This window comes from Ranitomeya imitator, chromosome 2 (assembly GCF_032444005.1).
Source record: "Ranitomeya imitator isolate aRanImi1 chromosome 2, aRanImi1.pri, whole genome shotgun sequence".
Classification (NCBI taxonomy): domain Eukaryota; kingdom Metazoa; phylum Chordata; class Amphibia; order Anura; family Dendrobatidae; genus Ranitomeya; species Ranitomeya imitator.
This window is the reverse complement of record NC_091283.1, coordinates 37227227-37286327: the sequence shown is the minus strand read 5'-3', so window position 1 is coordinate 37286327 and position 59101 is coordinate 37227227. Positions and strand designations below refer to the sequence as shown.

Below are 59101 nucleotides of genomic sequence, written 5' to 3'. Positions count from 1 at the left end.
CAAGGTTGGTATGAGCGCAGGACCTGTGATGACGTCACGGTCACATGACCGTGACGTCATGGCAGGTCCTTCTCGCATAGCATCCTTGGCACCGGAACCTGCCGCTTGCACTGCCGAGGGCAGCGCGCGACCTCGGAAGGTGAGAATAACCTTTTTTTTAATTATTATTATTTGTAACATTAGATCTTTTTACTATTGATGCTGCATACGCATCATCAATAGTAAAAAGTTGGTCACACAGTGTTAATAGCTGCGTTAATGGAGTGCGTTACACCGCGGCATAACGCCGTCCGGTAACGCTGCCATTAACCCTGTGTGAGGGCTGACTGGAGAGGAGTATGGAGCGGGCACTGACTGCAGGGAGGAAGGAGCAGCAGTTTTGCCTCTGTCTGTCATGGAAATTCAAGTCGCTGATTGGTGGTGGCAAAACGCCCACGACCATCGCCATGACCAATCAGCGACGGCCATAGTCTGGCAGCGAAATGGCCACTGCTTTACTGCCCTGCAGTCAGCGCTGAGCGCTCACACAGGGTTAATGCCAGTGTTAATGGATCGCGGTGTAACGCACTCCGTTAACGCTGCTATTAACCCTGTGTGACCAACTTTTTACTATTGATGCTGCATATGCTATGTTATATACTACATGGCTCTGATATATACTACGTCACTGACCAATATACTACATAGCTGTGCAATACACTACGTGACTGTGTTATATAGTACGTGGCTGTGCAATATGCTACATGCCTGTGCGATATACTACGTGGCTATGTTATATATTACGTGGCTCTGCTATATACTACGTGGCTGACCAATATACTACATACCTGTGCAATACACTACGTGGCTATGTTATATACTACGTGGCTGTGTTACATACTACGTAGCTCTGTTATATACTACGTAGCTATGTTAGATACTACGTCGGTTGTGTTATATACTACGTTACTGTGCAATATAGCATGTAGCCTGTGCTGTATACTGCCTACATATTCTATAATACCCGATACGTTCGAATTGGGCCACCATCTAGTCTACTATATAATTGTCTAAGGGTCACTTCCGTCTGTCTGTCTGTCACGGATATTCATTGGTCACGGCCTCTGTCTGTCATGGAAATCCAAGTCGCTGATTGGTCGTGGCAAAACGCCCACGACCATTGCCACGACCAATCAGCGACGGGCACAGTCCGGCGGCAAAATAGCCGCTCCTTCCTCCCCACAGTCAGTGCCCGCTCCATAGTCGCCTCCAGTCAGCCCTCATACAGGGTTAATGGCAGCGTTACCGGACCACGTTATGCCGCGGTGTAATGCAATCCGTTAACGCTGCTATTAACCCTGTGTGACCAACTTTTTACTATTGATGCTGCGTATACAGCATCAATAGTAAAAAGATCTAATGTTACAAATAATAATAATAAAAAAAAAGGTTATTCTCACCTTCAGAGGTCACGCGCTGTCCTCGGCAGTGCAAGCGGCAGGTTCTGGTGCCAAAGATGCTATGCAAGAAGGACCTGCCATGACGTCATGGTCATGTGACCGTGACTTCATCACAGGTCCTGCGCTCATACCAACCCTGGGACCGGAAGCTGCCGTGTGCACCGCACACAGGCGCCAGGATTCAAGGGGACTTCAGAAGGTGAGTATATGTTTATTTTTTATTTTAAGTCTTTTTTAACCACGCATATAGTGCCCACATTGCTATATACTACGTGGGCTGTGTTACATACTGCTCTGTTATACATTACGTAGCTGTGCAATACACTACGTGACTGTGTTATATTCTACTTGGGCTGTGTAATATACTACGTGCCTGTGCAATACACTACGTGGCTATGTTATATACTACGTGGCTGTGTTATATACTACGTAGCTCTGCTATATACTACGTACGCTGCGTTACATACTACGTAGCTCTGTTAGATACAACGTCGGTTGTGTTATATACTACGTCACTATGCAATATAGTACGTAGCCTATGCTATATACTACCTACATATTCTAGAATACTCGATACGTTAGAATCGGGCCACCATCTAGTATATATATATTGTAAGGATTTCACTCACTCAGCTGCGACGGCTGACACTCAGGAGACGTGTTCCTTTAAAGTTCACTGGGTTTATTGCTTCATAAACCATGTGGCAAATAACAGAAAGCAAAATGGCCCTTTGGTTCAGGCAAAGAAAAGCAAGTGTCCAGTTCATCCGGCTCAGTCCTGAAGCCGTAACACACTCAGGAGGGTTTCACCTCCACACATATCTGCTGTGTAAAGGATTAGCCAGTCTTATAAAGAGCTAACCCCACCCAGTAACCCATCACATGATTAGCCATGTGGTCTGACATTACCACAGGTCCTGAAACACATATACAAGATTATGTGCAAGAAAGGAATACTCCGGGCTACATTACAGCAACCAGGCACTTATGTGGCACATACCTCCCATCGACTACAAACCCTTTAGCCATGCTACATACCTCCCCCCTCTGCCTAAAGCTGTGGGGCTTGGCACTTTCCCCCACTAAACAAGGGATTCTCGATAGGGCATCCGCATTACCGTGCAGCTTTCCGGCCCTATGTTCCACATGGAAACTGAAGTCCTGCAGGGCTAAGAACCAACGGGTGACTCTAGCATTTCTTCCTTTCGTTTCTCTCATCCACCTAAGCGGGGCATGGTCAGATACCAGTTTAAATTTACGTCCCAGCAGATAGTACCGCAATGTGTCCACTGCCCATTTTATGGCCAAGCACTCCTTCTCAACGACTGAGTAGTTCTTTTCAGATGAGGACAGCTTCCTACTCAGATAGAGAACAGGATGCTCCTCCCCATGTAGTTCTTGGGAAAGGACTGCTCCCACCCCTACATCTGAGGCATCTGTCTGAAGAATAAACTCTTTCTTGAAGTTTGGGGCCATCAGAACGGGTTGCTTACACAAAGCGTTTTTCATTTCTTGGAAGGCTGACTCTGTTTCTTCGGACCACTTAACCATTACTGATTTTGTCCCTTTTAGCAGGTCAGTCAGAGGCGCAGCCATCGTGGCGAAGTTTGGGATGAACCTCCTGTAATATCCCACGATTCCCAGGAAGGCTTTAACTTGTTTCTTGGAAACTGGTTTTGGCCATGTTTGGATTGCCTCCACTTTATTGATTTGGGGTTTTATTTCTCCATGACCCACTATGTATCCAAGGTACTTAGCTTCTTCTTTACCCAAGGCGCACTTCTTCGGGTTTATAGTAAATCCGACCTCTCTTATAGCATCCAACACCGCTTGGACTTTCTCCAGATGACTCTCCCAGTCCGGGCTAAAGATGACGATATCATCTAGGTACGCAGCAGCGTAGGCCTTATGGGGTGCAAGGACTCTATCCATAGCCCTCTGGAAGGTCGCCGGAGCTCCCTGTAGGCCAAACGGCATCCGGGCATATTGGAAGCATCCATCAGGTGTCGAAAAGGCCGTCTTCTCCTTGGCTTCCTGTGCCATGGGGATCTGCCAATACCCCTTTGTCAAATCCAAGGTGGATATATATCTGGCGTGCCCAAGCCTTTCGATGAGCTCATCAATACGGGGCATGGGATAAGCGTCGAACTTGGAGACTTCATTCAACTTCCGATAGTCGTTGCAAAACCTCCACTCTCCATCAGGTTTTGGGACCAGGACAATTGGGCTCGACCAACCGCTCTTGGATTCCTCAATGACCCCAAGCCTCAACATACGCTCCACTTCCTTGGAGATAACTTCTCGACGAGCCTCAGGAATACGATAAGGTTTCACATTCACCCGCACATGTGGCTCTGTTAGGACCTCGTGCTCTATGACCTTCGTGTATCCTGGCAATTCTGAAAACAGGTCCCTGTTTTTCTGGAGTAACTCCCGGCACTGCTGTTTCTGGGTCTTTGATAGCGTCTCTGCTATAGTAACCGCTCCAACCTCACCTTCTGGGTTGCTTAACAATGATGGAGTTGCTGTCGGCTCTCTATCTTGCCATGGCTTGATGAGGTTGACATGGTAAACTTGGAATGGTTTCCGTCTTCCTGGTTGGTGAATTTTATAATTTACCTCACCAAGTTTCTCGACAACCTCATATGGCCCTTGCCATTTGGCCAAGAACTTGCTTTCCACCGTTGGAACTAACACAAGAACTCGGTCTCCCGGATTGAACTGCCTCACTCTTGCAGACCGGTTGTAGACCCTGGCTTGAGCTTCTTGTGCTTGGAGAAGGTGTTCTTTCACGATAGGCATCACCTTTGCAATCCTCTGCTGCATCAGGGCCACATGCTCAATGACGCTTCTGTGGGGTGTGACTTCGGCCTCCCAGGTTTCCTTGGCTATATCCAGGAGTCCTCGTGGATGTCGGCCATATAGAAGCTCAAACGGTGAGAACCCTGTGGAGGCCTGTGGAACTTCACGAATGGAAAACATCAGATAGGGTAAGAGACAATCCCAGTCTCTACCGTCTTTCTCTATAGCTTTTCTCAGCATGCTCTTTAGTGTCTTGTTAAACCTCTCAACAAGGCCATCTGACTGGGGATGGTACACCGAGGTCCTCAACTGGGAGATCTTCAGGGCTTTGCATAACTCCCTCATCACCTTGCTCATGAAAGGTGTACCCTGGTCAGTCAGGATCTCCTTTGGCAGACCTGTCCGGGAAAAGACATGGACCAACTCGCGGGCTATGCTTTTTGAGGAAGAATTTCTCAAGGGAATTGCCTCAGGATAGCGTGTGGCATAGTCCAGGATGACTAATATATACTGATGGCCCCGAGCTGATTTAACTAAGGGACCGACCAAGTCCATGGCAATTCTCTCGAACGGTACCTCAATAATGGGCAGTGGCACAAGGGGGTTCCGGAAATGAGGAGTAGGAGCAGTTAGCTGACATGTAGGGCAGGACCTGCAATAGTTCACTATTTCCCGGTGACACCCAGGCCAATAGAACCTCTGCACAACCCGTTCCTGCGTTTTTTCCACCCCCAGGTGTCCACCCAAGATGTGTGAATGGGCCATGTCCAACACTTTCCGTCTATACGGACCCGGCACTATCAACTGCTCTACCAACTCCTCCCGTATTTTCGTGACACGGTACAACAACTCCCCCCTCAACAGAAAATGGGGAAATCTTGTGTCTGCCCCCGGCTCCTGTACCACCCCGTCAATAACTGTGACATTATTAAAGGCTTCCCTCAGAGTGGGGTCCCTATGTTGGGCAGTCCCAAAATTTTCACCGGTAACTTCTAACTCCAGAATGTCAGATGTAGGGGATACTTCCTCCTCATCCCCAACCAGAACACAAAAAGGAAAACTGTCTGCCTCTGGGTGTGGCGATACCCTTCCAGGGTTCACTGGTTCCCTGCCAGGGAGCTCAGAACCATTTCCCCACAAATCCCAAAACAAACAGAAATCCCGGCCAATAATTATAGGGTGCAACAAGTCCTGAACCACGCCGACTATGTGGGACTCAGTGCCACATGCCGTTTCAATGTCCACCCTGGCCATAGGGTAGTCCTTTGCATCACCATGTATGCACCGCACTCCGACCTTCTTTCCTGGGAGCAGGTGGAGAGGAAAAGTGGCCCTCACCAGGGTCACTAAGCTCCCCGAGTCTAACAGTGCCGTTACTGCTCGACCGTTCACCTTTACGGGACACGCTTGAGGTCCCACGTTGGATGGAGAGTTCACACTACAGGCTGGATACGCATAGTATGAACAACGGCGTCCCATGCTGCAGTCCATCTGCTCAGTGGTTTGGGAACAACGGGCAGCTATATGTCCTGGCTTGTGGCACCTCCAACAAATAATATCACCCGTGGGGACCTTGGGCACCACCTCCCCCGCCCTTTGTGACCTTGGACGCACCACCCCTTTTTGGGACTCAGCTGCCTTCTGGGACCCCCAGTACGGCATGGGCTGCCTCCCGAAGGAGCCTTCCAACCCTTGGTATCTCTCAACCAGTCCGATCAGCTCGTCGGCATTCTGGGGATCACCCTGGGCAACCCAAGACTGTATAGGCCTCGGGAGGGAATGGACAAACCGATCCATCATCACCCGTTCTACCATCTGTGCAGGCGCAGAGGATTCTGGCTGCAGCCATTTCTGGACCAGGTGCAACAGATCAAACATTTGGGAACGAGGTGGTTTGTCCCGGTGATAGCCCCAGGAGTGAACTCGCTGTGCCCTGACAGTCAGTGTCACCCCCAAACGTGCGAGAATCTCGGCTTTCAATTTGTGATACTCTTTGGCATCCTGCAAGGTCAAATCATAGTACGCCTTCTGGGGTTCTCCCGTCAGGTATGGCGCAAGTACCTCTGCCCACTGCTCTGGCGGAAGTTTTTCCCTCTCAGCGACCCTCTCAAACACCGTCAGAAAGGCCTCAACATCATCCCCGGGAGTCATTTTCTGCAATGCGCGTCTTACCGTCTTCCGGACGTGGGTGTCATCAGCCAAACCTGGGGTTGGGGCGCTCGCCTTGCCCTGGATGGCGGTTGCCAGAAGCTGCATCTGCTGCTGATGCTCCTGCTGGCTCTGCTGCATCTGCTGCCGTAACTGCATCTGGACCAAGTGTTTCAGCAGGTCCTCCATTTTCTCCGGCAATGCTTGCTGGCTTGCAACAGCCTTGACCCAGGACATTCAAAAATAAACTCACGTCTCCGCTGGGAACGCTGCCCGCATTCTCCACCAATTGTAAGGATTTCACTCACTCAGCTGCGACGGCTGACACTCAGGAGACGTGTTCCTTTAAAGTTCACTGGGTTTATTGCTTCATAAACCATGTGGCAAATAACAGAAAGCAAAATGGCCCTTTGGTTCAGGCAAAGAAAAGCAAGTGTCCAGTTCATCCGGCTCAGTCCTGAAGCCGTAACACACTCAGGAGGGTTTCACCTCCACACATATCTGCTGTGTAAAGGATTAGCCAGTCTTATAAAGAGCTAACCCCACCCAGTAACCCATCACATGATTAGCCATGTGGTCTGACATTACCACAGGTCCTGAAACACATATACAAGATTATGTGCAAGAAAGGAATACTCCGGGCTACATTACAGCAACCAGGCACTTATGTGGCACATACCTCCCATCGACTACAAACCCTTTAGCCATGCTACAATATATACAGTGGGGCAAAAAAGTATTTAGTCAGTCAGCAATAGTGCAAGTTCCACCACTTAAAAAGATGAGAGGCGTCTGTAATTTACATCATAGGTAGACCTCAACTATGGGAGACAAACTGAGAAAAAAAATCCAGAAAATCACATTGTCTGTTTTTTTAACATTTTATTTGCATATTATGGTGGAAAATAAGTATTTGGTCAGAAACAAACAATCAAGATTTCTGGCTCTCACAGACCTGTAACTTCTTCTTTAAGAGTCTCCTCTTTCCTCCACTCATTACCTGTAGTAATGGCACCTGTTTAAACTTGTTATCAGTATAAAAAGACACCTGTGCACACCCTCAAACAGTCTGACTCCAAACTCCACTATGGTGAAGACCAAAGAGCTGTCAAAGGACACCAGAAACAAAATTGTAGCCCTGCACCAGGCTGGGAAGACTGAATCTGCAATAGCCAACCAGCTTGGAGTGAAGAAATCAACACTGGGAGCAATAATTAGAAAATGGAAGACATACAAGACCACTGATAATCTCCCTCGATCTGGGGCTCCACGCAAAATCCCACCCCGTGGGGTCAGAATGATCACAAGAACGGTGAGCAAAAATCCCAGAACCACGCGGGGGGACCTAGTGAATGAACTGCAGAGAGCTGGGACCAATGTAACAAGGCCTACCATAAGTAACACACTACGCCACCATGGACTCAGATCCTGCAGTGCCAGACGTGTCCCACTGCTTAAGCCAGTACATGTCCGGGCCCGTCTGAAGTTTGCTAGAGAGCATTTGGATGATCCAGAGGAGTTTTGGGAGAATGTCCTATGGTCTGATGAAACCAAACTGGAACTGTCTGGTAGAAACACAAATTGTCGTGTTTGGAGGAAAAAGAATAATGAGTTGCATCCATCAAACACCATACCTACTGTAAAGCATGGTGGTGGAAACATCATGCTTTGGGGCTGTTTCTCTGCAAAGGGGCCAGGACGACTGATCCGGGTACATGAAAGAATGAATGGGGCCATGTATCGTGAGATTTTGAGTGCAAACCTCCTTCCATCAGCAAGGGCATTGAAGATGAAACGTGGCTGGGTCTTTCAACATGACAATGATCCAAAGCACACCGCCAGGGCAACGAAGGAGTGGCTTCGTAAGAAGCATTTCAAGGTCCTGGAGTGGCCTAGCCAGTCTCCAGATCTCAACCCTATAGAAAACCTTTGGAGGGAGTTGAAAGTCCGTGTTGCCAAGCGAAAAGCCAAAAACATCACTGCTCTAGAGGAGATCTGCATGGAGGAATGGGCCAACATACCAACAACAGTGTGTGGCAACCTTGTGAAGACTTACAGAAAACGTTTGACCTCTGTCATTGCCAACAAAGGATATATTACAAAGTATTGAGATGAAATTTTGTTTCTGACCAAATACTTATTTTCCACCATAATATGCAAATAAAATGTTAAAAAAACAGACAATGTGATTTTCTGGATTTTTTTTTCTCAGTTTGTCTCCCATAGTTGAGGTCTACCTATGATGTAAATTACAGACGCCTCTCATCTTTTTAAGTGGTGGAACTTGCACTATTGCTGACTGACTAAATACTTTTTTGCCCCACTGTATATATAATTCTTGTCCTGATATGCGCACAATTTTTATTTTATTATTGCCATTTCTACTTAATAAAGGCATTTTATTACCTACTTACTGCTTGATATTATTTTAACTATTCATGTTTTTGGTTGTTTTGGCTGGTCTCTTACCCCCACTTCATCATATGCAGTCCCCCTTACCCCCCACTTCATCTTGTGCAGTCCCCTTCCCCCCAATTCATCATGTGCAATCACCCTTACCCCCACTTTAAAATGTGCATCCCCCTTACCCCCACTTCATCATGTGCAGTCCCTCCTTACCCCCCACTTCATCATGAGCAGCCCCACTCCCCCATTTCATCATATTCAGTCCCCCTTATGTCCCCACTTCATCATATGTAGCCCCACTTCCCCCACTTAATGATGTGCAGCCCCACTCCCCCCACTTCATCATGTGCAGTTCCCTTTACCCCCTACTTCATCATGTGCAGTCCCCCTTATCCCCCACATCATCATTTGCAGTCCGCCTTCCCACCACTTCATCATTTGCAGTCAACCGCACCCCCCACTGCATAATTTGCAGTCACCCTCAGCCCCCACATCATCATGTGCAGCCCTGCTCCCCTCACTTCATCATGTGCAGCCCCACTCCCCCCACTTTATCATATGCAGTCCCCCTTACCCCCCCACTTCATCATGTGCAGTCCACCTTACCCCTCACTTCAACATATGCAGCCCCACTTCCCCCACTTCATTGGGTGTAGTCCTCTTTTACCCCCCACTTCATCATGTACAGTCCCCTTTACCCCCCCCCCCACTTCATCATGTGCAGCCCCCCCACTTCATCATGTGCAGCCCCACTCCCCCACAGAGAACACGGAGGGAGCGGGAGCTGCGCAGCCATCAAGGCTAGACGGCCGTGCACAGCTCCGAGAAAGTTCCTGGGCCCCAGCACCGATGTGTGCACCACAGCGCACAGCACTTGAGACCCGATGGCGCACAGCACTTGGGGCCCGGTGAGCAGAAGTACAAGAGCGGGGTCCCGGACTCTGTACTGCTGCTTACCGTGCCCCATACAGCAGTTAGGGCAGTGATGCCTTCATTGTGGCCCTGAAGCCACATATATTGCTCCATACAGAATTATGAGCCTTATATATTGCTCCATACAGAATAATGATCAGCATATATTGCTCCATACAGTATAATAAGCCCCATATTTGCTCCATACAGTATTATGGGCACCACTTTGTCATATAATGCTCCATACAAAATAATGAGCCCCATATAAGGTTCCATACATAATGAGCACCATAAATTGCTCCATACATGAGCTCTACATAATGCTCCATACAGTATATGATGGGCCCCATATAATGCTTCAAACATTAAAAAAAAAATTAAATCCTCACCTCTCCTCGCTGGCCGCTGCTCTGCTCCAGATCATCTTCCGGCTCTCTGCACTGTGATTGTTCAGGCAGAAGACGCACTGTAGTGACGTCATCGCGCCCTCTGACCTGAAACGTCACAGTCAGGGAACGCCGCAGCGCAGGAACGGGGAGAGGTAAGTATTGCAAGTGCCTGGGCCCAGAGCAAGCAGGGGGAGCCATTCGCTGACACCAGGCTCCCATAGCGTTTCGGTGTCCCAAACGGCAAATGCCTACCCACCTGCTCAGGGCCCCAGCACTTGCCCGGGTGCACCGAGTGGTGACGTCGGCCCAGTTTATACAGCCTCCACTGAGATCTACAGTGTCTCTCCAAAACCACATGTAGTGAGCACCCTCTAGGGGTGGCAGACATATCATATGATTGGCATATCTTTATCAGATTGATGGGGGTACAACTTCCAGCACACCCATCAATCAAATCTTGCAATTTTTAAACTTGCCACTAAGCTTAGATTTAGTCTCACACATTTTATTCTGTACAGATCACTTTTTCAGCTGTCTCATTATCATGACAGACAGGATTAGAATTACTGAGTAGATAACACAGGATCCACCATTCACAATAGGTGATATCACAGCTCACCTCCTCCTTCTGTACAATGACTGATAACACCTCTATATACAGGCGATAACACAGGATCCACCATTCACAATAGGTGATGTCATAGCTCACCTCCTCCTCCTGTACAATGACTGATAACACCTCTATATACAGTAGATAACACAGGATCCACCATTCACAATAGGTGATGTCACAGCTCACTTCCTCCTCCTGTACAATGACTGATAACACCTCTATATACAGTAGATAACACAGGATCCACCATTCACAATAGGTGATGTCACAGCTCACCTCCTCCTCCTGTACAATGACTGATAACACCTCTATATACAGTAGATAACACAGGATCCACCATTCACAATAGGTGATGTCACAGCTCACTTCCTCCTCCTGTACAATGACAGATAACACCTCTATCTACAGTAGATAACACAGGATCCACCATTCACAATAGGTGATGTCACAGCTCACTTCCTCCTCCTGTACAATGACTGATAACACCTCTATATACAGTAGATAACACAGGATCCACCATTCACAATAGGTGATGTCACAGCTCACTTCCTCCTCCTGTACAATGACTGATAACACCTCTATATACAGTAGATAACACAGGATCCACCATTCACAATAGGTGATGTCACAGCTCACCTCCTCCTCCTGTACAATGACTGATAACACCTCTATATACAGTAGATAACACAGGATCCACCATTCACAATAGGTGATATCACAGCTCACCTCCTCCTCCTGTACAATGACTGATAACACCTCTATATACAGTAGATAACACAGGATCCACCACTCACAATAGGGGATGTCACAGCTCACATCCTCCTCCTGTACAATGACTGATAACACCTCTATATACAGTAGATAACACAGGATCCACCGTACACAATAAGTGATGTCACAGCTCACCTCCTCCTCCTGTACAATGACTGATAACATCTCTATATACAGTAGATAACACAGGATCCACCATTCACAATAGGTGATATCACAGCTCACTTCCTCCTCCTGTACAATGACTGATAACACCTCTATATACAGTAGATAACACAGGATCCACCATTCACAATAGGTGATGTCACAGCTCACTTCCTCCTCCTGTACAATGACTGATAACACCTCTATATACAGTAGATAACACAGGATCCACCATTCACAATAGGTGATGTCACAGCTCACTTCCTCCTCCTGTACAATGACTGATAACATCTCTATATACAGCAGATAACACAGGATCCACCATTCACAATAGATCATGTCACAGCTCACCTCCTACTCCTGTACAATGACTGATAACACCTCTAGATAAGATAGGATCCACCATACACAATAGGTGATATCACAGCTCACCTCCTCCCCCTGTATAATGACTGATAACACCACTATATACAGTAGATAACACAGGATCCACCATTCACAATAGGTGATGTCACAGCTCACCTCCTCCTGTACAATGACTGATAACACCTCTATATACTGTAGATAACACAGGATCCACCATTCACAATAGGTGATATCACAGCTCACCTCCTCCTCCTGTACAATGACTGAAACACCTCTATATACAGTAGATAACACAGGATTCAACATTCACAATAGGTGATGTCACAGCTCACCTCCTCCTGTACAATGACTGATAACACCTCTATATACTGTAGATAACACAGGATCCACCATTCACAATAGGTGATATCACAGCTCACCTCCTCCTCCTGTACAATGACTGAAACACCTCTATATACAGTAGATAACACAGGATTCACCATTCACATTAGGTAATGTCACAGCTAACCTCCTCCCCCTGTATAATGACTGATAACACCACTATATACAGTAGATAACACAGGATACGCCATTCACAATAGGTGATATCACAGCTCACCTCCTCCTGTACAATGACTGATAACACCTCTATATACTGTAGATAACACAGGATCCACCATTCACAATAGGTGATATCACAGCTCACCTCCTCCTCCTGTAGAATGACTGAAACACCTCTATATACAGTAGATAACACAGGATCCACCATTCACAATAGGTGATGTCACAGCTCACCTCCTCCCCCTCCTGTATAATGACTGATAACACCTCTATATACAGTAGACAACACAGCATCCACTATTTACAATAGGTGATGTCACAGCTCACCTCCTCCTCCTGTACAATGACTGATAACATCTATATATACAGTAGATAACACAGGATCCACCATTCACAATAGATGATGTTACAGCTCACCTCCTCCTCCTGTACAATGACTGATAACACCTCTATATACAGTAGATAACACAGGATCCACTATTCACAATAGGTGATATCACAGCTCACCTCCTCCTGTACAATGACTGATAACACCTCTATATACAGTAGATAACACAGGAACCACCATACACAATAGATGATGTCACAGCTCACCTCCTCCTCCTGTACAATGACTGAAACACCACTATATACAGTAGATAACACAGGATCCACCATTCACAATAGGTGATGTCACAGCTCACCTCCTCCTGTACAATGACTGATAACACCTCTATATACTGTAGATAACACAGGATCCACCATTCACAATAGGTGATATCACAGCTCACCTCCTCCTCCTGTACAATGACTGAAACACCTCTATATACAGTAGATAACACAGGATTCACCATTCACATTAGGTAATGTCACAGCTCACCTCCTCCCCCTGTATAATGACTGATAACACCACTATATACAGTAGATAACACAAGATACGCCATTCACAATAGGTGATGTCACAGCTCACCTCCTCCTGTACAATGACTGATAACACCTCTATATACTGTAGATAACACAGGATCCACCATTCACAATAGGTGATATCACAGCTCACCTCCTCCTCCTGTACAATGACTGAAACACCTCTATATACAGTAGATAACACAGGATCCACCATTCACAATAGGTGATGTCACAGCTCACCTCCTCCCCCTCCTGTATAATGACTGATAACACCTCTATATACAGTAGACAACACAGCATCCACTATTTACAATAGGTGATGTCACAGCTCACCTCCTCCTCCTGTACAATGACTGATAACATCTATATATACAGTAGATAACACAGGATCCACCATTCACAATAGATGATGTTACAGCTCACCTCCTCCTCCTGTACAATGACTGATAACACCTCTATATACAGTAGATAACACAGGATCCACTATTCACAATAGGTGATATCACAGCTCACCTCCTCCTGTACAATGACTGATAACACCTCTATATACAGTAGATAACACAGGAACCACCATACACAATAGATGATGTCACAGCTCACCTCCTCCTCCTGTAGAATGACTAATAACACCTCTAGATAACATAGGATCCACCATACACAATAGGTGATATCACAGCTCACCTCCTCCCCCTGTACAATGACTGATAACACCTCTATATACAGTAGATAACACAGGAACCACCATTCACAATAGATGATGTCACAGCTCACCTCCTCCTCCTGTAGAATGATTGATAACACCTCTAGATAACATAGGATCCACCATACACAATAGGTGATATCACAGCTCACCTCCTCCTGTACAATGACTTATAACACCTCTATATACAGTAGATAACACAGGAACCACCATACACAATAGATGATGTCACAGCTCACCTCCTCCTCCTGTAGAATGACTGATAACACCTCTAGATAACATAGGATCCACCATACACAATAGATGATATCACAGCTCACCTCCTCCTCCTGTACAATGACTGATAACACCTCTATATACAGTAGATAACACAGGATCCACCACTCACAATAGGGGATGTCACAGCTCACCTCCTCAGAGATGCCTAGTAAGAGACAGTGTATGACTGCAGAAAAGAAATGGAAGTACGAGTCCAGTATTCGACCTAGTGGCCAGTGTGGAAACTGCAAGATCTCGGCAATACATATTTGAAATTACGATGATACATTTAACATAATAAAACAGATTTAAGCAATCGTCCGTTTAAGGCAAATTGGACGGAGTAATCACTATGCAATGTATGGCGCTGTGCCTGGAAAGCAAACAGACAATCATGATGATCAGGACCCACTGGATCGGTCCCTGGAATCCTCCTGGTCTTTATTTCCATCACAGAGCACAAATCATCCCATACTGTAAACCAGTCATTATATTTGTAGTACAAACCATAGGTGGGCTTCACACAACCCTACGGTGGGGCCGCCTCATTGTAAGGCCCGGCAGCAGTTCTGTGCATGATACTCTGCGGACACGTCCTCTGCTTCACATCTCAAGTCTCTGCTGTTAGTGACAGTCTGCAAGGCCCATGTCGGGCGAGGAGCGATGCTCTGCAGGACGGTATATCACAAAGCACCATGTGGGCCAGGAATGAAGCTCCCGCTATAGAAGCTGAGGGCCAGATAGTGTTAGGTCCACCACGAATGGCCGCAGTGTTCGCAGTCCTCCAGCACGGCGTCCGTGGGCCCGTCCAGTGTCAGATGAAGGTGGCTCTGTGCATGTGCCGCTCCTCCAGCTCTCTGTACAGCGCCTCATTCTCTCTCTGCAGTTTCCATATCCTTTCATTCTGTACGGAAAGTTCCTGTAAGGACACATCCGCCTGTCAGGACAGTCACATCTTGTCACTATGTCTATAGAACCCCCACCGCCGCCAGGGCTGCCCCTTTAAAGGGGTCCTGTCACCAGGTCAAAGGTGTTCACTATTTGCTTATATTTTATTCCGGCGGGTCTCCTAACTATTCCATTACTTTTTTTTTTTTAAAAAACTATATATACCATACGGTTCCAGCGATATGAACCTTTTAATTTAGTGCTATTTTGTCTATTTTGTTTTGTTTTTTTTTACTAAGGGGGCGTGGTTCACAGGGTAATTATGCAGAGCAGCCTAAAGACACGCCCCAGAGGATCCTGTGAATCACACCCCCTTGGAAAGACCCGTATAAATTAGCACTAAATAAGAAGACCATATCTCTGGAACAGAATAGCGAAGAAAAAAAAAAAATAATAATAATCAGGAGAGCAGAGGAAAGTTAGAAGACAATAATCACTGATAGTGCTTCATACACAGGGAGTTAAAAAAAAACTGCCATTTTGGACAACATATAAAAAAAGGATTAAAAAAAAGAAAAAAACCCTAAAACTAAACATAAAAAGTCTGATCTGTAGACAGCATCTTATAGAGTAAATGAAGCTGAACAGTTTGATATAAGGATTAATGGGGAAATATTTAATAGAGCTTAATTATTTTTTTAATTCCTGCTTTTTCTATGCTTAGTAGTCCAGTGGGCGGTCCTAATAAGTCAATAAGACTGCCCACTGGACTTTACTAAAATTAAAAAAAAACCATATTATACAGAATATTTTCCCACAAAACTATATATCACTCTGCTCAGCATCTCCAGCTCTATAACAAGTTGCGCGTAGAGTGCAGAGCATTTCCAAGAGTATAGGTTGCCTTTAAGAAAAAATAATTAAAAAAAAAATCTCCCCTCCATCAAGCATATCCAGTAGGAGCTCTGGCTTTTATTGCCGTCGCTCACTTACCCTGGTCAGAAGTTGGTTCTGGAACTTCAAGGTGGTGATGGGGTCTGGATGCTTGGTTGAGTAAGGGGCTTGTCTCCGATTGACCTAAAAATTCATAGGTGATATATGGTCAAGATATGTTAGCACATAGAGCTGAGGTGTAAAGTATGGGGGAAAACAAATCAGCATCCACAGGATATGGCATAAATCTGTGATAGGTGTAGGTCCCACCTCCCAATTCTTGTCGTAGCTTCGATACTCTCTAAGGTAGGTGAGGGTTCCAGAGATGGAATAGGGACCTATCTTGCATTTATGGCTTATACTGTGGGAATATCTCTTTAAGCTTTATTTATGTAATAGTGGACAACCCCTTTAAAGAGGCCCTGTCATTTTCCATAATGATGTAATGTTTTTAGCTGGTGTAAATCCCGCTGTTCTCCTGATTCCGGCGATGTTTTTCTTTTCTTCCTGAGCCTCTCCGTTCCTGAGATATGGCCTCCTCTTCCTTGTGAATAAATCTAGTGTGGCACCCCTAGGGGTATTTGCCACAAAAATAGTTACTGACAGTAAGTACAAATACTAAAATAGCAAGACTGCACTACCACCTCCGGCCAGAAGGGGGAGCTCCAGAGACTCCCCTTGATCCATTCTGGTCTGAGAGAAGAAATGGCAGTTGGGCTAAGGAGCTGAAAGTGAGAGGTCATACAGTGGAATCTCTAACAGCCCTGTGACTGTTACCAGGCCTAAATCACCGGCCTGAGGAGAAGAGGGATAGAGAAAAAGGACATTGTGAGAACCGGGTAGCATTAATCACTACCCAGAACAGGCGCAAAGACGGATACCGGATCCGTGGCTGTATTCATTATATATAATACAGCAACCGGAAAAACGTGAGGTGATATCAGCTTCACTAGGGCCGGACGCAGCAACAGACACAGAGTTCAGCGGTACTCCCAGAGGGGGTAAACCGATAAAAGGACTCGGGTTGCCCGTCGAACCAGGACCCGGAGGGGACAGATTGGGCCGGCAGCCAGTTCACATACAGCAGCAGGGCCACACAGATATTGCGTACAATAAGAGGCGAAGACCCCGGCAGGGTCAAAGTAACTCAGAGTTCCCATACAGACTCCGGTGACAGGACTGGTTGTAAATCCTTTTATGTTAAAGTAAACTGGTTAAACGTTTCAGTGCCTCAGTCTTTCATTTGGACAATAGCCATCTATCCAGGATCGGGATCGTCACCGCTGGGAGAACCTGCTGCTGATCAAGTAAGTGCCTGTCCCCTCATGATACTCCTTACACTGTGCATTGCCTGAGGCCACAGCACCGGGTCAAGCCACCCGTGACATCCCCCTCAAGAGACAGACTCCATTGGTCCGGTGCTGGGTATCCCGGTCTCCTGGGCGTCACAATTGGCGTCACGAACAGGATCTAGCCAGCCCGTATACCGGGTATTGTGTGCCGTGATTGGAGCCCAAAACTGTGAAAACTGGGATGAAAAATCTTGAAAATTGACTTTATTAAAGAAAAATCCATTCCCCATTGAAAACTATTGAAAGTGACTTTTCCCCATTGGTTATAATGGAGTAAAGATGGCCGCCATCCCCTGAGGTAATCACTTCATAACCGTTAGGCACGAGACTGTTAATTGAGCTACGCCATCACCTGAGCCCCAGTCTAACTGAAAAACTTCAGAATCCGCCATTACAGAGCGCGGTGGGTGGGAGCAGCAGGGGGCGTGTCATTGTGGGCGGCACCAAGCTGAGCGCTCTGACATCAGAGCAAGGGGAAAATCGATCCTGCTGCACAGCGGAACGAATCTACACTATCCCGACGGAAGCGGAGGACCGGAAGGGTCCGGATTAACTAAGGGGGCACAGTATGTCGCAGCACGGAGACGCCGCAGCACCCGGCAACGCTAATGCAGCTGAAAGACAGAGTGTCAATAGAGAGTCCGGCAGCGCAGCGGTGCAAGGAGTGGCGCCCATCATGCCGGTGCTGATGCCATATACCCCGGGTGGCCCATGGCTTCCAATGTATGAAGGTGAGCCTAATACCCTTGACGATTTCAGAGAAAAGATGCTGGCCCATTTTGACATGTTCCCTGTGGGTGAAGTTCAGCGTGTTAGTCTCCTGATGATGCAGTTAAGTGGCCATGCTAAGCGAGAAGTCACAGCATCATGGGCAGCTGATCTAAAAGGCACTGTTGAACGCATATTTGCTGGATTAAAAGCTACATTTGAAACCACGGCCAGCAGCAAAGCTAAAATACGATTCTTTAATTGCAAACAAAAAGCTAATGAGGGCGTGAGAGACTTTGCCTTAAACCTGCAGGAAGCCCTTAAATCACTTACACTGGCTGAACCCATTTTTAACACCGGAGCGGATAAACTGCTAAGAGATCAATTTATTGAGGGACTCTACACCCCTTCTCACCGGGGGCATGTGAGCATGCTTGTTTTTAAGAACCCTGAATTGACATTTGCCCAATTAAAGGAGAGCGCTATACGTCTCCAGCTGGCAGAGGCACCTCGGGATCAGGATCCTGCGCAACCCATGGCAGAGGCACCTCAACAACAGGGAGTGCCAGTGACATCAGCTATGTCTGGGGCCATTGCTAAGCCCCTGGGGCCCAGTACTAATGAGGCTCTTCAACAAAAGCTTGACTCTTTAGCTGATGTTGTTGCTTCAATGGCTAAAACCATGCAGGAGATGAGAGGACACAAGATGGAGTTGGCAAACTGTAGAGAGGATGTTCCATGGATGAGACCCCGGAGATACCCGACATGGAGAGGACGACCCCGCGACCGCTACCAACCGGATGGACAGCCCATTTGCCGCCGTTGCCAGCAGCCGGGCCACTTTGCACGAGATTGTGATTTAAACGGGAATCCCCTGGGAATGCGGGCCGCTTCGCAGGAATGAACTTTCAAGGCCCAACACCCTGGCACGACAGGTACATCGGAGGACGACCCATTATCCCTATCGTGCTGGACGGAATTCCCCTCAACGCTTTGCTGGACACAGGTTCCCAGATTTCATCTATACCGTATATCCTTTATAAGAGGTACTGGGCTGATGCAGATATTGATAAAGGGCCCTCTGATGTTGAACTAGATATATGGGCCAGTAATGGTAAGTTGGTACCGAAACTAGGATTCAGGGAGATGACCATAAAGATTGGTAAAGTAGAACTGAAGAAACAGGGTATAATTGTTGTTGATGTTGACCGGCGGAAATGTGAACCAACTGTATTGATAGGAATGAATGTGTTAGAGAACTGCTTTTCCGAAGTCATTTCTGTCTTACAGCAAATTGCTGAATCTGCCCAATCCTGCCGGCAGAGAGTTCTCCGGAGGGAAATAAAAGTATTGATGTTAAGGCAAGAGGTAGAAGTTGCAGGTGGAGAAATCGGCAGTGTGAGGGTAAGTGATCCAACGTCTATTGTAATCCCACCAAAAACAGAAATGCTGGTATGGTGTAGAGCAGCCATTGGTACTAAGGGACGAGATTATCAAGCCTTAATAGAACCAGTGTACACCGACAGCAGGCCCACTATACTCACAGCACGAGGGATAGTCGAGGTACACCGGGGACGAGTGCCGGTACGACTTTTGAACTGTGGAGAGGAAGAGGTCACTTTGCCAAGGTATGCTACAATGGCAAAGCTATATACTGTTGACAACAATGCCATCACAACCATTGAGCCCTTAGAACCAACCTGTCAGGTGGAAGGCAATGGCTCAGATGGAGAAATGGAGGATTGGTGCCAACAGCTACACGTGGGCATAAATTCAACACCTACCCATCAAAAACAAGGGGTGTATAGGCTAGTGACGGAATATGAACAAGTCTTCAGTAAACACCCATTGGACTTCGGACGGATAGAAGGGGTAGAACACACAATCCCCACAGGTGACCATCCCCCAATAAAAGAAAGATATAGACCCATACCGCCCGCTCACTATCAATGTGCAAAAGATATGCTGAGGGAAATGAAACAGGCCGGGGTAATAAGAGACAGCTGTAGCCCCTGGGCGGCCCCTCTAGTGATTGTCAAAAAAAAGGACGGAACCATGAGAATGTGCGTAGACTACCGGAAGATTAATAACATCACCCATAAAGACGCCTACCCCTTGCCTAGGATAGAAGAGTCCTTAACTGCTTTGAAATCTGCTAATTATTTTTCCACCTTAGACTTAACAAGCGGGTATTGGCAAGTCCCTGTGGCTGAGAGAGATAAGGAAAAGACGGCATTCACCACACCAATGGGTCTATGTGAATTTAATCGCATGCCGTTCGGACTCTGCAACGCATCCGGTACCTTCCAGCGGCTGATGGAATGCTGCCTCGGACACAAGAACTTCGAGACCGTCCTCCTGTACCTAGATGATGTGATCGTCTACTCAAAGACTTACGAACAACACTTAATAGACCTGGCAGAAGTGTTCGAAGCCTTATCCAGGTATGGCATGAAAGTCAAGCCATCCAAATGTCACCTTCTCAAGCCAAAGGTACAGTACCTGGGACACATCGTGAGTTCAGAGGGAGTAGCACCAGATCCCGAGAAAATAAGCGCCATAAGGGATTGGCCAAGACCTACCAGCGCAAAAGAAGTGAGACAATTCCTGGGATTGGTGGGTTACTATCGCAGATTTATAAAAGGATTTACCAAGTTGGCAGCACCCTTGCAAGACACCTTGGTAGGGCAGACGAAGAAACCTTCAAACCGAAACCCTCCTTTTCAGTGGAATGACGAAAGGGAAGACTCCTTTGAACAACTAAAGAAGGCACTAACCGGAGAAGAGGTTCTGGCATACCCAGATTACCATCAACCTTTCATCCTCTACACCGATGCCAGTAATGTGGGACTAGGAGCGGTGCTGTCACAAAAGCAAGAAGGTCGGGAGAAAGTCATCGCCTTTGCAAGTAGAAAGCTCCGGCCTACTGAAAGAAATTCAGAAAATTACAGCTCCTTCAAATTGGAACTACTGGCAGTAGTTTGGGCTGTGACGGAGCGTTTCAAACACTATCTGGCCGCTGCAGAATTTATTGTCTATACTGACAACAATCCGTTGACCCACCTGGACACAGCCAAATTAGGTGCGTTAGAACAGCGATGGATAGCCCGGTTATCTAATTACAACTTCATAATCAAGTATCGAGCAGGTCGCAAGAATGGAAATGCCGATGCCCTATCCCGGATGCCACACTTGAGAGATGTAGAAGAGGAAACGGGGGAGCTTGAAGAAATTGAACTACCAGCCTTCCATCGTCCCAAGGCAAAACATCATCAGTCAAGTACCTATCAGAAACAACAAGAGGTGAATTTTAATCCGTTAGCACACCATAGATGGGCTGACACCCAAGACAGCAATCCGGCTGTGAAGTTGGTGAAGGAACTGTTGACTGAGCAAAGTGCATATCCCGATGAGGATGCCCCAGAAGAGACGCATCAACTCTGGAAAGAGAGAGGCAAAATGTTCCTGTATCAAGGGAAGCTCTGTAGAAGATACACCAATCCGAAAACACATGAATTGGTTTGGCAGATTATTGTGCCTAAACAAGATGTGAAGATGGTCCTCGAAGCTTACCATAATGGTGCTGGTCACTTCGGTTGGAAAAAGTTAGAAGTACTTCTAAGAGAAAGATTATATTGGGTCGGGATGAGAAAATCAATCGAACAGTGGTGCAGAAATTGTGGCCCGTGCAACCTCAGAAGAAACGATCAAAAGAACCAAAGAGCACCACTGCAGCCCATAATCAGCAAACAACCACTTGAACTTGTAGCCATGGACCACGTGAAGTTGACACCAAGCCGGTCCGGCTATGTCTATGCCTTGACCATCGTGGACCATTATTCACGTTTCTTGGTAGTAGTACCCGTAAAAGATCTGACAGCAAAAACAGCAGCCAAAGCGTTCCAAACGTACTTTTGTAGACCCCATGGATATCCGGAACAGGTTCTCACCGACCAAGGTACAGCCTTTGAATCAGAGATCTTCAGAGAATTCTGTAATATGTATGGTTGCAAAAAGATCCGGACGACGGCCTATCATCCACAAACAAACGGCTTATGCGAGAAGATGAACCATATTGTAATAGACCTACTAAAGACTTTACCTGAGACAGAAAGGAATCAATGGCCAGAGAAATTGCCTGACTTGGTGGATCTGTATAATCATGTCCCGGTGAGCTCCACCAACTGCACCCCAGCTTACCTTATGCGTGCAAGACCCGGCCAATTACCAATCGATCTAGAAATGGGAATTCTGAAACCAGACTCAGAAATTCAAGACTCCAATTGGGATATCATACGGCAAAAGCAGTATCGCCAAGTGCAAGAGAGTGTGGAAAGAAGCCTTCAGCAAACTAGAGAAAGACAAGAGCGAACTTTCAACCAGAATGCTCTAGCGACCCCATTAAGACCGGGTGACCAAGTGCTCAAGAGAAATCGTCGAACCAATAAACTGGACAATCAGTGGGAAGCCGTACCCTACACAGTTTTACCAACAAGAGTGGATAATCCTAAAATGTGTCTCATTAGCAAAAACGGAGGCTTAACATCTGTACTAGTGTCAAGAGACAATCTTAAATTATGTCCGGAAGCATTGAAAGAGCCAGACGTTGTCCAGCCAGAACCAGAAGTTATTCAACCCATACAGGTTCAACCAGTAAAGGAAAAAGAAGAGGAAGTGTATCACACCTGTATAGGAGACTTTCCCAAAACCCTACTAACATACCATGGTGCAGTAGTGGTTCCCATGGTGGCCTTTTACCCAACACCGAACCCAATACCAGAAGTCCCAAGACAGGAAGAGGCTGACCCCGTACTACAGGAGGTTCCAGGCCAGGAAGAACAGATTCCTGGTCAGAGTAATCCCATTCACGGTGGACTTGCCAACTCCATAGTCGTGGAATTATCTTTAGCAGAGCGGGCAGATACTACATCTGCAGTAGACAGTAGTACACCACATGAAGAGACACCGCTATTACGTAGATCACAGCGTAGTACCCAGGGTCAATTACCGGCCAGGTATGCAGATTACCAACTATAAAGCTCATAATGTGAATTGTATATATGTTATGCCGTATATAGTTAAACAGAAAATGTAGTATAGTCATTGTTATCAGTCTGCAACGTTTAAGCCCAATGCCTACAGAGACTTGTCTGTATGAACTTATTGCATATTCTTGAACTTTTTATCAGCCCGGAGGCACTAAATCAAAGCTCCGGAAAGACTGCTTTTTGAACTTTGCTTTTTGCTCTTTTTGAACTTTCTTTAGACTTTATATTGATAACTCCGTTGGAAAAATGGAACTAAATTCCTGGACACAAAGTGCAGTGCCTTTCCTAATACCTTCAAGGATAGAACTGTATTAATGGACGCTATTTGAAGTGACTTTTTACAGAACTCTATTTTTGTTTCCTTGAGTGGTTTTTTGTAACTTTTCATTTTTAAGACTCTGTACATATTAATTGTTATTTCAAAATGTTATTGTCCCACAGTCCCGGAGTACTGTTCTTAACTAAGGGGGAATGTGGCACCCCTAGGGGTATTTGCCACAAAAATAGTTACTGACAGTAAGTACAAATACTAAAATAGCAAGACTGCACTACCACCTCCGGCCAGAAGGGGGAGCTCCAGAGACTCCCCTTGATCCATTCTGGTCTGAGAGAAGAAATGGCAGTTGGGCTAAGGAGCTGAAAGTGAGAGGTCATACAGTGGAATCTCTAACAGCCCTGTGACTGTTACCAGGCCTAAATCACCGGCCTGAGGAGAAGAGGGATAGAGAAAAAGGACATTGTGAGAACCGGGTAGCATTAATCACTACCCAGAACAGGCGCAAAGACGGATACCGGATCCGTGGCTGTATTCATTATATATAATACAGCAACCGGAAAAACGTGAGGTGATATCAGCTTCACTAGGGCCGGACGCAGCAACAGACACAGAGTTCAGCGGTACTCCCAGAGGGGGTAAACCGATAAAAGGACTCGGGTTGCCCGTCGAACCAGGACCCGGAGGGGACAGATTGGGCCGGCAGCCAGTTCACATACAGCAGCAGGGCCACACAGAAATTGCGCACAATAAGAGGCGAAGACCCCGGCAGGGTCAAAGTAACTCAGAGTTCCCATACAGACTCCGGTGACAGGACTGGTTGTAAATCCTTTTATGTTAAAGTAAACTGGTTAAACGTTTCAGTGCCTCAGTCTTTCATTTGGACAATAGCCATCTATCCAGGATCGGGATCGTCACCGCTGGGAGAACCTGCTGCTGATCAAGTAAGTGCCTGTCCCCTCATGATACTCCTTACACTGTGCATTGCCTGAGGCCACAGCACCGGGTCAAGCCACCCGTGACATCCCCCTCAAGAGACAGACTCCATTGGTCCGGTGCTGGGTATCCCGGTCTCCTGGGCGTCACACTAGTCTAGTTATCCAAATGGGCGTGATCTTCAAGAAGACTCCCGTAGGGAAGCGTTGGGAACCACACCCTTTTGGATAAAAGGAGTATATCTATATGTAAGGAATAGGTGGCCATATCTCAGGAATGGAGAGGCCCAGGAACACAAGAAAAACATTGCCGGAATCAGGAGAACAGCGGCATTCTCACCAGATAAGAAAATACATATTTATGGCAGGTCCACAAGTAAGTATTAGCGTCTGCCACCTTTTCAGGAGGTGAGATGAGGTCACTCAAGAATCTGTTGACTTCTTGGATCTGCACCAAAACCGTGGAGCCGAGGAGAGGAGGCGGCGGGATCTGGTCCTGAGGAGAAGCATAGTGTCAAGTTTATACTGTACTAATCTACTGGGCATTGAGTATAGGGGGGCAAGGGGACAGTGGTGCGGGGTAATATAACTGGTGGGAGTCCATCATCTCATAAAAAGACATAAATGGCGATATCCATACCAAGGTGCCCGGCCAATCCCTCTGCTGCTCGGAGACCTGTAGACGCTCCCGGTACCAGTCCCGGGCACGGTCCACCAGTTGGACACCGTCTAGAAGAGCGTCTCGCTCTTGCTCCAGTTCTTTCATACGACGCAGCTGTAGGAAAAAAAAGAGTTTTCACAACGTGTCGTGACATTACAGAACAGGGAGTGAATGGGCGGACGAGGAATGTTCTACAGAAAGGAGAGAAAACAGAACAGACCGGCAGGAGGAATTACAGGATCATTAATCTGTAGTTCTAGCAATGAAATTCTTAATAAGACAGAAACAGACAAACATAATACTACAGATAATAGATATGCAACAATAGAGATGTAAGATAGATAATAGATAGATCGATAGATAGATAATAGATAGATCGATAGATAGTAAATAGTTAGATAGATAATAGATAGATAATAGACAGATAGATAGATAATAGATACAGTATATAATAGATAGATAGTAGACAGATAGATAATAGATAAATAGATAGATAATAAATAGATAGATAATAGATACATAATAGATAGATAATAAATAGATAGATAATAGATAGATACTAGATAGATATATAGATATTAAATAGATAGATAATAGATAGATAAATAATAGGTAGATGATAGAAAGATAGAGATAAACAGATAGATAATAAATACATGACAGAAACATAGTGTGAAGCTATGAAGGGGATCTGTCGCGGCTCCCGGGTAACACTGCTGCAGGGAGAGCTGCACACAGCAGCAAGGGAGCTGAGCAAAACGCCAGGTTACTAACCAGGTAACAAACAGAGTGGGAGGTGGTCGGGGGCAGAGCCAAACGTCGGGATACAGAGGAGACGATACACACAGGAGAATAGTCAAACAAGCTAAGATCAGAACCAGGGGATCAAGAAGTATGAAAGGGGAGAGACGGGATTGTCAGAAGAGAAGCCAGAGGTCAGAAATCCAAAAGAACAAACGAGCAGAATAACGCACGGAGAGCAAGGAACACAAATGCAAACCGATCAAACACTCCAGAGGTCAGGCATATAGACAAGACATAAGTATAGCTGACAGGGAATCCTAGTCTGGAGTGAGTATAAATACCCCTCCCAGATCGAAAAGGAGGCCAGAAGAATTAACCATGAGAGAACAGGACAGTAACATATGTCCTAACCATGACAGGATCATATGCGAGGGTCGATGTGTGTTTCCCAGGATGTGGACGGAGTCCTATTAAACCCGCTGGAGGGCCTTGTGTTCACAGCAGGACGCCTGGGAGTCACAAGGCAAAATAAAAGAAAGAGTGGATTTGGTCCAAGTAGTGACTCAGTCAGTTTAATGGGTTTTCCTAACAAGGGCTTTTATTTTTTAGAGGGATCTGCAGGTTTTGTAGAGGGGTGAATCCCTCTCTCCACTCCGGGTTTTGGAAGTGTCTCTATGACCACAATACCATTTAAATCTGTCAGTTTTTGGTTTGAGGGTGTCAGTTTGGAGTTTGCAAATTGCAGAGGAGGTGACTCTGTGCAACCTAGGTCTGTGTGGAGATAACACAGAGCCAGGGAACTCAAGGCGACTGATGCACCCAAAAGACACGGCGGTGCCATCATCCACGGCAACAGGTTCTGTGTTCTGGACTGTGTTTACTGAAACCCGACTGCAATCCGGACGACATCATTCCTTTGTGTGAGTTTTTTCGACATTAAAGACATTTGCTTTGAATTTTCCTGTGGTCCCTTTCTATCTGTCACACTGCACCTACCCCGCTGTACTAGAATAGATAAATGATTGATAGATAGATAGATAGATAGATAGATAGATAGATAGATAGATAGATAGATCATAGATAGATATGAGCAAGCACTAAAATGCTTGGGTGCTCGTTGCTCAAACCGGGCAATTCCTAATACTCTCATGCTCGTTTTACGAGTATAATAGGAGTCAATGGGAAAGCCAACCTTTTTTCCACCAGACCCTACAAAGAGGTCTAGGGAGCAGTGAAAATGTTGAAATGAATAGGAAAAGTGCTGAATTGAAGGAGAACATCATGGGGAAGACCCCTGGAAGCATCTCTGCCTCCCAGATCACTGCTGAGAACAATGGTGTCACACTTTTACTCCACTTTAAGGAGTGATAATAAAACATTCCAAATCAACAAGAAATTGCATTTTACAGGAAAAATGTTAAGAAACAATTATTCCTGTATACTGACTTATATATAAGGCAAAATTTAAAAAGAATTTAGAAAAAAATATAATTTAACTAAACCATAATTTAATTTCTTATTAAAAATAAGAAATGTCAGTTTAATTTATGAAGGAAGCAAGAACTGCCAAAAATTAGGGACTCTGATACACTCTCTGTTAGACATAATAAAGGAGGATCTCATAGACATTCTGTTCACATTGTCATGTACTGGTACTCTTAGATTCTTAATTCTATGCACTAAGCGCAAATCATGCCAAAAATTGCAAGCAGGGTCATCCATACAACATTGAAGACATCAACTGTATTGCCTCATTCAAATATTGTGAATAAAGTGTAATTGTGGTACTCCTACACTCATTAAGGCTTTACACAAAGTGCAAAGCCAGGAAAAAATGATAAGTAGGGTCATTCATAGACCCTAGAAGGCAACAATTGGCAGGCCTCATTCAAATATAAAACATTGAAAACACTTTATATGATGTGCTGCTATTATCTGGTGGTGTGTAAAAGTCAGGTCTAAGCCAGGCTTTGTTCATTGTTATCAGAGTGAGTCTGTCAGCACTTTCCGTTGACAGGCAAAAGGGCCTGTCAGTTATGACACCCCCACACCACCCCGTGGCACTAAAAATCTGCTCAGAAGAGATGCTAGTGGCAGGGCAGCACATCACCTCCATGTCATAGAGCAGTGGTCCCCAACCTTTATGACCTTGAGAGCCACATTCAGCTTAGAGAGAGCGTCGCGAGCCACATTCAGCACTGACAGAGGGTCGCGAGCCACATCCAGCTCCCACCCCCTTCAAAAGTAGTGTCAACCAAAGCCCCAATTACAGATATAATGATAACCAAAGCTTTTCCACAGAAATCAGTCCAGAGCAGTACACTGAGATCCAGGGGTTCCCACAATATCCCCATTCAGTATTCTCCCAATGACACTGTCACATCCAGCTTTGAGAACCTCCTCTAACAGGTAGTACAAACCTCCAGTATATCATACCTAAAACATCTCTAAACCCCTAAGACCAGTAAATGTGCATCCATATCTGCAATTCTGTGCAGGCCTACTCACAAAATTCACCATTTTGAGATGCGGTCTTCATACCGGTTTGCTAGACCTGGACCTAATGCATCAAGCCTGCAGACAGTCGTGAGCCACAATTCATGGGTCCGCGAGCCACATGTGGCTCCCGAGCTACAGGTTGGGGAGCCCTGTCATAGAGGAACAGCTCTTGCTAGGTACTGAGCTGTCAAACCCAATAGCTGAATGTCGCAAAGGAATTAGGGAGTGCGCTGGTTTGGTTGGACAGGTATTGCTTGACCCTTTTTTAGAACTTTTCCCTTCTTGCCAAAAATATCTTGAGGGCATGTACGCTGGGAGGGTGTCATGAAATTGTGCGACTTTATATTTTGTACCTAAATTCTTGCCTATACTTACCTGTGTGCTATAGCGGTACTTCCCTTTTGGATCCCCAACGAAATCCTGCATAAGTAGTGATAATCTGTTTTCATTTTAATGTGTTGTTATTTATTGTTAATAAAATGTGTTTATTTAAGTCTAATATACTCTATGATTCCCCTGTTTGCCCTACTCAACCTATCTGGGTTTTTGATTTATATTGCTGAGTTATTTTGACTCTATTCTAATCCCATTGTGCAGGGAATTTCAGTGTCTAATATATGTGACAAAAGTCAATTTTTGAACACCCAAATTTCTACACCTTTACCAGACCAATTTTGGATTTTATTTCAAACCAAATAAAATTCACACAAACCAAGTCGTACAGTATATGTGACAATAGTCAATTTTTGGACAAAAAAAATTATTTAATTAGCGGTTTGTAAAAATGTTATCCCACTGTAATTTTACACAAAGCACGTTAAGGCTACTTTCACACTAGCGTCGGAATCTCCCCGTCGCAATGCGGTAATAGGTCGTTTAGAGAACCTTTTCTTGATATGCTAATTTATTGAGACAGGTTTTTTGGGTTATCAGGAGTTGTATGCCAAAATCATCAGTATTAAAACAATAAAAGACCTGACAAATTTCAGTTGGTGGATAATGAATCTATAATATATGAAAGTTTAATTGTAATCATTACATTATGGTAAATAATTAAATTTAACACTATATGCTAATTTTTTGAGAAGGACCTGTATGTCCTATGGGGAACAGTTAAAGGATCTGGGAATATTTAGCTTGCAAAAAAAAGGCTAAGAGGAGACTGTCTATAAATATCTGAAGGGCTGTCTCAGTGTAGAGGGCTCATAATTATTCTCATTTGCACATGGAAACACGATAAGCAATGGAATTAAACTGAAAGGGAGAAGATACAGATTAGATATTAGAAAAAGCTTTTTGACAGTGAGGGTGATCAATGAGTGGAACAGGCGGCCACGAGAGGTTGTGAGTTCTCCTTCAATGGAAGTTTTCAAACAGAGGCTGGACAGACATCTGTCTGAGATGGTTTAGTGAAACCTGCATTGAGCAGGGGGTCGGACACGATGACCTTTGAGGTCCCTTCCAACTCTATCATTCTATGATTCTATGATGTATTTTTTAACCCCTTCCCGACCTGTGACGCCATGTAGGTGTCATGAAAGCCGGTGGCAATCCGACCTGTGACGCCTATGTGTTCCTCCCCCACCCCCCCCCACCCCCGCGACTACGATCGCTCTGATTGGCTGTTGAAAGTGAAACAGCCAATCAGAGCAATTGGTAATATTTCACCTATGAAAACGGGTGAAATATTACAATCCAGCCATGGCCGATGCTGCAATATCACCCCCATAGGTAGGGACAATAATAAAATAAAGAAAATATATTTACTTTTATTTTTCCACTAGGGTTAGGGTTAAAAATAGGGTTAGAGTTAGAACTAGGGTTAGGGTTAGAACTAGGGTTAGGGTTAGAATTAGGCTATGTGCACACGGTGCGGATTTGGCTGCGGATCTGCAGCGGATTGGCCGCTGCGGATTCGTAGCAGTGTTCCATCAGGTTTACAGTACCATGTAAACCTATGAAAAACCAAATCCGCTGTGCTCATGGTGCAGAAAATGCCGCGCGGAAACGCCCTGCTGTGTGCCCAAACAGTGGTTTACCCCCACATGTGAGGTATCAGTGTACTCAGGAGAAATTGCCCAATAAATTTTAGGATCCATTTTATCCTGCTGCCCATGTGGAAATGAACAAATTGAGGCTAAAACACATTTTTTTGTGAAAAAAAAAGTACTTTTTCATTTTTACGGATCAATTTGTGAAGCACCTGGGGGTTCAAAGTGCTCACTATGCATCTAGATAAGTCCCTTGAGGGGTCTAGTTTCTAAAATGGGGTCACTTGTGGGGGAGCTCCAATCTTTAGGTACACAGGGGCTCTCCAAACGTGACATGGTGTCCGCTAACGATTGGAGCAAATCTTTCATTCAAAAGTCAAATGGCGCGCCTTCCCTTCCGAGCCCTGCCGTGTGCACAAACAGTGGTTTGTGACTACATATGAGGTATTGGTGTACTCAGGAGAAATTGCCCAACACATTTTAGAATCCATTTTATCCTGTTGCCCATGTGAAAATGAAAAAATTGAGGCTAAAAGAATTTTTTTGTGAAAAAAAGTACTTTTTCATTTTTACGGATCAATTTGTGAAGCACCTGGCGGTTCAAAGTGCTCACTATGCATCTAGATAAGCTCCTTGGGGGGGTCTAGTTTCCAAAATGGGGTCACTTGTGGGGGATCTCCAATGTTTAGGCACACAGGGGCTCTCCAGACGCCAATATTTCATTGAAAATGTCAAATGGCGCTCCTTCCCTTCCGAGCACTGTCGTGCACCCAAACAGTGGTTCCCCCCCACATATGGTGTATCGGCGTACTCAGGACAAATTGTACAAAAACTTTTGGGGTCCAATTTCTCTTTTTACCCTTGGGAAAATAAAAAAATTGTTGCTAAAATATCATTTTTGTGACTAAAAAGTTAAATGTTCATTTTTTTCTTCCATGTTGCTTCTGCTGCTGTGAAGCACCTGAAGGGTTAATAAGCTTTTTGAATGTGGTTTTGAGCACCTTGAGGGGTGCAGTTTTTAGAATGGTGTCTCTTTTGGGTATTTTCAGCCATATAGACCCCTCAAACTGACTTCAAATGTGAGGTGGTGCCTAAAACAAATGGTTTTGTAAATTTCGTTGTAAAAATGAGAAATCGCTGGTCAAATTTTAACCCTTATAACTTTGTTTCCAAAATTGTGCTGATGTAAAGTAGACATGTGGGTAATGTTATTTATTAACTACTTTTTGTCACATAACTATCTCGTTTAACAGAATAAAAATTCAAAATTTGAAAATTGCGAAATGTTCAAAATTTTCGCCAAATTTCCATTTTTTTCACAAATAAACGCAAAAATTATCGACCTAGATTTACCACTAACATGAAGCCCAATATGTCACGAAAAAACATTCTCAGAACCGCTAGGATCTGTTAAAGCGTTCCTGAGCTATTAGCTCATAAAGGGACACTGGTCATTAAGGTCAAAATAGGCTGGGTCATGAAGGGGTTAACAAGTTTTTTGAGTGTTATATACCACCGAAATGTACCCCAGAAAACATAATAGTGTATGGATGACTAATTGAATCCAGATACATTTTTGAACTTTTTTTGGATGTCTAGATATCACAGAAATTTACCCCAGACCACAGAATAGTGTACGGGTGAGAAATTTAACCCAGCCAAATTTTTTAACGCTTTTCTTGCGTTTCATATACCACTGTAATGTACCAATAACCATATTAAACTGTATGTATGACTAATTGAATCCATAAATAAATTTGGTACATAGATATTTTGAAAGTGTAGTTTATGTACTTCTGAACTCATAAAGGCTTTTCACAAAGTACAAAGCTAGGAAAAAATTATAAGGACCGTCATCCAAAGACCCCTGAAAGGCAACAACAGGCAGGCCTCATTCAAATATTTTAAAAGTGTAGTTGCTGTACTCCCACACTCATAAATGCTTTGCGCAAAGTACATAGCCCGGAAAAAATTATAAGGAGGGTAAGACAGTAATCCTCCCTAAGGTGTCTCTGGCCAATAGCCTAGAGACCTCTAATTCTTAAGGCGTCCTCACCCATTGGAGGATGCCTGAACAAACATACTTCCTCAGTCAGTACCTTGCTGCTGAGGTGCCTGGTTCTGTTTCTGTGTCCGCCACCCAGTGGGGCGTAGTACCCTGGTCTGTGTTTGCCACCCAGTGGGGCATCATACCCTGGTATGAATCTGTGTTCCGTTACTTCTGTGTCTGAACTCTGGTCTATAAACATAAGGATGAATGACCTCGGAGAGATCAAAACATCCAACACCGCGGAGACACCATCATGTGTTTCTCAATGCAGTGATCCAGAACACTGTCCCCATCCCTTATGGGAAATATGCAAATGCATGTAGAAAAGCCGTGGAGACACCATCACGTGTTTCTCAACGCAAGCAATAAATAGCCAGGTCTTACTCCACACTGATGAGGGGCAAATACCCCGAAACAGCTGTCTGTGGATGGATACCATGTTTTGGCATAGGTGGTTTTCCTTTTAGATGCTGCCCTTCCCGTGGTTGTTCCTTCCAGGTGAAAGACGTGAGAAACACGTGATGGTGTCTCCGCGGCTTTTCTACATGAACTCTGGTCTATGTCCATTTCTGTCTGAACTCTGGTTTATGTCTGTTCCTGTTCCTGCTTTGGTTGTTGCCATTCACACTCTGTTGTGTGTATCTCTGCGCTATCTCTCTGCTCTGCTTGCCACTATCTGTGGTTCTGCACTTCTCTGCTCTGGTTGCCACTACCCGTGGCTCTGTGCTTCTCTGCTTTGCTCACCACTACCTGTGGCTCTGTGCCTCTTTGCTTTGCTCACCACAACCTGTGGCTCTGTGCCTTCTGGCTCTTGGCTCCACCTCCAGCATCTCTGCTCTTGGCTCCGCCTCCAGCATCTCCGCTCTTGGCTCGCCTCCAGTGTCTCCGCTCTTGGCTCCGCCTCCAGCATCTCCGCTCTTGGCTCCGCCTCTAGTGTCACCGTCCTTAGCTCCTCCCTCTCCTTCTTTGCCTTCTCCTCCTTTACTCCGGCTTCCTCTTCTCTGCTCTTAGTTCAGTCTTCTCCTTCTCTGCTCTTTCCTGCGTTTCTGTTCTTGGCTCCGCCTCCTGCTCTTAACTCCACCTCCTGTGGTTCTGCTTCGCATCCGCTTTTGACGCCTTGCTCTATCTCTGTTTGCAACTTGCCGTACAGGTCTTTACCTGTCTCTTTATATTTACCAGTCCGAACAGGTCCCTACCTGTTTCCATATACCCTCCAGTCTGAACAGGATCTTACCTGTCTCCATAAACCCGCCTGTCTGCCAGAGTGCCAGCCATGCCCGTCTGCCTGCCAGTATCTCATTCAAGCTAGTCTGCCCGTCAGAGCCTCTGCCGTACCCGTCCATCAGCCAGTGTCACTGCCGTGCCTGCCTGTGTCATGTCCCCCCGTGGGATCAGCATCCACAATTAGACTCCACCATGGAGTGGTACCTTGTAGCTACCTGCCGCACAAGTCTGACCTCACCATCAGAGGCTTCAGCGAACACCTAGGAAGCTGCTTAGTTACGCCCCTTCCAGGGAAGTCTGGTCTGTGGTCCAGTGGGGCCACACCCCCGCACGCCTGCGCCAACCAGTCTGGGCGCGAGCATTACATCCTGCATCGGGAGGCTAGGGGGTCTGCCTCCACCTGCTTCCTGGAGCATGATTTCCAGGTGCCTGAGCTGTAAGTGACTCAGCTTACAGTAGTACCGGAGCCTCCAGAATATAGAAATGGGCAACAGCCCCCTGTGTCACCTGCAACATCATCTGCTCCCAAATAGAAGGTGGGGAGCCCCAAGGAAAGTACGATCTCTCTGAGGTGGTAGTAGCCCTGTCTTGAGTCGCCTATAGGAGCCCCCGTTAATTCTTCAAGAATGGTTCATCCTGATCCCTTCCCTCTGGGATCACACCTACTACAAACCAGAGATGTTAACCCTCCATTTTGAGGAACATGACCTTGGCTCCAGCAGTCAGCTCTTACAGCTTTCGAGGCAAGTGTTCAGTTTCTACTGCCCGATGGTTGAACGAGATGTGATGATGAGTCCCAAACTCTTTAATGGACCCCCTTTTCTGCTGACAGTCGTAAGTACCGACCACACTCCAGGATGCCAACTCTTGGTACCTTTGCAGCTAGAGGGTCTAATAATGTTTCTCCAGACCTGGTGCTGGTTCGCCTCCTTGTTTCGTCTGACCAGCCTAGGCCTCGCAGTTCACTCACCAGTTCCTGGATCCTGGCTCTCCCATCCGCAGTCCGCAAGAATCTCAGCGGTAGAGGATGTGACCGGGGTTCAGGCCTTTATGGTTCCGGGAAATCGCCAGGATCAGGACCATAGGATCGGACATCTCTGCTGTTGCACCAGCTTCTGCATAGTGTCACTGTAGGTGGGGGCACATTTCTCTGTGGGATCATTCACCGTGTGTCACTGTAGGTGGGGGCACTTTCTCTATGGGATCCTCCACCATGTGTCACTGTAGGTGGGGGACACTTTCCTCTATAGGTTCCTCCACTATGTGTCACTGTAGGTGGGGGCACTTTTCTCTATGGGATCCTCCACCATGTGTCACTATAGGTGGGGGACACTTTCCTCTATAGGTTCCTCCACTATGTGTCACTGTGGGTGGGGGTACTTTTCTCTATAAGGTCTTCTGCCATGAGTCACTGTTTTTATTTTGTTATTTCAGGAGTTAAGTTAGAGGAGCCAATAATGTTCACCAAAACTGTAGACAGATAGATAGATAGATAGATAGATAGATAGATAGATAGATAGATAGATAGGCATGTTGCAACCTAACATTCACTTGATGTGAATATAGAATCCAGGAACAGAATATTTGTTGAATTACTATATTCCAGATGGATGAACCTGCCTAACATGTCTAGCAATTTATCATTTCAACTAAAAATAAAAGCAAGAAAAAAAAACATTTGCAGAATCCTTTGTCTACCTGTATCAGGTGACCAGAGCACATATCGCTTTGAGGATATGTAAGAAATTCATCAGTACCGAATTTGGGCTTATAGATGTGAAGCCTGAGGCTTTCTCTATAGATGTGTTTATAAGGTTACACCTATAGGCAGCAGTTCTGCATTGCTTTGTATAGATTTTCCCTCTGGCAATAGCTGGAAAATTACCATTTTTTTAAAAAAAGTGTAGCAGTATTATATCCATGAAAGCAGTGACATATTTATTACACAACCTCTGAATGTCTTGAATTCTTAAAATATGTCTATACATGATACAAGGACGTACGCAGGAATGCTGATTAGCAATAGAAAAGTCAGTAAAAGATAATTCTGCCACATTTATCTAATATATAAAGCTGAATGTGTGTGTGTATGTGTGTATGTCCGGGATTGGCATCTGCACCGTCGCAGCTACAGCCACAAAACTTTGCACAGTCACACGTCTGGACCCCAAGAGCGTCATAGGCTATGTTGTGAGGCGAAATTTTAACCCCGCGCGTTCCAATTCACCAAACAATTTTGCCCCTTTCTACATAATGGGGAAAAGTGAACGGAAAAGTGTTGGAGGCAAACTGACAGCTGCCAGATGTGAACAAGGGGGACTTAAAGAGTGAGAGCGATGGCGCCAAAGAGTATATACCGTACAGATGCTAAGGTGGGACCCCGACATGGGATACTCACCACACACGGGCATATGAACACACACACAAAATGCGCCACACACTACCACGTGCTTGAACACATATACCACCCTCAGCACACATTTCACCACACATACACCAACCTCGCCACATAAAAGTCGAAACACAAAAGTCGCCACGCAAAACTCGCCATGCCTAAAATTCGCCACGTGCAAAATTCGCCACATGCAACACTTGGCTCACGCAAAACTCGCCACATGTGCAAAAACTCACCTCATGGAAAACTCGCCACACGCAAAACTTGCACACGCGGAAAAATTGCCACATGCACAAAAGTTGCAACACATGCAAAAATTGCCTCACACAAAACTTGCACATACTCAAATCGCACTACACATAAAACTCGCCACTCGCAAAACTCGCCATGCGCAAAACTTGCTGCACACAACTTGCTACACTAACCTGTCACATGCAACTCGACACACAAAAAGTTGCTACACGCATGTCGCCACACAAAACTCATGTCACAAAAGTCGCTGCATGCATGTCGCCACACGCAACTCAACACACACACTTGACACATGAAACTCACCCTAAAACACACACAAGTCTGGAATTATCCTTCAAAAATAAAAATCTGATTAATAAGCAGACAAACTACAAGAGCAACAAATGTACCATATAGGAAATACAGCAGCTGTCAGTCACATGACCTGTCTATTATGTGTATGTGTGAGCTGATATATACTGCCAGGGGGAGGGCTTCCTGTTGGCTGGGGATTTATCAGGCTGCCAATTTAGCTTACAAATACTGAGGTAAAAATACTGACCAAATAACGTGTGAACGCGGTCTAATACAGGAGGAGATGACACATAGATATATACTATATACAGGAGAGATGACACACAGATATATACTATATACAGGAGAGATGACACACAGGTATATACTATATACAGTAGGAGATGACATGCAGGTATATATTATATACAGGAGGAGATGACACACAGGTATATACTATATGCAGGGGGGATGACACACAGATATATACTATATACAGCGGAGATGACACACATATATATACTATATACAGGAGAGATGACACACAGGTATATACTATATACAGGAGGAGATGACATACAGGTATATACTATATACAGGAGGAGATGACACACAGGTATATACTATATACAGGAGGAGATGACATACAGGTACATACTATATACAGGAGGAGATGACATACAGGTATATACTATATACAGGAGGAAATGACACACAGGTATGTATTATATACAGGAGGAGTTGACATACAGGTATATACTATATGTAGGAGGAGATGACATACTGGTATATACTATATACAGGAGGAGATGACATACAGGTATATACTATATGCAGGAGGAGAAGACACACAGGTATATACTATATACAGGAGGAGATGACATACAGGTATATACTATATATAGGAGGAGATGACATACAGGTATATACTATATATAGGAGGAGATGACACACAGGTATATACTATATACAGGAGGAGATGACATACAGGTATATACTATATATAGGAGGAGATGACATACAGGTAAATACTATATATAGGAGATGACACACAGGTATATACTATATACAGGAGGAGATGACACACAGGTATATACGTAGCATCTCCATTTTTCGTGATCTGGGGATGAGTGAGGGCTTATTGTTTGCTGACATTTTTATTGATACCATTTTGGTGTAGAAATTATCTTTTGATCGCCCATTATTGCATTTTATTGCAATGTAGCAGTGACCAAAAAACATAATTCCTGCATTTTGATTTTTTACGCCATTTAGCAATCGGGTTAATTATTTTTTTATATTGATAGATCTGGTGATTCTGAAAGCGGCGATACCAAATGTGTGTAAATTTGATTTCTTTTTTATTATTGTTTTATTTTCATTGGGGCAAAAGGGGGATGATTTGAACTTTTATTTTTTTTATTGTTTCAATATTTTAAAAACTTTTTTTTACTTTTTGCATGGTTCAATAGTCTCCATTGGAGACTAGAAGCTGCAGAAGTTTGATCGCCTCTGCTACACACAGGCGATGATCAGATCGCCTGTGTGTAGCAGAAATGCTCACTTGTTATGAGCGCCGACCACGAGGTGGCGCTCATAGCAATCTGGCAATGACAACCATAGATGTCTGTTTCAGACTTCTGGTTGTCATGCTGACCCATCGGTAACCCGCGATCATGTAACGGGGTCACGGATGGGTGGGATTTACAATGCGCTTCCGGTAAGCGTGAGTGACAGCGGCATTTAACATGTTAACAGCCACAGGTGGATCGCAATTCCACCCGTGGCTGTTGCAGGCACATGTCAGCTGTATAGATCAGCTGTCATGTGCCCGGAAAGGTGCAGGCTCAGCGCCGGAGCCCGCACCAAACAGAGGGAGTCCAATGTGGGCGTACTATTACACTCAACGTTGGAAAGGGGTTAAATTGCAGGCTGTCCCGCCCAGGGCTCTCAGGAAGGAGTGATCAAAGCCTAGCTTAAAATTAAACCCATAGCTCCCTACAAATCGGCACTGTGGAGTGAATCATACTTTGTGGTGGAACAGTGTGGGCATCATACTGTATGGGGAGGGATCACTGTGAGGACCATGAAAGGGGTACCATACTGCGTGGTAACACGAGTAATATGTCTGTGTGGTGCATATAAAGGACTGAGCGAGGTTAGGGAAGTGGCTGAGGGACAATTTAAAATTGCCCATGTGCTCCTCAGTATACGCATCACTAAAGTTGAAGGGGACCTGCGCGGTCCTCATTGTGGTGTAGACCCTGAAACAGCCAATAACCACTAGAACTGAAGGAGTTTCAAGTATATCACAGTCATGTGATCTAATCTTTTTTTCCTGCGGGATTGTGTGTGTAGCAGAGTTGTACAAGTGCTTCTCACTAAATTAGAATATCATCAAAAAGTTAATTTATTTCAGTTCTTCAATACAAAAAGTGAAACTCATATATAGAGTCATTACAAACAGTGATCTATTCAAGTGTTTATTTCTGTTAATGTTGATGATTATGGCTTACATCCAATGAAAACCCAAAAGTAATTATCTCAGTAAATTCGAATAATTAACAAAAAAACACCTGCAAAGGCTTCCTAAGCATTTAAAAAGGTCCCTTAATCTGTTTCACTAGGTCCCACAATCATGGGGAAGACTGCTGACCTGACAGATGTCCAGAAGGCAGTCATTGACACACTCCACAAGGAGGGTAAGCCACAAAAGGTCATTGCTAAAGAAGCTGATTGTTCACAGAGTGCTGTATCAAAGCATATTAATGGAAAGTTGAGTGGAAGGAACAAGTGTGGTAGAAAAATGTTCACAAGCAACAGGGATAACCGCAGCCTTGGAAGGATTGCTAAGGAAAGGCCATTCAGAGATTTGTGGGAGATTCACAAGGAGTGGACTACTGCTGGAGTCATTGCTTCAAGAGCCACCACACACAGACGTGTCCAGGACATGGGCTACAAGTGTCGCATTCCTTGTGTCAGCCACTCATGATCAATAGACAACGCCAGAAGCGTCTTACCTGAGCCAAGGAGAAAAAGAACTGGACTGTTGTCAGTGGTCCAACGTGTTGTGTTCAGATTAAAGTAAATTTTGCATTTCATTTGGAAATCAAGGTCCCAGAGTCTGGAGGAAGAGTGGAGGCCACAATCCAAGCTGCTGGAGGTCTAGTGTGAAGTCTCCACAATCAGTGATGGTTTGGGGGGCCGTGTCATCTGCTGGTGTAGGTCCACTGTGTTTTATTAAGACCAAAGTCAGCGCAGCCGTCTAGCAGGACATTTTAGAGCCCTCCATGCTTCCCTCTGCCAACAAGCTTTTCGGAGATTTCATTCTCCAGCAGGACTTGGTCCCTGTCCACACTGCCAAAAGTACCAATATCTGGTTTAAAAATAACAGTATCACTGGGCTTGATTGGCAGCAGAATCCCCTGACCTAAACTCCATAGAGAATCTATAGGGTTTTGTCAAGAGGAAGATGAGAGACACCAGACCCAACAATGCAGACGAGCTGAAGGCTGCTATCAAAGCAACCTGGGCTTCCATAACCCCTCAGCAGTGCCACAGGCTGATCACCTCCATGCCACTCCGCATTGATGCAGTAATTGATGCAAAAGGAGTCCCGACCAAGTACTGAGTGCATTTACTGAACATACATTTCAGTAGGCCAACATTTCGGATTTTAAAATCATTTTTCAAACTGACATTGTAAAGTATTCTAATTTCCTGAGATAATGACTTTTGGGTTTTAATTGGCTGTAAGCCATAATCATCAACATTAACAGAAATAAACACTTGAAATAGTTCACTCTGTTTGTAATGACTGTAAATAATATATGAGTTTCACTTTTTGTATTGTAGAAATGAAAATATTTAACTTTTTGATCATATTCTAATTTAGTGAGAAAAACTTGTATGTACAGCGGGTGGAATAAGTATTGAACATGGCACTAACGTTCTAAGTAAATCTATTTCTAAAGGTGCTATTGACATGAAATTCTTACAAGTCAGTAACAACGCATCCTATCCACACAGGCAAAGAAATCAGACCATACATGTTCATAAATTAAGTTATGTGAGAAATATACCGTGATAAACACGCTTACTGAAAATATAATCCATATTTTGTACAAAAGGCTTTGTTGGTGAAGACAGCTTCAAAATGCATCTTGTATGGAGAAACTAGTAGCAGGCATTGCTCTGGTGTGATTTTGGCCATTCTTCCACACACACTCTCTTCACATCCTGAAGGTCCCGTGGGCTCCTTCTATGAACTGAGATTTAGTTCCTTCCATACATTTTCTATTGGATTCAGGTCCGGTGTTCGGCTCAGCTATTCTAGCAGCTTTATTTTCTTTTTCTGAAACCAATTGAGAGTTTCCTTAGCTGTTTGTTTGGCATCATTGTCTTGCTGATATGTCCACCCTTGTTTCATCTTCATCATCCTGGTAGATGGCAGCAGATTTTCTCAAGAATATCTCAGCACAGTTATTTAGCCATGTCTAAATTTTGTTGAGCATATTGTAAACGCGCTTGAACATGCATTACTTGTAGCTCTCCACAGATGGTTACTGACTATTGGACAACTCTTCCAATAACCTGGTCATGGCTGGTCATGGTGAAATTATGTTCCTTCCATTTCTGCAATATGGCCCCCAACAGTGCTCACCTTCAGTAGTTTAGAAATTCTTCTGTAACCAATTACATCAGTATGTTTTGCAACAATAAGGTTGTGTCAGCCTTGAGACAGCTCCCTGGTTTTACCCATCATGAGATGTTTTTGTGTGGCAACTTGATAATGAGACCCAATTTCATAGGCCATCAGATAAACCAGCTGATATAATTTTTCACTAAGTGACAGGATTGTTTTCTAATCACTGACAGATTTCAGCTGGTGTCATGACTTTCCAGAGGTTTTTTGCACCTCTCTTTCTTCACATGTTCAATACTTTTTCCCCATTTCATTTTTCATTTTTACACAAAACCGAACTAAAAGGGGTACTCAGAAGAAATTAAAAAAAATGTGTACTGTCCCTGCCCTCATAAACTTTAAAGATGCATGACCTGTTTCCTGCTAGTAGCCCTTCAGCAAAGGAGACATTATCAGGGGGCAGGCTGCTATTAGAAGCCTGTCCTAGCCATGCCCCCTAATCTCCTAGTATAGTGAAGGAGACATTATCAGTGGGCTGGCTGATACTAGCAGGAAGCAGGCCAAACCCACTCATCTTTGACTGCAAAACGGGAGACATTATCTGGGGCTAGCATAACAGGAGCTGCTCTTCACTGCTCACTCCTCCCAGCTGGGACATTACAGCAGTGTGCAGCTCCATGCTGTTACTATTAGCCAGTCTCCTGATAATAACTGATTCTCTGCATAGAACAGGGGTCATGACCATGCCCACTCTTCTCATGCTGGCTGTTCCTCACAGTGGGTACCTAAACACTGGTGTATGACTTATAGTCCCAAATGGGAGGGGAGAGCAGTGAGGAGCAGCTCCTGTCACACTGAATTACAAGTGTTTTAAAGATGATAAAACTGCACTGAGCATCTCATCTTTATAGTTTGAGGGCAGGGGCAATAGAACATCTTTTTTATCTCACCAGAGAACTCCTTTAATTTACGGACATCCATAGATGATTTCTTTGCCTGTGTGGATTGGATGGGTTGTTAGATAGATAGATAGAAGAGTCATATATAAGGTGTATTTTGGCCGCAGTGTCAGTCGAAATCTGTCAGGCTGGACACATAAGTATAACAGCAGTGAGGAGCAGCTCCTGTCACACTGAATTACAAGTGTTTTAAAGATAATAAAACTGCACTGAGCATCTCATCTTTATAGTTTGATGGCAGGGGCAATAGAACATTTTTTTTTAATCTCACCAGAGTACTTCTTTAATTTACGGACATCCATAGATGGGTAGATAGATAGATAGATAGATAGATAGATAGATAGATAGATAGATAGATAGATAGATAGACAGATAGATAGAAGAGTCATATATAAGGTGTATTTTGGCCGCAGTATCAGTCAGAGTCTGTCAGGCCGGACACATAAGTATCACAGCAGTGAGGAATGTCGGACCCCGGTGAGAGGTCGGTGTTTCTGTGTTACCAGACCCTTCTTGCAGGTAAACTGTAATTGGTAATAAATTGCTTCCGTCCCCTGATTTGGCCTAATACATTAATAGGATCCTCCATGATAAGTGTTGGTTGAGGCCTCTGGGATGATGGGAGTTATTGTGCAGGATGGGTGTGATTACTAACAATACAAAATACAATCATAGGAAAAAGTTCACTGCAGATAGACCTCCATCTATAGATAGGGAAAATGTAATGACAGTAAATTCCTGATATATACCCAGGAGACGCGTTACTTTCTTCACCAGCAACGTGCTGGGAGTTATAGTTCTATGTTTCAGAACCTGTTTTTTTCATTCTTAGTTGCTACGACATCTTACAGTAGATAGGGCGGCGCTGCTTTCATTGGATCAAATCTATGTTTTGGCTCAATACAAAATGAATAATGGAATTTCCATGCAGTTTCTGCAGAATATATAAGAGTAATAATAGTGTGTAAATAAATATATAGATGGATAGTATATACAAGTAACACATGACTCAGGCATGATGATGATGAGGATGATGATGGTGTGGCCTGGCTCCTACACTCCATAAAGTACAGTCACCGCTAATTACCAGTCGTGATGATATAGATGTAAGGTGCTGTCAGCGGTAAAAGAAGAATCTGACATTTTATAGGGGAAGGGAGGCGACTGCTGGGGTGACACCGTAAATCAGAGGACACATACAGCAGGCGGCACTGAATCTGCCACAAACCGGGTTATTACAACCCCCATCGGATTAACTGATTTACAGCATGTGTCAGAGAGGAAAGGACAGACAGGAAGATAAAGCGACAGGACGGGATACAAGAGGAGAGATAGAGAGATACAGAGATAATAGATAGATAATAAATAGATAATAAATAGATAGAGAGATAGATAGATAGATAGATAGATAGATAGATAGATAGATAGATAGATAGATAGATAGAAAAATAGATAGATAGATAATAGATATATAATAGATAGATAATAGATAGATAATAGATAGATAACAGATAGATAGATAATAGATATATGATAGATAGATAGATAGATAGATAGATAGATAGATAGATAGATAGATAGATAATAGATAGACAGAAGATTGCTAGATATAGATAATAGATAGATACTAGATATATAATAGATACATGATAGATAGATAGATGATAGATAGATAGATAGATAGATAGATAGAGATAGATAATAGATAGATAGAGATAGATAATAGATAGATAGATAGATAGATAGATAGATAGATAGATAGATAGATAGATAGATAGATAGAGATAGATAGATAATAGATAGATAATAGATAGATAGAGATAGATAATAGATAGATAGATAGATAGAGATAGATAATAGATAGATAATAGATAGATGATAGATAGATAAATATATAGCTACATAAAAGATAGATAGATAGATAGATAGATAGATAGATAGATAGATAGATAAATGATATATAATACATACATAATAGATAGATAATAGATAGGCAGATATATAAATACGATAGATAGATAGATAGATAGATAGATAGATAGATAGATAGATAAAAGATATACAGTATAATAGATAATAGATAGATAATGGATAGATAATAGATAGATAGACAATAGATAGATAATAGATAGGTAGATATATAAATACGACAGCTAGATAATAGATATACAGTATAATAGATAATAGATAGATAGATAGATAGATAGATAGATAGATAGATAGATAGATAGATAGATAATGGATAGATAATAGATAGGTAGATATATAAATACGATAGCTAGATAATAGATATACAGTATAATAGATAATAGATAGACAGATAATGGATAGATAATAGACACATGGATATATAATACAGTCCCTGTGCAGTTTACCCCCGGACCCCACACCAGACACTCGCAGGGACTCACCCACAGGTAGAAGGTCAGGGCCTCTCGGCTGTCGTGCAGTGGGAGGATGAGGATGGTATACGCCACGTGTGCAGCCATACAGGTGGTGTGTTAGGAGATGACATGTAATAAATGTCTGTACACTGCGGTGGGCTCCATACACACAGAGCTGTGGTCACGTACACGTATGCCCCTGTGTGCAGCTGTACACCGGTGGGTGTGAGTATACACTCCCTCGGAGCTGCAGGCGTGCCGCTGTATCTACCTGTTTAACCTCCCAGCCTCCGCCTCTCTCCAGACTTTGTGTGGTTGCCTCTTGTCTCCCTTCTTTTTGTTCTTCCTTCTCCTCTTTCCGCTCTGTGCTCCCTCATCCCCTGGTATTACCTGTGTGCCTGCACCTGCTCCTGGCGGAAGCTTTGGTGTCGTCCCCCCAGGTGACCCCTTTGCCCACTCCCCACAGTGGAGCAGCACAGACTTGTCCGCCTGGAGCTTCCCCACAGCCGTCCCGTGTGAATAGAGAAGTTATGTGAGTGGAGCTGACACTCCCCAGTCAGCGCTCATTCCCACGCCTCCCTCATCTGTCAGCTCCGGCACCCACCCTCTGTGCGGGACACAGGCCTCAGAGATGAGGGGGACCATGATGAAAACAAGGAGAAAATGGAAAGGATCGAGCGTCACAATACAAAGAACAGTCCAGAACATTCCGCCGCACATGGAAAACTGTGTACAAGCAATGGCACCTGTGTAGAAAGACATAGCTGAGCGGGTGCAGAGGAGGGCGAGCAGGGAAAACCACAGACTAAAGAACTGCGCACTTACAGGAATGGACAAATACACCTACCTGGGCCTGGAAATTCATTTATCAGGGAACTTCAAACAAGCCATAGAAATCCTTAACGTCAAAGCTCACAGAACTTTCTATGGAATCTAAAGGAAACTCTACCATCAGAAGCCACCAGTAAGGGTCTGGCTAAAACTCTTCGATGCCATGATTGCTCAAAACCTCTTGTATGGGAGTGAAGTCTGGGGCCCTGAAACATACCTAGACTTGTCGAGATGGGATTCCAGTCCAACAGAAATATTCCACCTGAAATTCTGTAAGCACCTTCTCCAGGTCCATCGGTGCACCACCATCAGTGCCTATCAGGATGAGCTGGGCATTTTACCTCTACACCTAGTAGTTCTGAAGAGAGCGCAGTTCTTCCAGGCTCACCTATATAGTACCAATCCAAGTTCTCATCATCATAAAGTCATGCTACATATAGGTGGTCCACATGAACCAGGGCTCCTGGAACCACTCACCCGAACCCAACCAGACCAAAACACCAAAATAGCAGCCTGACAAGATGGTAGACGAGGGTAAGGAGAGGTACATCAGAGACTGGAGGAACAATATCATCACCTCCCAGAAACTGGTCATGTACCGGAGTCTACATACAGAGAGTCTACAGACTGGCCCCATATCTGGAGAAACACCTGGATCCCAGAGACCGCAGGATCCTAATGTAGTATAAACTCAGTGCCCACAATTTGACCAATCAAGCTAACTCTTATTGGTCTCTCCTCCTTGTGCTTGGCTGATAACCCCTCCCCCGAGGAACAGCATTGCTGGAAAATAAGAACATACAAAGGTTGTAACAGAGTAAGCAAACATTCGAGTACCAAAATGGTGGTTTCAGATGTTTGCGCGGGGCCTCTTTTGTTGTACGTACATCACTTACTAGATAGTCAAAACACACTGTTAACATGGGCATTAATGATGGACACTGCTGGTTACCGTGTTGTAATCGATCCCGCTCGTCAGCGTGTGGCGCCGTATGCGTTGCTCCTGGCGTGTGAGGCGCACCGTGGAGTTGACGTCATTGTTGATGCTCTGGGAACGGGTGACAGTCTTTGACCCTGCCAGACAGAGAGAACGGCATTACTTGTGGGTTTTCACCCCCCGCCTCCATGGCACCAGACCGAGAGCTGTTCTTTTAAGAAGGACGTTTATTATAAGAGGCTTGATATTCCTCTTTCAGTAATTAATGTTTTGATCTCTCCATCTGTTCCCATCTTATGAACCTGCATCTGTTCTGATGAAATTAAGAGTTCACTCCAGGGCCGGGCACAGACAGATTTTCATCTCTAGGACGCGGTGGTACAGGGACTGGTAATTTTATCACCATATTTCGTCATATATGTCTGACTATATACAAAATCTGCACGTTCTGCATATACGGAGCGTCTAGGACGAGAGCAAAGGATTACACTGTAGAAAACTCTTATCTGTGAGAAGTATTATATATATATATATATATATATATAGGAGTTTTCTGCTTCTGAATGCAAAATTGAATGCTTCCATTCAGTGACATCAAGGTCAAAAAAGTAGATGTGTTTTTAAAAATTATTTATTAAGGAAAATTTGTAAAATCTCTTTAAAAATTTAGATGGATGATAGATAATAGATAGATAATAGATGGATCGATAGATAATAGATAGCAAGATAGGTAGGTAGATAATGGAAAGATAGATAGATAATAGATAGATAGATAGATAGATAGATAGATAGATAGACACAGACAGACAGATAGATAGATAGATAGATAGATAATAGATAGATAACAGACAAATAGATAGATGATAGATAATAGATAGATAGATAACAGACAGATAGATAGATGATAGATAACAGATAGATACTAGATAGATAGATAGATAAGATACATAAAATAGATGGATAGATAATAGATAGATAGATGATAGATAGCTAGATAATAGATAGATAGATAGATAGATAGATAGATAGGTAATAGAGAGATAATAGATAGAGAGATAATAGACAGATAATAGATAGATAATAGAGATATAGATAATAGAGAGATAATAGAGAAATAATAGATAGATAAGTAGACAGATAGAGATAAGACCCCAATTCTTACTGCTGTGTAAATTGTAAAGAAAACTAAAAATGTAATTATTTTGAACTCTCTTATATCCGTATTTTATTCACCACAGAACATAGAACAGATCAGACGTTAAACATCTGGCAGCAATAGATCTCAAAAAAGCTAGGATGGATAAGAAAAGGCTGGAAAAGTAAGCGATGCTAAAGAAGAACAGCTGGAGGGAGATTTTAAAACTAAGTCACATGACTGTATAAAAACACAGGTGAGAGAGGCAGAGTCTCTCAGAAGCAAAGATGGTGAGAGGTCACCAATCTGTGAACCACTGCATCTAAAAATTGTGGAACGATTTCAGAAAATGTAAAATTGCAAAGACTTTGAATATTCCACCATCTGAAGGATATAATACCATCAAACGAGTCAGAGATTCTGGAGAAATCCATGTGTACAAGGAAAGAGACCAATGGTCAGTATTGAATGCTCGTGATCTATCGGGCCTCAGGTGGCACAGTCAGGGCCGCCATCAGGGCATTACGGCCGTGACTGGCGTATGGGGCCCGGTGGGCAGAGTGGCCCGCATTGGGCCCCGTCTCATCTGTTCACCGGGCACCTACCGGCAGCCGCAGGCAAAACCGGGCCCTTATTGGCGCTGCAGCTGTTTAACGCTATTGATGTGCGGGCCTGCGCCCGCACGTCAATAGTTAACAGCCGCCAGCCAATCTGAGGCTGGCAGCTGACGTCAGCCGCAGCGTGCATGTCACCGGCGTCTGACGTCATTGTCAGTCGCCGGCGAGTGCGCGCTTCAGCTGTGTGGAGAGAGCTTTGCCCGCCGCAGGAGCGTGGTCAGGTGAGAAGAACTTTTTTTTTTATTGAGAGCGGCGATCTGGGGGGCCCAAAGCAGAATGCTGGACACAGGGGCAGAAAGCTGGACACAGGGGCAGAAAGCTGAACACAGGGGCAGAACGCTGAACACAGGGGCAGAACGCTGGACACAGGGGCAGAACTCTGGACACAGGGGCACAACGCTGGAGACAGGGGCACAACGCTGGACACAGGGGCAGAACGCTGGACACAGGGGCAGAACGCTGGACACAAGGCCAGAACGCTGGACACAGGGGCAGAATGCTGGACACGGGCAGAACGCTGGACACAGGGGCAGAACGCTGGACACGGGCAGAACGCTGGAGACAGGGGCAGAAAGTTGGACACAGGGGCAGAACGATGGACACAGGGGCAGAACGCTGGACTCAGGGGCAGAACGCTGGGCAGAACGCTGGACACAGGGGCAGAACGCTGGATACAGGGGCAGAACGCTGGATACAGAGGCAAAACGATGGACACAGGGGCAGAAAGCTGGACACAGGGGCAGAAAGCTGGACACAGGGGCAAAACGCTGGACACAGGGGCAGAAAGCTGGACACAGGGGCAGAAAGCTGGACACAGGGGCAGCAAGCTGGACACAGGGGCAGAACGCTGGACACAGGGGCAGAAAGCTGTAGACAGGGGCAGAAAGCTGGACACAGGGGCAGAATGCTGGACACAGGGGCAGAACGCTGGACACAGCCCTTGATAGGGCGTTGATCCAGGGAACTAGTCTAATTGCCGTATGTGGAGTCGGGAAGGAATTTTTTTCCCCAATGTGGAGCTTAGTATTTGCCACATGGGTTTTTTTGCCTTCCTCTGGATCAACATGTTAGGGCATGTTAGGTTAGGCTATGGGTTGAACTAGATGGACTTAAAGTCTTCCTTCAACCTTAATAACTATGTTACTATGTTTTCTCTGGGCCAAAAATGATTTACTGTATACAGGACAGAAGCAAAATGGAAAACTGTTATGTGGTCTGATGAATCAAAATGTGAAATTCTTTCTGCAAACCACGAAGGTGTCTCCTTTAAAATCAAGAGGAGAGGGACCATCCAGCTTGTTATCGAGGAGAGGGACCATCCAGCTTGTTATCAGCACACACTTTTGCATCTCTGATGGTTGGGGCTGCATTAGTGCTTATGGCAGGGGCAGCTTACTTATGAAAAACGCCATCAATGCTGAGCATTATATAAAGATGTCAGAGCAACATCTGCTCCATCCAGATTACATTTATTTCAAGGAAGACCTTGTATATTTAAGCAAGACAATGGTAAACCACATACTGTATCCTTCACCACAGCATGGATCCACAGGAGAAGAGTTCAGGAGATGATATGGCTGCGTGAAGTCCAGAACTTTCACCAGTAGAAAACATTTGGTGCATTATGAAACGAAAAATCCGGCAAATAAGACCCCGAACTGAGGAGCAACATGTATCCGACACCATATAAGAATGGGACCACATTCCTCTCTCAAAGCTGCACCAATTGTTTCCTCACTTCTCAGACATTTACAGACTTTTGTAAAAAGAGGAGGAGGCCCTGCACAATAATGGACATGGCCCAGACACGACTTCTTTAGATGTGTCTTGGCCATCAATTACTAAAGGTGAAATGTCCAACGTTCTCCTTCTAATCTGTCTCCTGTTGTTAATAAAATTTGGCGAATAGAGATTTTCAGATCATCGCATTCTTACGTTCTTTACATTTTACGCAGCGTCCCAACTTTTTTAGAATTGGATTTGTAGATACATAAAGATAATATGTAGAGAGATAGATCAATGATAGATAACTAGACAGGCAGGTAGATACTTTATAGGTGGGTCAATAGCTAGATGCAGCCACCACTCTTCTATGGATCAGTGATCGTGCATGCTCACTACTGCTCCATTCATACAGGAGACTCTGGGACATTGGCCCATGAGATCAGTGGGGATCCCAGCTGTCGAACTACCGAACTAAACCGTGTCATACAGTATATGTTATTTTTTGGACAATCTTTTTACCATAGTAACCAATGGCCTTCCCACCGGAGAAATTACAAATTCCAGAAACTTTCTAAGGACATTGACAGAAGTCAGACCCCCCACTAGGCATAGAGAAATCCTTCAATACTCCGGTAAAATAATTTTTTTACATGAAGTAATAATCCCCTACATGCTTAGCCCTTTTTCTCTTAATGTACAGATTACACCCAGACAGATGGTGCAGATTAAGGAGGGTTATGATACACGAGTGTCAGCTCAGAGACCGCACAGCGAGGAGAAGGACGGAGGACCTGCAGGAGGATGGATGAGAAGATGGAGAGGAATCTCAAAGATACATGTAGAGAAATACAAGAGATCAAAATGGTAGAAATATGTATAATGGTCCTCACACTTACCCTTCTTCCTTGGCGCAGCTGTGCTTTGAGGGTCTCCTGCTCTCAGCGCTTGGGTAAGCCCCTTCACCAGTCTGGGAAAACTCAGGTATCCACCACTTGAAGCAGTTGCATCTCTAAGAGCCTGTGGGACCCCTGCGAGAATGCTTGGTCCTCGCCAAAGTCCCTCAATATCCTGCACGTTCACCCGGCCACCACCTTCTTCTTCCAGAATGTGGTAGAGGATCCGAAGGCTGCGGAGAAAGCCCCGGGAAGGACAAGGAAAAGCAGCGGAACCAGGGGCCAAAGCTCCATGGAGAGAGGGGCCAACATTGGAAGAAGAGGGGCTGGGGTTACAGAGGGGGGAGGTAGGACAGGACACAAACGATGCTCTCATGATGATGTAAGGTTATCGTAATCGAAACTACCTATCAATTACGTCCTGGGTCTCCGGTGGTCATCTGTCTTTGGCTACTGTTCGAATTTTAGATGTCAGGCTGTTTCTCTGACAAGCAATGAATCCTGTCCACTCAGGGATATATCTATCCTTTACGTCCTGGGTCTTTAGGTGTTTTGTCTCTTTGTATACTGTCTCTATTTTGGATGTAGACTATCTTTGTGACTCTGTGACCCCTGTCCGCTCCGGGTTGTTAGTTGCCCCTTATTACTGCATTTTCCAATATTTCTAACCCCCCTACTTATAAAAATTACCTCAAAGTCCCCTCAAGGCTATGACCCTACACTGTGCCCCACCGGTCGGCCCTCCAGAAGCAGCGTCTTCCCCCACAGATGACGGACCTCGTCTCTAATACGCTCTCGTCTCCCGGCAGTCTGTCTCTAGCTGTCTCTTCTTACTCACACTCTCTCTCCTGCCAGTCTCTTCATCTGTCAGTAGCCGTGTTCCTGGCTCTGCTGTCCCCCTCTGCAGGATTAGCTATGATGGTTGCCTGTCTCTCGCACTTTCTCCTTACTCCTCTGCCCAGTCCCTGGGTCAGTCTATGGGCCAGTTTGCTGTCTCTTCCCCCTCCCTCTTCCCATATAATCTCTGTGATTCTTGCTAAGTCTCTACCTCTTTCTCTTTGTAGCTTGTGATGCTTCCTGTGGTTTTCAGAGACTGTCACATGTGCAAGGGGTTCATTAAACACATGGGACCCTGGACCAGACGGGACCAGAAACATTTCTCATCTCTCAGTCCTTTCGCTCCCCTCCCCCTACTTCACTGTCCCTTTGTCTCAGTCCCCTCTTTGTCCCTCTGTGTCCGTTCTGCCCCTGTTTTCTCCGAATTCACCTGTCATTCTCCTCTTCTCGTACGGTTACAACTTCCGCGTCTTTTTTTCGAATCTCAGTAATAATTATGTGACTTTGTGACGGCAGAGAAAACACATTGCGGACACAATGCATATTTTACATCTCACAGTCTTAAATAGCTGGAAATACAATACAACCACTTGGGTCCGATGCTGTTTTGTATTTTTTTTTTTACACCATATTTTTTAACCCCTCAGAAAATTGAACAGACGTAATTTTTCTCTCGTGGTTTGCTACAGTTGTGTCCAGTCTGTGAGTGTTTAAAGTGATTATATCACTTGCCAAATATATCTATTCTGCCTACCTGATGTAAATCCCGCTGTTCTCCTGAATACGGCGATGTTTTTCTTTTGCTCCTGCTCCTCTCCGTTCCTGAGATATGGCCTCCTCTTTCCTGTATATAAATCTTGTCCTGTTAGGCAAGGGGGCGTGGTCCCAAACTCTTTTTGGGGGCATTTTGTAGATGACCACACCTACTTGCCTAAAAAGGACTAAATTTATATGCAAAAAAAGTGGCCATATCTCAGGAATGGAGAGGAGCAGGAACAAAAGAAAAACAACGTCGGATTCAGGAGAACAGCGGCGTTTACACCAGGTAAAAATACTGTATATATGTTTATGGTAAATGACGAGGTGTTTTAACACATCATCACTACAGCTCCCTTCTCCTGATAGTACTACATGTCCTAGTGACAGGAGGCAATTGCAGCAAATAGCTAAGGAAATTGTTAGGTCAGGAAAGAATATGGACAATTCAGAGACTGCAAGCAGAGATCTTAAAAATGGGAGGAATTGAAATGGAAAAATATATCAGAAAGTAAAGCTGCCTTGGTTCAAGTTGGCTTAGCTCTCAGATGTGTAATCTCCCTGCGTGCAAATATCCGGTGAAAATAAAGATCCTAAGTCCCAGGTGGTAATGTAGGACACTGGATGAAGGGTATTATTATGTCGTTTTTGAGTTTATGAGACTTTACTATGCTTTATTATAGTAGGACATATAAAAAGACTCAACTGTGGAATATAAATTGTTATGTCATCTTATTTTGTAACATGTATGCCACAATATGGTAAATGATCTGTTAGAGGGCGGTAAGGACTGGAAATTGGGAAACACTGCTCTACACTGTGAGGCAGCAAGGGGCAGCTGCAATAATAATGCAGGTGAGGATTTATACTGTGAGGCAGCAGGGGATGCAGCTGCAATCATAGTGCAGATGAGGCTTTATACTGTGAGGCAGCAGGGGATGCAGCTGCAATCATAGTGCAGATGAGGCTTTATACTGTGAGGCAGCAGGGGGTGCAGCTGCAATCATAGTGCAGATGAGGCTTTATACTGTGAGGCAGCGGGGCGTGCAGCTGCAATCATAGTGCAGATGAGGCTTTATACTGTGAGGCAGCAGGTGGTGCAGCTGCAATCATAGTGCAGATGAGGCTTTATACTGTGAGGCAGCAGGGGGTGCAGCTGCAATCATAGTGCAGATGAGGCTTTATACTGTGAGGCAGCAGGGGGTGCAGCTGCAATCATAGTGCAGATGAGGCTTTATACTGTGAGGCAGCAGGGGATGCAGCTGCAATGATAGTGCATATGAGGCTTTATACTGTGAGGCAGCAGGGGATGCAGCTGCAATCATAGTGCAGATGAGGCTTTATACTGTGAGGCAGCAGGGGATGCAGCTGCAATCATAGTGCAGATGAGGCTTTATACCGTGAGGCAGCAGGGAATGCAGCTGCAATCATACTGCATATGAGGCTTTATACTGTGAGGCAGCAGGGGGTGCAGCTGCAATCATAGTGCAGATGAGGCTTTATACTGTGAGGCAGCAGGGGATGCAGCTGCAATCATAGTGCATATGAGGCTTTATACTGTGAGGCAGCAGGGGATGCAGCTGCAATGATAGTGCAGATGAGGCTTTATACTGTGAGGCAGCAGGGGATGCAGCTGCAATCATAGTGCATATGAGGCTTTATACTGTGAGGCAGCAGGGGGTGCAGCTGCAATCATAGTGCAGATGAGGCTTTATACTGTGAGGCAGCAGGGGATGCAGCTGCAATCATAGTGCAGATGAGGTTTTATACCGTGAGGCAGCAGGGGGTGCAGCTGCAATGATAGTGCAGGTGAGGCTTTATACTGTGAGGCAGCAGGGGATGCAGCCGCAATCATAGTGCAGATGAGGCTTCATGCTGTGAGGCAGCTGGGGGCGCAACTGCAATAATAATACAGGTGAGGCTTTATACTGTGAGGCAGCAGGGGGTGCAGCTGCAATCATAGTGCAGATGAGGTTTTATACCGTGAGGCAGCAGGGGGTGCAGCTGCAATCATAGTGCAGATGAGGCTTTATACTGTGAGGCAGCAGGGGGTGCAGCTGCAATCATAGTGCAGATGAGGCTTTATACTGTGAGGCAGCAGGGGATGCAGCTGCAATCATAGTGCAGATGAGGCTTTATACTGTGAGGCAGCAGGGGATGCAGCTGCAATCATAGTGCAGATGGGGTTTTATACCGTGAGGCAGCAGGGGGTGCAGCTGCAATCATAGTGCAGATGAGGCTTTATACTGTGAGGCAGCAGGGGGTGCAGCTGCAATCATAGTGCAGATGAGGCTTTATAATGTGAGGCAGCAGGGGGTGCAGCTGCAATGATAATGCAGATGAGGCTTCATATTGTGAGGCAGCAGGGGGTGCAGCTGCAATGATAATGCAGATGAGGCTTCATATTGTGAGGCAGCAGGGGGTGCAGCTGCGATCATAGTGCAGATGAGGCTTTATACTGTGAGGCAGCAGGGGGTGCAGCTACAATGATAGTGCAGATGAGGCTTTATACTGTGAGGCAGCAGGGGAAGCAGCCGCAATCATAGTGCAGATGAGGCTTTATACTGTGAGGCAGCAGGGGGCGCAGCTGCAATCATAGTGCAGATGAGGCTTTATACTGTGAGGCAGAAGGGGATGCAGCCGCAATCATAGTGCAGATGAGGCTTTATACTGTGAGGCAGCAGGGGATGCAGCTGCAGTCATAGTGCAGATGAGGCTTCATGCTGTGAGGCAGCAGGGGGCGCAACTGCAAAAAAAATACAGGTGAGGCTTTATACTGTGAGGCAGCAGGGGGTGCAGCTGCAATCATAGTGCAGATGAGGTTTTATTCCGTGAGGCAGCAGGGGGTGCAGCTGCAATCATAGTGCAGATGAGGCTTTATACTGTGATGCAGCAGGGGGTGCAGCTGCAATAATAATACAGGTGAGGCTTTATACTGTGAGGCAGCAGGGGGTGCAGCTGCAATAATAATACAGGTGAGGCTTTATACTGTGAGGCAGCAGGGGGTGCAGCTGCAATAATAATACAGGTGAGGCTTTATACTGTGAGGCAGCAGGGGGTGCAGCTGCAATCATAGTGCAGATGAGGCTTCATGCTGTGAGGCAGCAGGAGGCGCAACTGCAATAATAATACAGGTGAGGCTTTATACTGTGAGGCAGCAAGGGATGCAGCCGCAATCATAGTGCAGATGAGGCTTTATACTGTGAGGCAGCAGGGGATGCAGCTGCAATCATAGTGCAGATGAGGCTTTATACTGTGAGGCAGCAGGGGATGCAGCTGTAATCATAGTGCTGATGAGGCTTTATACTGTGAGGCAGCAGGGGGTGCAGCTGCAATCATAGTGCAGATGAGGCTTTATACTGTGAGGCAGCAGGGGATGCAGCTGTAATCAGTGCAGATGAGGCTTTATACTGTGAGGCAGCAGGGGGTGCAGCTGTAATCATAGTGCGGATGAGGCTTTATACTGTGAGGCAGCAGGGGGTGCAGCTGCAATCATAGTGCAGATGAGGCTTTATACTGTGAGGCAGCAGGGGATGCAGCTGTAATCATAGTGCTGATGAGGCTTTATACTGTGAGGCAGCAGGGGATGCAGCTGCAATCATAGTGCAGATGAGGCTTTATACTGTGAGGCAGCAGGGGATGCAGCTGTAATCATAGTGCGGATGAGGCTTTATACTGTGAGGCAGCAGGGGATGCAGCTGCAATCATAGTGCAGATGAGGCTTTATACTGTGAGGCAGCAGGGAGTGCAGCTGCAATCATAGTGCAGATGAGGCTTTATACTGTGAGGCAGCGGGGCGTGCAGCTGCAATCATAGTGCAGATGAGGCTCTATACTGTGAGGCAGCAGGGCGTGCAGCTGCAATCATAGTGCAGATGAGGCTTTATACTGTGAGGCAGCAGGTGGTGCAGCTGCAATCATAGTGCAGATGAGGCTTTATACTGTGAGGCAGCAGGGGGTGCAGCTGCAATCATAGTGCAGATGAGGCTTTATACTGTGAGGCAGCAGGGGGTGCAGCTGCAATCATAGTGCAGATGAGGCTTTATACTGTGAGGCAGCAGGGGATGCAGCTGCAATGATAGTGCAGATGAGGCTTTATACTGTGAGGCAGCAGTGGATGCAGCTGCAATGATAGTGCATATGAGGCTTTATACTGTGAGGCAGCAGGGGGTGCAGCTGCAATCATAGTGCAGATGAGGCTTTATACCGTGAGGCAGCAGGGGATGCAGCTGCAATCATAGTGCAGATGAGGCTTTATACTGTGAGGCAGCAGGGGATGCAGCTGCAATCATAGTGCAGATGAGGCTTTATACCGTGAGGCAGCAGGGAATGCAGCTGCAATCATACTGCATATGAGGCTTTATACTGTGAGGCAGCAGGGGGTGCAGCTGCAATCATAGTGCAGATGAGGCTTTATACTGTGAGGCAGCAGGGGATGCAGCTGCAATCATAGTGCATATGAGGCTTTATACTGTGAGGCAGCAGGGGATGCAGCTGCAATGATAGTGCAGATGAGGCTTTATACTGTGAGGCAGCAGGGGATGCAGCTGCAATCATAGTGCATATGAGGCTTTATACTGTGAGGCAGCAGGGGGTGCAGCTGCAATCATAGTGCAGATGAGGCTTTATACTGTGAGGCAGCAGGGGATGCAGCTGCAATCATAGTGCAGATGAGGTTTTATACCGTGAGGCAGCAGGGGGTGCAGCTGCAATGATAGTGCAGGTGAGGCTTTATACTGTGAGGCAGCAGGGGGTGCAGCTGCAATCATAGTGCAGATGAGGCTTTATACTGTGAGGCAGCAGGGGATGCAGCTGTAATCATAGTGCAGATGAGGCTTTATACTGTGAGGCAGCAGGGGGTGCAGCTGTAATCATAGTGCGGATGAGGCTTTATACTGTGAGGCAGCAGGGGGTGCAGCTGCAATCATAGTGCAGATGAGGCTTTATACTGTGAGGCAGCAGGGGATGCAGCTGTAATCATAGTGCTGATGAGGCTTTATACTGTGAGGCAGCAGGGGATGCAGCTGCAATCATAGTGCAGATGAGGCTTTATACTGTGAGGCAGCAGGGGATGCAGCTGTAATCATAGTGCGGATGAGGCTTTATACTGTGAGGCAGCAGGGGATGCAGCTGCAATCATAGTGCAGATGAGGCTTTATACTGTGAGGCAGCAGGGGGTGCAGCTGCAATCATAGTGCAGATGAGGCTTTATACTGTGAGGCAGCGGGGCGTGCAGCTGCAATCATAGTGCAGATGAGGCTCTATACTGTGAGGCAGCAGGGCGTGCAGCTGCAATCATAGTGCAGATGAGGCTTTATACTGTGAGGCAGCAGGTGGTGCAGCTGCAATCATAGTGCAGATGAGGCTTTATACTGTGAGGCAGCAGAGGGTGCAGCTGCAATCATAGTGCAGATGAGGCTTTATACTGTGAGGCAGCAGGGGGTGCAGCTGCAATCATAGTGCAGATGAGGCTTTATACTGTGAGGCAGCAGGGGATGCAGCTGCAATGATAGTGCAGATGAGGCTTTATACTGTGAGGCAGCAGTGGATGCAGCTGCAATGATAGTGCATATAAGGCTTTATACTGTGAGGCAGCAGGGGGTGCAGCTGCAATCATAGTGCAGATGAGGCTTTATACCGTGAGGCAGCAGGGGATGCAGCTACAATCATAGTGCAGATGAGGCTTTATACTGTGAGGCAGCAGGGGATGCAGCTGCAATCATAGTGCAGATGAGGCTTTATACCGTGAGGCAGCAGGGAATGCAGCTGCAATCATACTGCATATGAGGCTTTATACTGTGAGGCAGCAGGGGGTGCAGCTGCAATCATAGTGCAGATGAGGCTTTATACTGTGAGGCAGCAGGGGATGCAGCTGCAATCATAGTGCATATGAGGCTTTATACTGTGAGGCAGCAGGGGATGCAGCTGCAATGATAGTGCAGATGAGGCTTTATACTGTGAGGCAGCAGGGGATGCAGCTGCAATCATAGTGGATATGAGGCTTTATACTGTGAGGCAGCAGGGGGTGCAGCTGCAATCATAGTGCAGATGAGGCTTTATACTGTGAGGCAGCAGGGGATGCAGCTGCAATCATAGTGCAGATGAGGTTTTATACCGTGAGGCAGCAGGGGGTGCAGCTGCAATGATAGTGCAGATGTGGCTTTATACTGTGAGGCAGCAGGGGATGCAGCTGCAATCATAGTGCAGATGGGGTTTTATACCGTGAGGCAGCAGGGGGTGCAGCTGCAATCATAGTGCAGATGAGGCTTCATGCTGTGAGGCAGCTGGGGGCGCAACTGCAATAATAATACAGGTGAGGCTTTATACTGTGAGGCAGCAGGGGGTGCAGCTGCAATCATAGTGCAGATGAGGCTTCATGCTGTGAGGCAGCTGGGGGCGCAACTGCAATAATAATACAGGTGAGGCTTTATACTGTGAGGCAGCAGGGGGTGCAGCTGCAATCATAGTGCAGATGAGGTTTTATACCGTGAGGCAGCAGGGGGTGCAGCTGCAATCATAGTGCAGATGAGGCTTTATACCGTGAGGCAGCAGGGGGTGCAGCTGCAATCATAGTGCAGATGAGGCTTTATACTGTGAGGCAGCAGGGGATGCAGCTGCAATCATAGTGCAGATGAGGCTTTATACCGTGAGGCAGCAGGGAATGCAGCTGCAATCATACTGCATATGAGGCTTTATACTGTGAGGCAGCAGGGGGTGCAGCTGCAATCATAGTGCAGATGAGGCTTTATACTGTGAGGCAGCAGGGGATGCAGCTGCAATCAT

The 59101-nt window shown here is 45.3% G+C and overlaps 1 protein-coding gene across 2 annotated transcripts; it reads right to left on the bottom strand.

The window, feature by feature from the left end:
* Positions 1-14768: 14768 nt before the first annotated feature.
* Positions 14769-51700, bottom strand: LOC138661655 (suppressor APC domain-containing protein 2-like). 2 transcript variants are annotated; one of them, XM_069746492.1, is made up of 7 exons: positions 51565-51700; positions 50730-51052; positions 46372-46493; positions 25152-25286; positions 24909-25007; positions 16255-16338; positions 14769-15292 (listed from the first exon to the last, which is right to left on the bottom strand). In XM_069746492.1, exons 1-7 carry the CDS (start codon positions 51588-51590, stop codon positions 15188-15190), a joined length of 894 nt encoding a protein of 297 aa, XP_069602593.1. In that variant the 5' UTR covers positions 51591-51700; the 3' UTR covers positions 14769-15187. The 2 variants fall into 2 exon arrangements, with proteins under 2 accessions (XP_069602593.1, XP_069602592.1); XM_069746491.1 differs by having other exon boundaries at positions 50730-51694.
* Between the last annotated feature and the right edge of the window lie 7401 nt (positions 51701-59101).

Bases quoted from the DNA above. Each gene is read 5' to 3' on its own strand.
- LOC138661655 (XM_069746491.1), bottom strand. From the start codon at position 51,102: ATGAGAGCATCGTTTGTGTCCTGTCCTACCTCCCCCCTCTGTAACCCC. The intron at 46,494-50,729 runs GTAAGTGTGAGG...TCTGTCTGGCAG, and splicing joins AGCTGCGCCAAGGAAGAAGG to GGTCAAAGACTGTCACCCGT. The intron at 25,287-46,371 runs GTAACCAGCAGT...TTTTTCCTACAG, and splicing joins GCGGGATCGATTACAACACG to CTGCGTCGTATGAAAGAACT.